Source organism: Ranitomeya variabilis, chromosome 2 (assembly GCF_051348905.1).
Source record: "Ranitomeya variabilis isolate aRanVar5 chromosome 2, aRanVar5.hap1, whole genome shotgun sequence".
In the NCBI taxonomy this organism is placed as follows: domain Eukaryota; kingdom Metazoa; phylum Chordata; class Amphibia; order Anura; family Dendrobatidae; genus Ranitomeya; species Ranitomeya variabilis.
The window spans coordinates 759,130,442-759,202,530 of NC_135233.1; the positions used below are offsets into that span (position 1 = coordinate 759,130,442).

Consider the following 72,089-nt stretch of genomic DNA (forward strand, 5'->3'; position numbering starts at 1 on the left):
TGAAGGGCTGTAAATAGTTCTTTCGAGATAACTTCTTTTTCAAGAGCATCCTTTAGGATTACCGAGAGTTCATTTCTAAATTTTCCCAGGGGATTGAATGTCATTTTCCTATAGTACGTATTATCCTTCAATTGGCGAAAAACCTCGGATTCGTACATCTGTCTTGGCCAAATGACTATATTTCCCCCCTTGTCGGCCGGTTTAATAACCACATCATTAAGTTGTCTCAAATTTTTTAGGGCTATCTTTTCTTGATTATTTAAATTTTCAATACTTGGAAAGCGGGGAATCTTCAAAAACTCCCGGCTAACTGTTTTCACAAAAGTATCAATGACGGGACAGGCCGACAAGGGGGGAAACTTACGTGACCTTGGTCTGATGGAGGGCTAAATGAGAACCTTAGTTTTGCACCTTTTCTATAACCATTTCTATCTTTTGTACCCTGTAACCTTTTAACATTTTAAAGAATATTTTATAGATTTTAACATTTTAAAGAGATTTTATTCTTTAATATGTGCTGATATTACGATCCCCTATTAATTATTTTTAATTTTAATCCTAGCAGTATATACTTACTTTCGGTGAATTAATTATCTCTAATTTAATCTCAGCAGTATATACTTACTCGCGGAGGATTTGGACCATATGCCGGGTTCCTTTGATAGGATCTTGAATGATGTTTGCCTTCATCTGTATGGAAATTGAAGATAAAGAGAGACTAACTCCATGTACTACTGTTATGTCATATATCTGCTAAGGAGCATTTATTGTTGCTACAGTAATGATTGTGTAGAAAACAACATATGTGTATGTAGGTATATATATTTATGTTTTTTCATTTACAGTACTCAATTATTTATACATATAGTTTTTGCAGGAGCTTAATTTGGTAACGGCCATGTAGATAAGAACATGGATATATTGCCTTATATATATTCTTTACATAATTTTCCTTATTTTGGCAATGCTTAATGAATTAGTTTTGAATATTTCGTTACTGTATTTATCCAGCCCTTTTTAGTAATTTTTCTTTATTTCAAAAGCTTGCCACACACCTAATTTGTAGTTGGGGATTTTTATCCCCTTAGTGTTTTTTTCAGGCCCCGGCACAATCTGCCTCTAATAGCCATTATCGGCGGTTATTGAATGTAGCTAATGCATGTTTCACCCACGCTGCGGCCCTGTTGTGCGCGTGCGCGGTCTGCGTCTGTGTGTTCCGGAGTTCTGCGTGCTTGGTTGCCTGGTCACGCCGGGTACTCCGTTCCCGTGGTGACGAATCATGTGACGCGGAAACCGGAAGGCATCGGCCTCCTGACTGCGCATGCGCCGGCATTAACCGGACGGCAGTGCTCGGTGAAGAGACCTATAAAAACCTCTGTGGGATCAATATCTATCACCCCCTGACGAAGGAATAGATATCCGAAACGCGCGTCGGGCGCACGCAGGTCCTGGACCCAACCCTCATTACAGGTAGTCTATAACTTTTTTCGGTAGTGCTGTGTTGCCTTAGTTCTAACTGGTTGGCTTATGGGTGTTCAATTGATGATAATAGTGTCACCCAGCCACCAGAATATATAAATAGGCACATAGAATTATTATAAACCGTTAGTCTCTATGGTTAAATAATCCACTACCACGGCCGTTTGGCAAATATAGATGCTATAGGTATAATCAACCTGATATAAAATCATCCTGCACACCAGGGCACTTTACATATATCAGACCTACCTCGCTGTGATAACGTCACCTTATGCACTTAAACACTTTATAGATATAAAAAAAAAAAACGTTGCTATCACTTTATATGATCAATTTTTATAATTTTATATATATTTCTTACATTGATTAATTTCCACACCATCACGGTTGTTGAGTGAAGATTTGATGTAATTTGTTTGTGATTTTTTTCCACGGTATTTTAAATATTGGACACATATTTATTATTTTATTATTTTTTATCTTTAATAAATATATATAATTTTTGGGTGTATTTCCCTCTTTTTCCTCTCTTTTATGTGCAACACAGGGAGCAAAGGCATTTTTATGTAACTCCAAGGGGTGCTACCTGTTTATCTGGGGGTCTTGGGTACCATATATTAAATTGTATTTTACCTGCGATTTTATGTTATTAATTGATAATCTCTTGTATGAAATATTTTAACAAAAAATTATTCTATATGTATTGCCAATACAATTAATAAAGGCATATTATTAATCCTAATGCTGTGGTAATCTCTGGTGATTTCCTATCCTATGGTGGTTTGGTGGTTCAGTCCTTTCTATCAGTGGTTCACACTGAAGTTCTCACAAGTGCACCTTGACTATATAGGACATATCACGTTATTTTTCCTATTTTAGGTTGATTTATGGTCTATATAGGTGCTTGTTGTGTGTCTCTTAATTGAATATTGCTGTGTTTTGCACAGGTTTTTTCTTACCATCAGGATATGGATTTCAAGGCCAGAGAGATGTCATGGCAAGGACAGATCAATGCCGTATTTTCAAATGGCAATACGAATACTATGGTTACAGATGGTTTGCAATATGATGATTTTTTTAAGAATATTAAAAATTTAACCTATAAAAGAACTAGGGCATGGTGGAGTAGGGCCTTTTTGGAAAATTATATACAACACAAATTAATCCCTAGGGGACTTAGGATACAGGTAACACCTGCCTTCCCTGTCAATGATGAGGACTTCATAAGAAGCTGGGAAGAAGTATGTAATACTGCTTCAAAACAGCTAATGGAACTACTGGTGAAATATAACTCTCAAAATATAATCAGCATTGACAAATTGTTGGATGAAACATATGTGAAAGCAAAGAATTGTTTTACAAATGAGCAATTGTCATCTATTGATGGCTTACTTGAAAAACAAATGGATCAATGGATTAAGGATATCCAGATCACACAAAAGAGTAAATTAACAAGAGACCAGAGAGACTTTTCCAGTGGCCAAATCTATAGGTGGCGTAAACAACATCATGAGGGCAATACTCATGACCGAACAGACTCTACAACATCAAATACGGTCCAGGTGGATGTCTCTGGTGCCTCCTCATCCGCCTCTGTATCTACCCTAGCTTCAATGGCTTCTACGCCTAAACGTAAGCGGGAACCTCGGTACATACCTGCGAAACGGAACTACCGTCCAAATCCTGATAACAATCTAAAGGTGATTAATTTGAGTAATTATGTTCTAACAGAATTTGAAATAGATGTTCTTAAAAAGGGTCTCACTTTTTGCCCTACGGCACAATTTGATAAGTTTGAGGCCATTAAAGACCTACATTTATTTGCTAGGAAATTAATTTTTAAAAAACACTTCCATAATGAAGAACTGCTTAAATTGTTCCCAACAGAGGCGGAGCAGGAGACACTAGAGATTTTGGACGAACTGGCCCGTGAACACAACGAACCATTGGGAGGTAAGATTCCATCCTCCATCAGACCAAGGTCACGTAAGTTTCCCCCCTTGTCGGCCTGTCCCGTCATTGATACTTTTGTGAAAACAGTTAGCCGGGAGTTTTTGAAGATTCCCCGCTTTCCAAGTATTGAAAATTTAAATAATCAAGAAAAGATAGCCCTAAAAAATTTGAGACAACTTAATGATGTGGTTATTAAACCGGCCGACAAGGGGGGAAATATAGTCATTTGGCCAAGACAGATGTACGAATCCGAGGTTTTTCACCAATTGAAGGATAATACGTACTATAGGAAAATGACATTCAATCCCCTGGGAAAATTTAGAAATGAACTCTCGGTAATCCTAAAGGATGCTCTTGAAAAAGAAGTTATCTCGAAAGAACTATTTACAGCCCTTCAGGTGTCAGAACCAACGGTACCAACCTTTTACATATTACCCAAGGTTCACAAAAATCAAAAAATACCACCCGGCAGACCAATCATATCGGGATGCGGTAATTACCTGGAGAAAATTAATAAATTCATTGACTCGAAACTACAACCCCTGGTGGAGGATCTACCCTCATTTATCAAAGACACTAATGAATTCTTAAAAAAGATTGATGGCCTATATATTGGTAAGGATACATTTCTAGTATCCTGTGATGTAGAAAGCTTGTATACTAATATCCGCCACAGTGACGGCATTTGCGCAGCCGAATACTTCTTGAAATCCTCACTTATACCTATACATATGAGACAATTCATAATACAGATGCTAGAATTCTCGCTTTCAAAGAATTTTTTCTATTTTAAGGGGTCCCTCTACCTACAACTCCAGGGAACAGCAATGGGTGCATCATTTGCGCCATCTTATGCTAATCTATTCCTGGGGTTGTGGGAGAGGGACCTTTTTCATGTCACTACTGAGTTGGCGATGGACCGCATCCCGATCTGGGTGCGGTTCATCGACGACATATTTTTTGTCTGGCAAGGCACTGTGGACTCACTCCATACTTTCATGGAACAACTAAATCATAACAAGCTCAACATCAAGCTTACATACAAATGCGATATGGAATTTATGGAATTTATGGATGTAGGAATACATAGGGACGAAAGTGGTTGTTTGTATACAAACATCTTTCGTAAGTCCACAGCAGTAAATGCATTGTTACATGCTTCCTCATCACACCCTCCTCCCATGATTAATTCCATCCCAATAGGCCAATTCCTTCGCCTACTGAGGATATGTTCAAATGAGGTAGACTTTGAAGAACAAGCTAATGACATGAAACAGAGATTTCTTGAAAGAGGATATAGTAAACGGTCAGTTAAAAAGGGATATAACCGTGCGAAACATGTAACTCGACATCAGGCCCTATATGGCACGAAACCTCACAAATCAAATAAGGTAGTGAGGTACATCACACAGTATCATGGCCAAACAGAACTAATGAGGTCATATATTAACAAATCCTGGGCCATATTGAGAGCTGACCCTATTTTGTCACAGTATATCGGTGAAAGTTGTAACATCACATACCGCAGATCGAGAAACCTCAAAGATCAATTAGTGAGAAGCCACTACCAGTACAGGGCAGAAATTCCATCTTTTCTCACCAATATAAAGGCCGTACCTGGATGTAAACCTTGTGGCCAATGCGTGGCATGTAGTAATATTAATAGATCGAATACCTTTTGCAACTACAATGGTACCACCTTATATAAAATCAAAAAAACGATTAATTGTAATTCAAAAGCGGTTATTTATCACGCCACATGTCCGTGTTCCCTGGTATATATAGGGATGACAACAAGACAGCTTAAAGTACGTACCAGGGAACATGTTTTGGGAATTTTAGCAGCCAAAGAAACGGAGAACATTCAATCCTTAAAAACGATCCCAAAACATTTTAAATTACATCACGGATGTGATGCCTCCCTACTAAAAGTAACTGGCATAGACATGATACAAAAAAATGAGAGAGGTGGTGAGATCAGTTTGGCCTTGGCAAGAAAAGAAACAAAATGGATATGGACCTTGGATACTGTAACACCAAAAGGGCTAAATGAGAACCTTAGTTTTGCACCTTTTCTATAACCATTTCTATCTTTTGTACCCTGTAACCTTTTAACATTTTAAAGAATATTTTATAGATTTTAACATTTTAAAGAGATTTTATTCTTTAATATGTGCTGATATTACGATCCCCTATTAATTATTTTTAATTTTAATCCTAGCAGTATATACTTACTTTCGGTGAATTAATTATCTCTAATTTAATCTCAGCAGTATATACTTACTCGCGGAGGATTTGGACCATATGCCGGGTTCCTTTGATAGGATCTTGAATGATGTTTGCCTTCATCTGTATGGAAATTGAAGATAAAGAGAGACTAACTCCATGTACTACTGTTATGCCATATATCTGCTAAGGAGCATTTATTGTTGCTACAGTAATGATTGTGTAGAAAACAACATATGTGTATGTAGGTATATATATTTATGTTTTTTCATTTACAGTACTCAATTATTTATACATATAGTTTTTGCAGGAGCTTAATTTGGTAACGGCCATGTAGATAAGAACATGGATATATTGCCTTATATATATTCTTTACATAATTTTCCTTATTTTGGCAATGCTTAATGAATTAGTTTTGAATATTTCGTTACTGTATTTATCCAGCCCTTTTTAGTAATTTTTCTTTATTTCAAAAGCTTGCCACACACCTAATTTGTAGTTGGGGATTTTTATCCCCTTAGTGTTTTTTTCAGGCCCCGGCACAATCTGCCTCTAATAGCCATTATCGGCGGTTATTGAATGTAGCTAATGCATGTTTCACCCACGCTGCGGCCCTGTTGTGCGCGTGCGCGGTCTGCGTCTGTGTGTTCCGGAGTTCTGCGTCCTTGGTTGCCTGGTCACGCCGGGTACTCCGTTCCCGTGGTGACGAATCATGTGACGCGGAAACCGGAAGGCATCGGCCTCCTGACTGCGCATGCGCCGGCATTAACCGGACGGCAGTGCTCGGTGAAGAGACCTATAAAAACCTCTGTGGGATCAATATCTATCACCCCCTGACGAAGGAATAGATATCCGAAACGCGCGTCGGGCGCACGCAGGTCCTGGACCCAACCCTCATTACAGGTAGTCTATAACTTTTTTCGGTAGTGCTGTGTTGCCTTAGTTCTAACTGGTTGGCTTATGGGTGTTCAATTGATGATAATAGTGTCACCCAGCCACCAGAATATATAAATAGGCACATAGAATTATTATAAACCGTTAGTCTCTATGGTTAAATGATCCACTACCACGGCCGTTTGGCAAATATAGATGCTATAGGTATAATCAACCTGATATAAAATCATCCTGCACACCAGGGCACTTTACATATATCAGACCTACCTCGCTGTGATACCGTCACCTTATGCACTTAAACACTTTATAGATATACAAAAAAAAAAACGTTGCTATCACTTTATATGATAAATTTTTATAATTTTATATATATTTCTTACATTGATTAATTTCCACACCATCACGGTTGTTGAGTGAAGATTTGATGTAATTTGTTTGTGATTTTTTTCCACGGTATTTTAAATATTGGACACATATTTATTATTTTATTATTTTTTATCTTTAATAAATATATATAATTTTTGGGTGTATTTCCCTCTTTTTCCTCTCTTTTATGTGCAACACAGGGAGCAAAGGCATTTTTATGTAACTCCAAGGGGTGCTACCTGTTTATCTGGGGGTCTTGGGTACCATATATTAAATTGTATTTTACCTGCGATTTTATGTTATTAATTGATAATCTCTTGTATGAAATATTTTAACAAAAAATTATTCTATATGTATTGCCAATACAATTAATAAAGGCATATTATTAATCCTAATGCTGTGGTAATCTCTGGTGATTTCCTATCCTATGGTGGTTTGGTGGTTCAGTCCTTTCTATCAGTGGTTCACACTGAAGTTCTCACAAGTGCACCTTGACTATATAGGACATATCACGTTATTTTTCCTATTTTAGGTTGATTTATGGTCTATATAGGTGCTTGTTGTGTGTCTCTTAATTGAATATTGCTGTGTTTTGCACAGGTTTTTTCTTACCATCAGGATATGGATTTCAAGGCCAGAGAGATGTCATGGCAAGGACAGATCAATGCCGTATTTTCAAATGGCAATACGAATACTATGGTTACAGATGGTTTGCAATATGATGATTTTTTTAAGAATATTAAAAATTTAACCTATAAAAGAACTAGGGCATGGTGGAGTAGGGCCTTTTTGGAAAATTATATACAACACAAATTAATCCCTAGGGGACTTAGGATACAGGTAACACCTGCCTTCCCTGTCAATGATGAGGACTTCATAAGAAGCTGGGAAGAAGTATGTAATACTGCTTCAAAACAGCTAATGGAACTACTGGTGAAATATAACTCTCAAAATATAATCAGCATTGACAAATTGTTGGATGAAACATATGTGAAAGCAAAGAATTGTTTTACAAATGAGCAATTGTCATCTATTGATGGCTTACTTGAAAAACAAATGGATCAATGGATTAAGGATATCCAGATCACACAAAAGAGTAAATTAACAAGAGACCAGAGAGACTTTTCCAGTGGCCAAATCTATAGGTGGCGTAAACAACATCATGAGGGCAATACTCATGACCGAACAGACTCTACAACATCAAATACGGTCCAGGTGGATGTCTCTGGTGCCTCCTCATCCGCCTCTGTATCTACCCTAGCTTCAATGGCTTCTACGCCTAAACGTAAGCGGGAACCTCGGTACATACCTGCGAAACGGAACTACCGTCCAAATCCTGATAACAATCTAAAGGTGATTAATTTGAGTAATTATGTTCTAACAGAATTTGAAATAGATGTTCTTAAAAAGGGTCTCACTTTTTGCCCTACGGCACAATTTGATAAGTTTGAGGCCATTAAAGACCTACATTTATTTGCTAGGAAATTAATTTTTAAAAAACACTTCCATAATGAAGAACTGCTTAAATTGTTCCCAACAGAGGCGGAGCAGGAGACACTAGAGATTTTGGACGAACTGGCCCGTGAACACAACGAACCATTGGGAGGTAAGATTCCATCCTCCATCAGACCAAGGTCACGTAAGTTTCCCCCCTTGTCGGCCTGTCCCGTCATTGATACTTTTGTGAAAACAGTTAGCCGGGAGTTTTTGAAGATTCCCCGCTTTCCAAGTATTGAAAATTTAAATAATCAAGAAAAGATAGCCCTAAAAAATTTGAGACAACTTAATGATGTGGTTATTAAACCGGCCGACAAGGGGGGAAATATAGTCATTTGGCCAAGACAGATGTACGAATCCGAGGTTTTTCACCAATTGAAGGATAATACGTACTATAGGAAAATGACATTCAATCCCCTGGGAAAATTTAGAAATGAACTCTCGGTAATCCTAAAGGATGCTCTTGAAAAAGAAGTTCTCGAAAGAACTATTTACAGCCCTTCAGGTGTCAGAACCAACGGTACCAACCTTTTACATATTACCCAAGGTTCACAAAAATCAAAAAATACCACCCGGCAGACCAATCATATCGGGATGCGGTAATTACCTGGAGAAAATTAATAAATTCATTGACTCGAAACTACAACCCCTGGTGGAGGATCTACCCTCATTTATCAAAGACACTAATGAATTCTTAAAAAAGATTGATGGCCTATATATTGGTAAGGATACATTTCTAGTATCCTGTGATGTAGAAAGCTTGTATACTAATATCCGCCACAGTGACGGCATTTGCGCAGCCGAATACTTCTTGAAATCCTCACTTATACCTATACATATGAGACAATTCATAATACAGATGCTAGAATTCTCGCTTTCAAAGAATTTTTTCTATTTTAAGGGGTCCCTCTACCTACAACTCCAGGGAACAGCAATGGGTGCATCATTTGCGCCATCTTATGCTAATCTATTCCTGGGGTTGTGGGAGAGGGACCTTTTTCATGTCACTACTGAGTTGGCGATGGACCGCATCCCGATCTGGGTGCGGTTCATCGACGACATATTTTTTGTCTGGCAAGGCACTGTGGACTCACTCCATACTTTCATGGAACAACTAAATCATAACAAGCTCAACATCAAGCTTACATACAAATGCGATATGGAATTTATGGAATTTATGGATGTAGGAATACATAGGGACGAAAGTGGTTGTTTGTATACAAACATCTTTCGTAAGTCCACAGCAGTAAATGCATTGTTACATGCTTCCTCATCACACCCTCCTCCCATGATTAATTCCATCCCAATAGGCCAATTCCTTCGCCTACTGAGGATATGTTCAAATGAGGTAGACTTTGAAGAACAAGCTAATGACATGAAACAGAGATTTCTTGAAAGAGGATATAGTAAACGGTCAGTTAAAAAGGGATATAACCGTGCGAAACATGTAACTCGACATCAGGCCCTATATGGCACGAAACCTCACAAATCAAATAAGGTAGTGAGGTACATCACACAGTATCATGGCCAAACAGAACTAATGAGGTCATATATTAACAAATCCTGGGCCATATTGAGAGCTGACCCTATTTTGTCACAGTATATCGGTGAAAGTTGTAACATCACATACCGCAGATCGAGAAACCTCAAAGATCAATTAGTGAGAAGCCACTACCAGTACAGGGCAGAAATTCCATCTTTTCTCACCAATATAAAGGCCGTACCTGGATGTAAACCTTGTGGCCAATGCGTGGCATGTAGTAATATTAATAGATCGAATACCTTTTGCAACTACAATGGTACCACCTTATATAAAATCAAAAAAACGATTAATTGTAATTCAAAAGCGGTTATTTATCACGCCACATGTCCGTGTTCCCTGGTATATATAGGGATGACAACAAGACAGCTTAAAGTACGTACCAGGGAACATGTTTTGGGAATTTTAGCAGCCAAAGAAACGGAGAACATTCAATCCTTAAAAACGATCCCAAAACATTTTAAATTACATCACGGATGTGATGCCTCCCTACTAAAAGTAACTGGCATAGACATGATACAAAAAAATGAGAGAGGTGGTGAGATCAGTTTGGCCTTGGCAAGAAAAGAAACAAAATGGATATGGACCTTGGATACTGTAACACCAAAAGGGCTAAATGAGAACCTTAGTTTTGCACCTTTTCTATAACCATTTCTATCTTTTGTACCCTGTAACCTTTTAACATTTTAAAGAATATTTTATAGATTTTAACATTTTAAAGAGATTTTATTCTTTAATATGTGCTGATATTACGATCCCCTATTAATTATTTTTAATTTTAATCCTAGCAGTATATACTTACTTTCGGTGAATTAATTATCTCTAATTTAATCTCAGCAGTATATACTTACTCGCGGAGGATTTGGACCATATGCCGGGTTCCTTTGATAGGATCTTGAATGATGTTTGCCTTCATCTGTATGGAAATTGAAGATAAAGAGAGACTAACTCCATGTACTACTGTTATGTCATATATCTGCTAAGGAGCATTTATTGTTGCTACAGTAATGATTGTGTAGAAAACAACATATGTGTATGTAGGTATATATATTTATGTTTTTTCATTTACAGTACTCAATTATTTATACATATAGTTTTTGCAGGAGCTTAATTTGGTAACGGCCATGTAGATAAGAACATGGATATATTGCCTTATATATATTCTTTACATAATTTTCCTTATTTTGGCAATGCTTAATGAATTAGTTTTGAATATTTCGTTACTGTATTTATCCAGCCCTTTTTAGTAATTTTTCTTTATTTCAAAAGCTTGCCACACACCTAATTTGTAGTTGGGGATTTTTATCCCCTTAGTGTTTTTTTCAGGCCCCGGCACAATCTGCCTCTAATAGCCATTATCGGCGGTTATTGAATGTAGCTAATGCATGTTTCACCCACGCTGCGGCCCTGTTGTGCGCGTGCGCGGTCTGCGTCTGTGTGTTCCGGAGTTCTGCGTCCTTGGTTGACTGGTCACGCCGGGTACTCCGTTCCCGTGGTGACGAATCATGTGACGCGGAAACCGGAAGGCATCGGCCTCCTGACTGCGCATGCGCCGGCATTAACCGGACGGCAGTGCTCGGTGAAGAGACCTATAAAAACCTCTGTGGGATCAATATCTATCACCCCCTGACGAAGGAATAGATATCCGAAACGCGCGTCGGGCGCACGCAGGTCCTGGACCCAACCCTCATTACAGGTAGTCTATAACTTTTTTCGGTAGTGCTGTGTTGCCTTAGTTCTAACTGGTTGGCTTATGGGTGTTCAATTGATGATAATAGTGTCACCCAGCCACCAGAATATATAAATAGGCACATAGAATTATTATAAACCGTTAGTCTCTATGGTTAAATAATCCACTACCACGGCCGTTTGGCAAATATAGATGCTATAGGTATAATCAACCTGATATAAAATCATCCTGCACACCAGGGCACTTTACATATATCAGACCTACCTCGCTGTGATACCGTCACCTTATGCACTTAAACACTTTATAGATATAAAAAGCGCCCCCCGAGGAAGCAATATATGCGAAACGCGCGTCGGGGCTCCTCTTTCCGCATACCCTCACTGGGTGGGACTCTACGTGTACCTACAACTCCTTTGCTTATTGTAAGTATATATGGCTGGACTCATATGTGTTTATAGGAATCCCCTTTCACTCTGGTATATTTGCACACTTGTGCTATAATAATACCGCAATATAGGATTCCTCTGCCACACCGTATTTTATATGCAGCACCTTAGTTTCCAGTCATGTGTATATACATACCTCTTTCTCCCCTGGTACCTGCCTTGTATATATGAGTTAGCATCATGTTGACTTATTTCGGATGTGTGCCATTATAAAATGTTTCTTTAGTATCTATACATATTCACTAGTTATCATATGGCACATCTCCTGTTTATCCCCTATCACTGTATTACTTGGCAGGTTGTAGGTTGTATGCGGCACTAGTGTTGCCTTTCTCATTTTATTTAATTGTTAATTATCTTTTGTTATTCAGTGTATTTGTGCAGTTTTCTGCTATTTTTACGGTTCTCAATAAATCGTTATTTTTAGCTTGGTGTCCATCTTTTTTTTGGTATATTATCTAATTTGATGGCGGAGCATTCAATTTGAAGTGTCCTTTATATAGGTTGACCTCATTACAGGTAGTCTATAACTTTTTTCGGTAGTGCTGTGTTGCCTTAGTTCTAACTGGTTGGCTTATGGGTGTTCAATTGATGATAATAGTGTCACCCAGCCACCAGAATATATAAATAGGCACATAGAATTATTATAAACCGTTAGTCTCTATGGTTAAATAATCCACTACCACGGCCGTTTGGCAAATATAGATGCTATAGGTATAATCAACCTGATATAAAATCATCCTGCACACCAGGGCACTTTACATATATCAGACCTACCTCGCTGTGATACCGTCACCTTATGCACTTAAACACTTTATAGATATAAAAAAAAAAAACGTTGCTATCACTTTATATGATCAATTTTTATAATTTTATATATATTTCTTACATTGATTAATTTCCACACCATCACGGTTGTTGAGTGAAGATTTGATGTAATTTGTTTGTGATTTTTTTCCACGGTATTTTAAATATTGGACACATATTTATTATTTTATTATTTTTTATCTTTAATAAATATATATAATTTTTGGGTGTATTTCCCTCTTTTTCCTCTCTTTTATGTGCAACACAGCGAGCAAAGGCATTTTTATGTAACTCCAAGGGGTGCTACCTGTTTATCTGGGGGTCTTGGGTACCATATATTAAATTGTATTTTACCTGCGATTTTATGTTATTAATTGATAATCTCTTGTATGAAATATTTTAACAAAAAATTATTCTATATGTATTGCCAATACAATTAATAAAGGCATATTATTAATCCTAATGCTGTGGTAATCTCTGGTGATTTCCTATCCTATGGTGGTTTGGTGGTTCAGTCCTTTCTATCAGTGGTTCACACTGAAGTTCTCACAAGTGCACCTTGACTATATAGGACATATCACGTTATTTTTCCTATTTTAGGTTGATTTATGGTCTATATAGGTGCTTGTTGTGTGTCTCTTAATTGAGTATTGAGCATCATGTGTGGCCATTATACAGTATGCAACACTGTGTGGCCATTATACAGTATTGAGCATCATGTGTGGCCATTATACAGTATGGAGCAATGTGTGGCCATTATACAGTATGGAGCACTGTGTGTGGCCATTATACAGTATGGAGCACTGTGTGTGGCTATTATACAGTATGGAGCATCATGTGGGGTCATTATACAGTATGGAGCACTGTGTGGCCATATTTTTTTTGTTTATAATTATTGTATATAAAACAGTGTGATCAGTAGTGCTAAATGGGTGTGGTTGGGACGTGGATATGGGTGTGACTAATTATGAATAGGTGTTGTCAGAGGCGTGGCCTAAAATTTATCCCTCTTTTCCATCTTCAAAAGTTGGGAGGTATGCATTCAGGCGCAAAATCATCTTCATGCTGACAATGCCCCATCTCATGCTGCAAAGAATCCCTCTGAGTCATCGGCTGCTATGGGCATAAAAGGAGATAAACTCATGGTGTGGCCACCATCTTCCCCTGACCTGAACCCTATAGAGAACCTTTGGAGTATCATAAAGCAAAAGATCTATGAGGGTGGGAGGCAGTTCACACCAAAACAGCAGCTCTGGGAGGCGATTCTGACTTCATGCAAAGAAATACAAGCAGAAACTCTCCAAAAACTCACAAGTTCAATGGATGCAAGAATTGTGAAGGTGATAGCAGAGAAGTGTCCTATGTTAACATGTAACTTGGCCTGTTAGGATGTTTTGGCGTTAAATAGCTTTTTTGTTCAGTGAATGTGACCTCCTAATGCTGCAAACTCCACAAATGAGCATTTTCAGTTCTTTAAAACATGTAAAATGTTTAGAAATTCTACTGTGCCTAATAATTTGGAACAGTGCATTTTGAGTTTTTATTCATTTTGCAGATTATACTGTTATCATTGGGAGGTTTCTTCAATAAAATTCGATGTATACTCTAACGGGTGATTACTTTTATTAGACTGACTGTCATTTGCACTGACCGTCTAGGAAAATCCTAGAAAAATATAATTTGCATAATAATTTGGAACGTGGTGTATTTACTGCTGATGTATCAGACACTCATTGGATTACAAGACTAGGCAAAGACAGGCTACGTTCACATTTGCGTTGTCGGGCGCAGCGTTTTGCGATGCATGCGTTGTCATAAGATCCTACAGATCGGGAATTTCGGCACAGGGAAAACGCTACAAGTAGCGTCCCCTGCGCCCTGTCTTGTGCGTCTATATGACGCATGTGTCGTAAAACGCAGTACAACGCATACCGGGCATGTCCATGCGCCCCCCATGTTAAAGATAGGGGCGCATGAAGCATGCGCCGACCACGCTGTGCCCAACAACGCAAATGTGAACGTAGCCTATGTAAGAAAATAGGTAAAAAGCCAAGAGGGGGTGAATACTTCTGCAACCCACTGTATATGTGCCAAGAGCTGGAAGATACGCTCCAGATTTCCATCTATACGTCTTGCTGTATTGCAGAACTATATAACACCATCCGCAGGTATCGTCTATGGCGTGTGTGTTGGCTGTAGTGATAATCCCCGTCAGCAGCGCTGGTGAATGTCTGCCCCATAGTGACCCGCCCCGGGTGAAGGAGATTCTTGGCCTCACTGTACTCCGCTGTGGACTTTCCATCCCCAACTCTAGGCGACATGTTGCACCGCTTTCCGCGCTGCTGAGGCGGATTGTCTCTGTACACCCGAGCTAGAAGCCACTGCCAATCCCTGCGGATGGTGCCACAGCCCAGCCTCACACACAGCGCCAGGGGCGACCTGAGCCCCCCAAACCGGTGCCATGCACGTGCAGCAGTGACGGGGAGGAGGAGGGGCAGGAAGCCGTCAGCACAGTGCAGCCAATCAGAGCCCGCCCGGCGCCAGTGTGCGCTGCTGTGTGTGTGCACGGTGTGTGGCATGCGGCGCTCGGGGCCTTGCAGAAACAGACATGGGAGGAAACCTCGTCCGCGCAGTCAAGAACTTCAATGTGGAAAGCCGGGCACACCGACTGCTCGCCAAGAACAAGCCCAGCGTGGCGCCCAAGCACCCGGGCACCGAGGAGGCCGCACACACTGCCATCTCTAGTAAGTGTACGGTGAGGTGACTCATGTGCATGACCTTCCTCGCCACTGACACCAGGGGGCGCTGCACGGGGCGCTGCACAGTCCGCTATGCTCGTCGCTGAGGACTGTGCGCTCTGTGTTCAGTGAGAGATGTGTTCACCACCCGGAAGTAGCGTAGTACTAGAAGCATGCTGGGAGATGAAGTCCTTCTGTGGAGGTCATGCTCTTTTTACACATAAAAATGGGAATTCTCTCCTGAATGTTAACTATTCCCAGAGGTCATGTGATCGGGGAGAATACTGACGTCACAGCTCTCTAGAATTAAGGGGTCTTGGGCCTTGTTATCAGTGGAGATAAGTGCAGTTAACCACGGTAAACGATACTGAAGTTGGTTTCTTATTCGGCAATTTTTCTTTTCTGTTTTTCTATAGTCTTAACAATAAATAAGCACCCCAATAATAACATACAATGCAGCGAGTGCCCTGATGTGAATACCCAAAAACAGCTACAAAAACGATAAAACTGGCACAAAAATGGGCATCCAAGGGCTTTAATGAAGGGGTTAAATGATTTCGGGCCACAGATCTCATACTAAGAATACATAGATAGTGATGCCTCACATCAAACCCAGGTCCCTCCAGCCTGGCCCAAATGGGTTCTGGGCACCAGAATTGGCATCAAAGTGGGCAGACAGTCCAGGTGGTCAGTATAAAGATTAGCATTCTGTGCTGCACCCTGGTATTAATGAGGGTTTGTCCACTATCAGACAACTCCTTTAAAGGGACTCGGTCACCTGAATTTGGAGGGAACAATTTTCAGCCATAGGGGCGGGGTTTTCGGGTGCAATCTTGCCTTACGCAGGCGTGTACTACGGAGGACAGAGAATGAACTTCAATCCCATATTGCAGCCAGCATGCAGCCAGCGGGTAAGGAAAGGGTGAATCAAACACACGAAAACCCCGCCCCTATGGCTGAAAATTGTTCCCTCCAAATTCAGGTGACCGAGTCCCTTTAAAGGAGTTGTCTGATAGTGGACAAACCCTCATTAATACCAGGGTGCAGCACAGAATGCTAATCTTTATACTGACCACCTGGACTGTTGCCATTCCTCCAATCTCAATTCTGTGCCCCCACTTTGGTCAGTTGACATTAACAAAGTCATGTGACTGCTGCGGCCTTCATGAGAGAACCACTGTTCTTCTGCTCGACAGAACTGTAAAGGCTGAGGCTGTCACATGACCGGGCAGCTTCTTGACCAGGCAGCCATGTCTCCGAGCTGGCGCCGTCTAGCCACTTGACCGGACAGTCATGTCTCCGAGCTGGCGTAGTCTAGCCTGTTAACCGAGGAGCCATGTCTCTGAGCTGGCACAGTCTAGCCTCTTGACCGGACAGCCATGTCACAGAGTGAGAAAAGTTTAGTTATGGAAGGAGATGTGGCACAGAGAGCTGTGTGGTCTTTGATTGGGCAGTGATGGCACATTTATTCATAGTTTACTCAGGACAATAATAAACAGTTTGGTCTTTGATTGGATAGTGATATCAGAATTGACTGCAGTGTAGATCGGGATTAACAAGAGGTCCTACAAGTGAGTCTAGTCTATTCTCCGGTCTGTGATGTATATTACAGTAGTCTTCTGTATGACTGGTCAGTGATGACACCCTTGACCGTCCAAGAAGAAAAAAGCAGTCTAATCTGTGATTATTGGATATTGTCTAGTCTGCAACTGGGAAGTAATTTCACAGAGTACAGCAGTGCTAGTTACTGTCGCAGAGTAAGAACTGTCTAGTCTGTGTTTGGAGGCTGGTATTTCTAACTGGGACAACCTCAGTTTGGGAGCTGATTAAAAAATAACTGTATGTTGTGATTGTTATTGCAGATTCCCAATATTCATAAAATATATATCTCACAATGTATGAAAGTAGATGCCCCCAATTTCACATGCTTACACACAGATTTCTGCATGCATTATTGTTGAGTAAACAGGCACTTATGGGTAGACCATGAAATGGCTCTTGGAAGAAAAAGAGGGATAGACTGAAGCGTGAAACTGAAAATGTACAGGGTCATGAAGCGTGTATGTTAGTAAATCAAATAAAAAGGGATGTTTGTAATATTCTATACTACAGCTCTGCCTGGTTTGGCTGTTGTCCAGGATCATCTTAAATTTTTTTTTTTAAAGTCATTGACTTGTTTTTGTTTCTTTTCCAGATCACCCTGACTTTCAGGATAAAATTTACAAAAAAGATGATCAGCTTTTATCACGGTTGAAAGATGTATATGTTGACTCCACTGATCCGTCTCCCCAGGTAAATGTCGGCAATTTGTCACTGGTGCGATTAAACGATGCCTTCCTGAATGCCAATAGTATCTCCTTATTTTTTTACAGTTCTCAAAATAGATTTTAAGGGTTGCTTGGTCTCTTTGTTGTGTGGATAGAGCTGAGCAGTGTTTTGGGAGTGTGCTGCTACACTATTGGCATTTGTCACCAGTCTACAATGCAATAATAGAAACAGCCACAGTATAGCTGAGCAAAACGATATGCAGGACCCTGGTTCAGTGGCCACACCGGTAGTCTGGGAACCTCCTCCTACCTCCAAGGATCCGTAGTGCTTCTTCCAATTAGTAGAAGGGCAGCATGATGGCTCAGTGGTTAGCACTGGAGTCCTGAGTTCAAATCCCACCAAGGACAACGTCTGCAAGGAGTTTGTATGTTCTCCCCATGTTTGCATGGGTTTCCTCCGGGTTCTCCGATTTCCTCCCACACTCCAGACATACTGATAGGGAAACTAGATTGTGAGCCCCATCGGGGACAGCGATAACAATGTCTGTAAGAGCACTGTGGAATTAATGGCACTATATAAGTGAGTAAAATAAAGAAAATATTAAATTTGGCTTCAATTTAGTGTCAGCATAAAGGTCCAGTATGTTTAATGGCCAGTTTTTTTGTCATCTGTTGACCCTGGTCACAACCTGTCAAGGAGTTTATCCTGCAGTCCTGACCATAAGAATTCAGCAAGGTCCATAGATGACCAAAATGTTGGCCATTATACACAGTGGACCTTTATGCTGACACTACAATATAATTTTATGATTGCATCTCCTGGAATGCCTTGGTTTTCTTCTTCTACATTTTCACTGCCACGTTGGCACCCTTACTGAACCAGTAGTGCCCAAGCTTCTACGAATCCTCTGATTAGTAGGCCTGGTGCGATTGTTATTGTTGCCACGTGATGCACACATGATGTTGCACCTGGGACCACTAATAAGAGGTACTGGAGCTAGTAGGAGGAGGTTCTTGTGGCTCTGCTACAGTGCCATCGGGCTACAGACATGGTTGCTGGACCAACCTCCTGCAAATCGTCTTGTCCAACACTCTGGTTTGATTGCACATTTAGTTTGCTGTACATCTGATCATTATGCAGTGCATGATGAGTACATCGTCCCATCCAAAATGTAGAAAGGCAGACTGAGTAAATTACAGGGTTTTCCTTGGATGATCATATTAATAGCCTATTCTTAGGCTAGGCCTATGTAGATGGCATATACAAGCAGTGTAAACATTGCAGAGACTTCAGCGTTTACATCAGACATGGCATCTCTGAATGGAAGATGGGTTGGTGTGTCAAGGGCTGAGCCCCACCAATATAATTTTGATGTATTGACTCAGAATACCCATTTAAGATCTTCTATAAAACAAGCAACAATGTGAAAGCAGGTCTTGATTGGAGAGGACTATATTGCAGGCATGGATCACTGCATGATATGTAAAGCAAAGGATTTGTGAACCTGCTGTTTAACCCCTTCAAGCTATCTGCCATACATGTATGGCACTGTGGGACCTGCAAACCGCAGTACATGTACAGCTAGCTCACTCCGAGCACTGACGCAATGAAATGTGGGTGTCAGAGCTGACACCCCACGGCAATGCCCACGTTTGGTGCTAGTGCCGATCATGGGCGTTTAACCCCTCTGATGCCACTGTTAATACAGGCAGCGACATCGATCAGGTTGCAGAGGGAGGAAGCGTTTTCCTTGTGCTGATGGTCTGCATGGTGACCCTGGACCAAAGATGGCCACAGGATTTTCCAGGTACGGTGGCCTGAATACTCCATCTCAGAGCAAGACTTGCCACACCTACTACCTGTATGCGATGCACTGATCTAATGCCCTTCAATGCAAAAGCATTTCAGGGTACTAGATCATTGATCAGAGCAATGAAGTGTGATGTCCCATCCTGGGACAAGGTTAAAAAGGAAAAAATAAGTTTAAAAATTAAAAAAAATATATCAATTCAATAAATACATATTTACGTAAAAACAAAAATAAACAAAGTGTACATGTTTGGTATCTCCTCGTCTGGAACGACATGACTTGTAAAACTTCCCCACTAGTCAACCCCTTTTGTGAACACTGTAAAAAAAAAAAAAAAAAAAGTGGCAAAAAAATTTATTCATCATACCATTGAAAAAAAAGTGGAATTAAACTTGATGAAAAAGTCAAATGGAAATAAAAAATCTCTGAAAATGTCATCTTGTCTCACAAAAAACAAGCCATCATACAGCTCCAATAGCTGAAAAAAAAAGCCATTGCTCTCAGAATAAAGTGATGCAAAATGTTTTTTTATAAAAATAGTTTTTGTGTAAAAGCTGCAAAATATATAAAAAATAAAAATATATAAATGTGGCATCACTGTAATCTTACTGACCCCAAGAATAAAGCGGTCTTATCACTTTTGCTACACAGTAAATGGCATAAACAAAAAAAAAATTCCTGGATTGCTGGTGTTTGTTCATTCCACCTCCCAAAAATCCCAAGAATAGAAAGCTATCAAAAAATGTCATGTGTCCGAAAATGGTACCAATAAAAACATCAACTCATCCCGCAAAAAGAAAAAGCCCTCACATGACTGTCGGCAGAAATATAGAAAAATTATAGCTCTCAAAATATGGCGATGCAAAAACTTTGTTTTGCAAAAGAAAGACTGTCACAGCAGCAGCCAAACATAAAAAAAAAAATCCAAATCTGTCATTACTGTAACTGAACCGACCTGAAGAATAAGTCATCACTTAGACTGCACCAGGAACGGTGTAATAAAAATAAATAAAACTAATTATTCACCTGCTGTTTTGTTGGTCATTAAATCTCACAAACATCGCAGTAAGGCTCTTCTCACATTTACACCGGTGAGATTTCTCTGAAATACGTGATTCAGACAGAACCCCCGGCGGGAAGACCCCTATGATGAGGCAGATGGAGGCACTGTGTTCAGTCTGACCTATGATCCAGCGTTGTCATTCTTTTTAGGTGTGAATAAAAGTGCAGTCGGACAGTTTTGTGTACCTCTGAAAAGGACACTGTTGTACAGAGGCTAGACGGAGTCTAGAATAACTGCTGCCTCATTATAGTGAATGGATCCCTCAGGGGGGGGGTTTCATCTGAATTGCGTCACTTGGAGATTTAGATGTAAACCCCGATGTAAGTGCTCAGCATAGAGTGCTGGATAAATGTGATCACAAATGTTACTTATGTTCCCAATAAAAGCTTTAACTCAATCCATAAAATAGCAAGTCCCCATTCAGGTCCGTTATCAGTCAGTGGAAATATAAGGGCTTCCACGTCACTGGTAACAAAAATGCCCACCCACCCTAAAGAAATTAAGCAAATTCTGCACCCACAACTATGATCGGAGGTATAAAGTTTACCTCCGGTCATTGGTGTCGGCTGATGGGACTACTGCACCCATCAGCTAACACCTGCTGCCACTAACAGCGAGAGCAGGCGGTGGCTGAGATATAAATAATAATAATAATTTTAAAAAAACGGTGTGCATCCCCTGTATTTTTGAAAACCAGCCAGGCAGAACCGTCAGCTTCAGCAAGGCTAGTTATCAAGAATAGAGGGGTCCCCATGCTGTATTATTTAATTATTTGAAAAAAAAAAAAAAAAGGCTTGGGGGTCCCCCCATTTTTGACAACCAGTCAAGCTAAAGCAGACAACTGTGGGCTGGTATTCTCAGGCTGGTAAGGGGCCATGGATATTGTCCCCCAGCCTAAAAATAGCCTGCAGCCACCCACAGAAGGCGCATATATTTGTGAGGTTGATGTCACCTTTGTATTGTCTGGTGACATAAAGCCCACAGCTTAGTAATCTGATATTTTAACAAATAAATGCAAAAAATTATGACCTAAATTTATCACCAACAAAGTACAACGTGTCACAAAATGATTAAAAAAAAAATAAAAAACACAAAAATTGAGTTTAACTTGAGTTGGTACACATGCAGAGGTTAAACGCATGTTCACATTGGCCACAAAACATTAAAACCTACAAGAGTAAAAAAGTAAGCAAAAACCCTGATATAACTAAGTAAAAAAAGTTTTTAACTTAGTTACATCAGGGTTTTTGCTTACTTTTTTCTCTTGTAGGTTTTAATGTTTTGTGGCCAATGTGAACATGCGTTTAACCTCTGCATGTGTACCAACTCAAGTTAAGCTCAATTCTTGTGTTTTTTTTCTCTGTATTGTTGCATTCTGTGCAAGCCAGGGTGTGGCCTCCCTGTTTCTGAGCTTGAGATTATATATAAGGCTTCCACAGTCTAGTGTTTCACTGGTTGGGCCCAGTCCTTTTGTCTGCCCTTATTCACACTGAGGTCATCATTGACACATGGTAAGGTTTTAATATTAGACAGTGTAGGACTGTCCCGATCAGAGTTACCTTGACGAGGTGGGATGGCTTTTGTGCTATTTTTTGATCAAAAAACAGTAATACTAAAAACTCTTGTTATTTAAATGCACTTTTGCTTTTTTACTTAGTTATAAGTAAAAAAGCAAAAGTGCATTTAAATAACAAGAGTTTTTAGTATTACTGTTTTTTGATCAAAAAATAGCACAAAAGCCATCCCACCTCGTCAAGGTAACTCTGATCGGGACAGTCCTACACTGTCTAATATTAAAACCTTACCATGTGTCAATGATGACCTCAGTGTGAATAAGGGCAGACAAAAGGACTGGGCCCAACCAGTGAAACACTAGACTGTGGAAGCCTTATATATAATCTCAAGCTCAGAAACAGGGAGGCCACACCCTGGCTTGCACAGAATGCAACAATACAGAGAAAAAAAACACAAGAATTGAGCTTAACTTGAGTTGGTACACATGCAGAGGTTAAACGCATGTTCACATTGGCCACAAAACATTAAAACCTACAAGAGAAAAAAAGTAAGCAAAAACCCTGATGTAACTAAGTTAAAAACTTTTTTTACTTAGTTATATCAGGGTTTTTGCTTACTTTTTTTCTCTTGTAGGTTTTAGTGTCACAAAATGATGCAGAGGCAAGCTCACAGGGAGAATTTCATTGTGGTGAATTCGCCTCTGCACCGTGCAACGTTCTTACGGTGCTAGCAGGGATCTCACTGAGGTCACAGCAGTTAGCCCGGCTGGGAACGGAGCCTCAGTGATGTCACCACTAGTCACTGAGGCTGCGCTCACAGCAGCTCATTCACCAGTTCTCAGCCTGGACGGTCGCATCTTGGCACCATCCAGGTTGAAAATCATTTATCCCCCACACATGGATTACGGCGTGGGACAGAACGACGGAGAGGTATGGTATATTGTTGTTTTATATTTTTGCTTTATTACAGCAGAACGAGGGCTTCGATGGAATAGGCGAGGTCGTAAGTTTGGTTTGAGATTATTATCAAACACTGTATCATTACTCCATTACTAAAGAAACCCGCCCTCAACCCATCCTGCACAAGCAACTACAGACCGGTCTCCAATCTCCCCTTCATTTCTAAACTCTTGGAGCGCCTGATCTACTCCCGCCTTACCTGTTACTTCTCCACTCACTCCCTCCAAGACCCTTCACAGTCCGGTTTCCGCCCCTACCATCGACAGAAACCGCACTCATCAAGGTGAACAACGACCTTCTGACAGCAAAATGTAACGGTGACCACTCTCTGCTCATTCTTCTCGACATTTCTGCAGCTTTCGACACTGTTGACCACCCTCTCCTACTCTCTAGGCTCCAGTCACTAGGCAATAAGGACGCTGCTCTCTCCTGGTTCTCTTCCTACCTTTCTGATCGCTCATTTAGTGTTCCGTTCGCTGGCTCCACTTCATCTCCTCTTCCTCTCACTGTTGGGGTCCCTCAGGGCTCAGTCCTTGGCCCCCTTCTCTTCTCCCTCTAGACGGCCCCAATTGGACAGACCATCAGCAGATCTGGCTTTCAGTACCATCTTTATGCTGATGACACACAACTATACATATCATCCCCTGACCTTACTCCCGCTGTACTACAGAATGCCAGTGACTGTCTGTCCACAGTCTCCAACATCATGTCTGCTCTCTATCTGAAACTCAACCTCTCCAAAACTGAACTTGTTCTGCTCCCGCCATTTACTAGCCTCCCTAAATCTGATATTTCCCTCTCCGTGGGTGGCACCATAATAATACCCGGCAGCAGACGCGCTGTCTGGGTGTTATGTTTGACTCTGATCTCTCCTTGACATCCCATATACAATCTCTTGCCCACTCGTGCCGCTTACACCTAAAAAACATCTCTAGAAACCCTCACTGTCGCCTTGGTCTACTCCCGCCTGTACTACTGCAATGCTCTATTAATTGGCCTCCCCCTTACTCGACTTTCCTCTCTCCAGTCTATCCTTAATGCAGCAGCCAGGGTTGTCCATCCTACTAATCCGTATTCAGACGTGTCCACATTTTGCACATAGACTTGTATTACCAACACATCGCGATGTATGGACACACTTTCCATACGTCGTGCACTGGATGCGTCGGTATTTGGCGGGCCATCGTATTGTATCGTTCAAGGGAACATTTTTCCTACGTTGTGTCCTGCATTTCTGGAACTCCGCCCCCTCCTCCTTGGGACTTTACAGTGGGCAGCGGACGCGTTGAAACACTGCGTCCGCTGCCCACGTTGTGCAGAATTTGCAACACGTCCGTCAGTACGTTGCACCGACGCTTAGCGACGGCCCCATACCGACAGAGGTGTGAAAGAAGCCTTATAGACGCCTCTCCATTGCTAACCTCGGACCCTGATGTCACCTGACAATACAAAGGTGACCTCAACCCCACAAATATAAACCCCATTTGCCACCGCTATAGGGCAAGTGGGAAGAGCTGGGCAAAGCTCCAGCATTGGCCCATCTAATAGATGTGCCTTTTCTGGGTGGCTGCGGGCTGCTATTTTTAGGCTGGGGGGGTCAGTATGCATGGCGCCTTACCAGCCTGAGAATATCATCTCCCAGTTGTCTGCTTTAGCAATGCTGGTTGTCAAAAATGGGGGGGACCCACTTTGTTTTTTTTAAATTATTTAAATAATTAAAAAATACAGCATGGAGACCCCTCTATTCTTGATGACCAGCCTTGCTGAAGATGACAGCTGAGGCTTGCAGCCCCCAGTTTTGCCTGGCTTATCAAAAATAAGGGGGAACCCACGCAGGTTTTTCTTTTTAATTATTTATTTTCAGCGCAGGAGGTGGCTAATGAATACCCCCATCATCCGCTCCTGCTCTCACTGTTATTAGCAGCAGCAGTTGTTGGATTATGGGAGCAGTAGTCCCATCCGCTGACACCAGTGACCGGAGGTAAACTTTATACCTCCGATTACAGCTGAGCGCTCACACGGTCTTTTGACAGAATGGGAACCACGTCTCTCTGACCGGGGGGGATGATTTCACCGCCGATCAGAAGCGGTGTTTGCCATGCTATCGTGCATATGACAGCGTGTCAAACACTGTATTGTCAATTCAATTCAAGTGAATAGGGTTCGGGTCCGCTCCGCTGGATGACAGGCTTTATGGACGCATCATGCAACCTGCCATCTAGAGGTAGCACATCCGGCTGTCCTTGACTTTTCTGAAGTAAATACGCTACAAAAAAGGTCAACCTGCATATTTGCAGTGTTTTTTTCACCATCCATTCAAGTCAATGGGTGAAAATTCTGCAAAAACGCTGAGAGTGATATGCTCTATGTTAAAAAAAACAAACAAAAAAACCCGCTGCAAAGCACAAAATCCTGATGACAAAAAAAAACAGTATGGGCACGAGTTTTCTGAAATCTCATAAGCTTTGCTGATATTGTAAAAAGCAGCTGAAAATTGGCATAAAAAGACCCAGTGTGAACATACCCTTTCAAGTACTCTTTAAAGCCTGCTTAAAGGGAACATGTCAGAACCACCAGCAAGGAGCCCTGGCTTCCCTTTCACCTTTTTGTTTTCTTAATCTGGACTCCTGGCCTTTGCTCATTATTAAAAGGGAAGCTGTCAGGTCCTCTGTACCACCACCAGCAGTTGTCTCTACATAGGTAACTACCCTGCCTAACAGTCTCTTTATTACATTACACACACAAGTAGATCTTTAGAAAAAAAAACAATTTTTAAAGTCTGTTTAGGATATGTAAATAAGGCCTTTGTCGAGGGGGCGTTAGTGCCCCCATACTACTCGTCCCACTTAGCATGTTGTTATCATGCCCCATGGGCGTGATACTATGACTTACATGTGTCAGCATCATCGCCCACTCCATACGTACCTCGAGCATGCGCTCTGCTTCTTCCCCTCACTACAGTGAGCCTCTGAAGCTGGGTCTACGCGTGCAGGCTTGAGAGGCGCACTATGAACGATGGGAAGTGAAGAAGACTTCTGATCATGCGCAAGGCGCCTCTCTGGAGCCGGCATGTTTCGCCCTCCTTCAGAGGCTCACTGTAGTGAGGGAAAGAACCAGACTGCATGCTCGAGGTACGTATGGAGCTGGTGATGATGCTGGCGCTTGTAAGCCACAATGTTACCATGTATCTGTGGGGTGTCATAGCCCTCATTTATACACCATAAACCACTTTAGAGATACTTTTTCTAAAGATATTTTTTGTGTGTAATGTAATACAGGGACTGTTAAGGCAGAGTATTTAGATAAGTAGATACAACTGCTGCTGGTTCTGGTGGCATTGAGGACCTTCCCTTTAAATATGAGCCAAGAACCAGGAGATCATATAAAGAAAACAAAGGTGAAAAGAAACTCAGGGCTTGATGCTTAGGGCCCAAAGCAGTGAAAATTAACAGATTTGACCATAATCCAGTTATGTTAGTAGATGTGGTTCTATAATGTCCATAAGCCGTAACATGATGTGCTAATTAAAAGGTCTTAAAAATATATATAATTTTTTTTTTTTTTTTTTAACATTGTTACTTCTTTACAATTATCTACTACCTGGAGCGTGTCACCTGTGTGGTCCAGGTTTGTGGCCTGCTTTCTCGTTCTGTGCGTTCTTAATGTGCTTTCTGTGAGGCCATTATGGATTGTTCTCGCGTTGGCTTCTTGAGTCACACCGCGTTCTTTATTGAATAGAGTTCTTGCTGTTCCAGGTTAAAAATAAGTAAATATGAAAGCTTGCGGCTCCATTTATCAATTAGCCTGCTGCTGTAGGACAAAGAAGCCACTCATTTTTCCCCTCTTGTTCTTTGTAATGTATAGTCAACATTTCTTTGAAATATATAAAGCATTAAAATATACAGTAATGTGTTTTTATGGATTCTGAAAGGCCTTTTACCTCATAATTATCCACTCATACCCTACGCAAGGTGTATTAAAAACATTCAGCATTTTAACCAGATACTATGTATGTCTAGTCATTGAGTTTTCAGGAATATCAGGCCCCATGAGGGCACGGAGGTTGTAGGCACAGTTTATCGGGACAGACTTTGGGATTTTGTTTGAAATAGGTAAAAGTGTGAAAGACACACTCTTGGTGCTCCTTGACATTATTTGAGTAATTTAAGGCACTGGAAACATTTTTCACAAGGCTTTGGGTATTTTGTGCTGTAATTGTTCATATCTGCTACTCATCCAATTTTATCTTTATCTGTACATTCTTTGGTTGATCCTTAAGGGAAACCTGCTTACAGCTGCCGCACACTACGTACTAAGCAGCAACTGAAGCCGTGCTTCTATGAGTAAAAGCCCAAGGCTGCCAGAAGGAATAAAATTCTTCTCCTCATGGCAGCCGGCCTTCGGCTTCAGAATGTTCTCAACGTGCATATTAACCCCATACCTGCAGGTTAATATATAATATATCAGGTTCCCTGTAACTGGAACCTGCCACTTCAATAAACGACATTGCCACCATACCTATATGTAAATCTGCAGGTAAATCCTGTGTAGTCGGCTTACTTGAGCAGCGGCTACAGAGAGAAAGTGAGGTTCTTTTTTCCATGCTGCTGCTCACTTCCAATCATTTGGGTGTTGCAGGAAGCAGTTAATTGTCAACCACTCCCCTTCACGCTCATTGACATGTGCTGCAGAGCAGGCTGTCAATCATTGTGCCAGGGAATGATTACAGAGCCCTCGCTGTAAAGTGAGCGGTGACTTACAGCTACCTGCACCACCCAGACTGGAAGCGAGCGGCTGCAGGGAGACTATAACATTGCTTCCCTGTAGCCACATATAATAAAGTATTTTCTCAGTTCACAAAGTATAAATTGGTGATTTTGTATAAATGACGCCCTTTCTTCTGGGTTGGGTATTTCATGTTGTGGGGTTTTTTATGTTTGTTACCGTACTTTTTTTTTTTTTTTTTTATAGGTAAAAGATGATGTTCCCTTACCTAAGCAAGAGGATTTGAGACTTCCAATGCATATGATGAGGAATGAGACTTTTGGAATCTCATTGGACAACATTCCCAAGGGAAAGATTTCTATTGTTGAGGCACTGACTATTTTGAGCAATCACAAAAATTCTCCCACTACATGGACTGCAGAGAAAATAGCTGGAGATTACAGTCTAGACATAAAGGACACTAAAGCCATGTTGGACTTTTTCGTACCTTTTGAAGTAAAGATCGCATCAAAGGATGAGGAGAAAATTGCTAAAGAGTAGGACTGCTAGACTCAATCTATTGAGCACTGGGGTTGAATTTATGATCTTTAATTTAAGTTCTGAAAATTTGTATTTTAAAGTAAATATATGTTGTAATCTGTCTGATCAGTACTGGCAAGTCAGTATGTCTTAAAAGAAAGTTGACATCCAATATACAATGCAATAGCAGAGTTATCAGCATTCTTCCATGTATATGACATAGTCAGGAAGTTCTTTGTACAGAGACTTATCGCCACATTTTAGATTTAATTTAACTTCATGTGAAATGTTTATGCAGTTTTGCTTTCATACAATGGAGACAAAATATAGTTGAAAATCATTATAAATAATTCTGAATTATAGTTAAAGGTAAATCTTCACGTTTCCATCAAGTAATAGTATGGCTGTATAACCATCTTTTGCCCAATAAAGAAAACACACTTTTTTTGTTCACATCCGATGTGCCAGTCATGAGAAATCGGCAGCGGAGGAATGGACTGGCCATATAAAGGTCTTGCTGGACTTGTCTGCAAGGCTGTAGCAAGCTCCAGAAAAGACAAGTGAGATAAAGCATTACCATCTTGAATTTACTTATACAGTATTGGCCACAAATGGAAATGGGTACAAAAGAACTATGAAGGAGATACTTCTAATTCTCTCTTGTATCTCTCACCATAATTCAGCCTTAGATTGAATGTAGATGTTCATGAAACTTGGTCCGTGTGCGGGCTGGCTGCAAGTCTCCTGACACAAACTCAACAGTCTCATCAGCGTATATGAAGCTGTTGAGCTTGGATAAATAGTCCAGTGGTAAATCTGTACATGACTCTTTATATAAAGATCATGTTTCATGGATATCAGAATTTGGCCATAGTGCTCATGCATTGATCCTCAGTGTGCCATCCAAAAGGTAAAGTTTGGTGACTTTCCTGTCTTCCAAAAGAATTCCCTAAGGGGGAATGTTATGGTATTTTTCTATGGAAAGACGCTTCTTTGAAGTGGCTCATGTCATGATTTTTTCCTATTACATCTATATTAAATCAGACCAAAAAAATAACCGGCCCAGTGCTCCTCCATTAAATCTTTATTACATACAGAACAGAGCCGTAATAGGGCTTCGCCTAAATCCTCAGGCTGTTTTTACACGTTGCATCTGTGATTTTCCAAAAACTCAACATCATCACCACCACATGTCAATGCAGTTTAAGGCCTCATTCAGATGCCCTTTTCTAGTTTCAATAAATTTTTATTTTCAATAACATAGCAATTGAACAACAGATTCCCTTACAAGGGAGTTCAGTAAGCTTAGATCTAAACAAAGAGGAAAAAACATACATATATTAACTCAAATTCAAAAATACAGATATGACGAGACAAGTACATGGGGAGACATAAAAGAGGGAAAATGGGGAGGGAAATGAGATTCTGCATTGCACTTTATGGTAAGCTGCAGTATATTTACAAGACGAGACTATACTTTGTTCCGTTTTATGAGTTCTGCCTCCCCCTCCTCGCACCCCACCCAGCGCAGGTTCAACCCCATTGCCATCAGAATCTCTCACAGGTTAATGAAGTCTCAAATAGATAAAGTCAAGGTTCAAGTTCGTGTTAAGGTCCATCCACGGTTTCCAAACTTGGTAGAAGGCCTCCCACAGATCGTCCCTAGTCGCATGTATACGTTCATATAAGAGGATTGTATTCATTTTATCTCTAACCGATTGCATAGAAAGAAAAGGCGACTTCCAGTTGGTAGCTATATGTAGCTTAGCGGCCATAAACAGCTGGCCTGTCAACCTGTGAAATCTGTTAGAAAAGCCTGGGTACTTGGCTCCCAAAAGGAATGTAGTCGGGTCAGGTTGTATTGCTTTGCCATACATTTTTTCAATTAATAACCCTACTTCCCACCACATAGAGCCGTGAAAATAAAAAATCGCATTTGTTTTCACAAAAATGATTTTTTCGCCCACAAATTCTTATTTTCACAAGGGTAACAGGAGAAATTAGACCACAAAAGTTGTTGTGCAATTTCTCCTGAGTACGTCGATACCCCATATGTGGAGGTAAACCACTGTTTGGGCGCACCGCAGAGCTTGGAAGTGAAGGAGCACCGTTTGACTTTTTCAATGCAGAATTGGCTGGAATTGAGATCGGATGCCATGTCGCGTTTGGAGAGTCCCTGATGTGCCTAAACAGTGGAAACCCCCCACAAGTGATACCATTTTGGAAACTAGACCCCCCAAGGAACTTATCTAGATGTGTGGTGAGCACTTTGAACCCCCAAGTGCTTCACAGAAGTTTATAACGTAGAGCCGTGAAAATAAAAAATCTCATTTTTTCTACAAAAATGATCTTTTTGCCCCCAAATTTTTATTTTCACAAGGGTAACAGGAGAAATTAGACCACAAAAGTTGTTGTGCAATTTCTCCTGAGTACGTCGATACCCCATATATGGGGGTAAACCACTGTTTGGGCGCACCGCAGAGCTTGGAAGAGAAGGAGTGTCGTTTTACTTTTTCAATGTAGAATTGGCTGGAATTGAGATCGGACGCCATGTCACGTTTGGAGAGCCGCTGATGTGCCTAAACAGTAGAGACCCCCCACATATGACACCATTTTGGAAACTAGACCCCTTAAGGAACTTATCTAGATGTGTGGTGAGCACTTTAAACCCCCAGGTGCTTCACAGAAGTTTATAACGTAGAGCCGTGAAAATAAAAAAATCGCATTTTTTCTACAAAAATGATCTTTTTGCCTCCAAATTTTTATTTTACCAAGGGTAACAGGAGAAAATGGACCCCAGAAGCTGTTGTACAATTTGTCTTGAGTACGCCGACACCCCATATGTGGGGGTAAACCACTGTTTGGGCGCATGGCTGAGCTCGGAAGCAAAGGAGCGCCATTTGACTTTTCAATGCAAAATTGACTGGAATTGAGATCGGACGCCATGTCGCGTTTGGAGAGCCCCTGATGTGCCTAAACAGCAGAAACCCCCCAAAAGTGACCCCATTTTGGAAACTAGACCCCCCCATGGAACTTATCTAGATGTGTAGTGAGAACTTTGAATGCCCAAGTGCATCACAGAAGTTTATAATGCAGAGTCGTGAAAATAAAAAATATATTTTTTTTAACAATAAAGATTTTTTAGCCCCCAAGTTTTTATTTTCACAAGGGTAACAAGAGAAATTGGACCCCAAAAGTTGTTGTCCAATTTGTCCTGAGTATGCTGGTACCCCATATGTGGGGCTAAACCACTGTTTGGGCGCACGGCAGAGCTCGGAAGGGAAGGAGCGCCATTTTGCAATGCAGACTTTGATAGAATTGTCTGCGGGCGTTATGTTGCGTTTGCAGACCCCTAATGTACCTAAACAGTAGAAACCCCCACAAGTGACCAAATTTTGGAAACTAGACCCCCTAAGGAACTTATCTAGATATGTGGTGAGAACTTTGAAAGCTCAAGTGCTTCACAGAAATTTATAATGCAGAGTAGTGAAAATAAAAAAATATATTTTTTTCCAACAAAAAAGATTTTTAGCCCCCAAGTTTTTATTTTCACAAGGGTAACAGGAGAAATTGGACCCCAAAAGTTGTTGTCCAATTTATCCCGAGTACGCTGATGCCCCATATGTGGGGGTAAACCACTGTTTGGGCGCACGGCAGAGCTCAGAAGGGAGGGAGTACCATTTGACTTTTTTAGCGCAAAATTGGCTGTCGTGTTTGGAGACCCCCTGATGTACCTAAACAGTGGAAACCCCCCAATTCTAACTCCAACCCTAACCCCAACACAGCCCTAACCCTAATCTCAACCCGATCCATAATCCTAATCACAACCCTAACGATAATCACAACCCTAACCCCAAAACAGCCCTAATCTCAACCCTAACCATAACCCTAATCAAAACCCTAAATCCAACACACCCCTAACCCTAATCCCAACCCTAACCCTAACCCTAATCCCAACCCTAATCCGAAACGTAACACTAATCCCAACCCTAATCCAAACCCTAACCCTAATCCCAACTCTAACCATAACTTTAGCCCCAACCCTAACTTTAGCCCCAACCCTAACCATAACTTTAGCCCCCGTCGTCACAAAAAAAGTTCAATGTAACCTTTTTTTTGTACGTCGCGTCCGCCATTTCCGCGGATGCGTGGCCGTAACTCTGCCCCCTCCTCCCCAGGACATAGACTGGGCAGCGGATGCGTTGAAAAACTGCATCCGCTGCCCACGTTGTGCACAATTTTCACAACGTGCGTCGGTACATCGGGCCGACGCATTGCGACCGCCCCGTACCGACGCAAGTGTGAAAGAAGCCTTAGGCTACTTTCAGACATAGCGCATTTTTGAGCGCTATTTTGCGGGCGCTTTTCAAAAATGCGCAATGTCATTTTCGTCTGCCGGCAAAGTGAATGAGAAATTCACTTTGCCGTTCAGACACACCGCAAAAAAACGCGGCGCTTTTGTCTGCAAACACGCCGGCGTAAAAAGAATTGACATGTCAATTCTTTACGCAGCGGCGTGTCTTCGTATCCCCCTAGGGCCCCATATTACCTTCCACACACAGCGCCTTTGTCCTGGGTGTCGGCGTCTTTGTACGGAGGGGTTGACACCCAGGACCGGACGTGACGTCGGACAGGAAGAGGGAAGCCCCTGCCCCCCAGTGAAGCAGCATGGAGTCCTTCTGTGTGTGTGCGTGTGTGTGCGTGTGTGTGTCCCCATGCGACGCTAGTGCCACCATTGTGCTAAGTCGCCGTATGGGACTACTACTCCCATCCGGTATTAGGATGGGAGAGTTGTCCCTGTGTCCGGCGACTTAGCACAATTGTAAAGTTACACAAAACACCTACACACAATACACATACATGACACACAGTACATACAACATATAACACAGAGTATATACTCACCAACAGCACACTTGTAGGCGAAGCCCTCGATCCTCCAGGAAAAAATCCAAAAATAATAAACCAAATTCATACTCCCTGTCCGCAGAATCCATAAAACGAGTGTCCCACGCCGATCGGCTGCTCTCCGGCGATACACTGCCAGGAGCGAAGCTCCTAGCAGTGTATCGCGTACTGTTCCGGAGTTCAATGACTCCGGCGTCTCGGTTAACAGCAGTACAGCTGCGTTGAACTTTCCCACGCAGCACTGCCGTTAAGCGAGAGTGCCGGGGTCAATGACCGCCGGTAAACTCGCTCGCGCATGCGCAGTGACACACCGACAGGAACTATGGCTCCTGTCAGTGTGTTGCTGCAGCCGTGGAGAGCAGACATATCTCTGGATGTGTCTGTTCTCCATGGAAAATCTTGATACGTGGCACTTAAATATGTGGCAATTAAATACGTGACACGTGGCACTTATACGTGATACGTGTCACTTAAATACGTGGCACTGAAATACGTGATACGTGGCACTTTGATACGTGGCACGTGTCACTTAAATACGTGGCACTGAAATATGTGGCACGTGGCACTTTGATACGTGGCACGTGTCTCTTAAATACGTGGCACGTGGCACTGAAAGATGTGGCACGTGGCACTTTGATACGTGGCACGTGGCACTTTGATACGTGGCACTGAAATATGTGGCACGTGGCACTTTGATACGTGGCACGTGGCACTTTGATACGTGGCACGTGGCACTTTGATACGTGGCACTGAAATATGTGGCACGTGGCACTTTGATACGTGGCACGTGTCTCTTAAATACGTGGCACGTGGCACTGAAAGATGTGGCACGTGGCACTTTGATACGTGGCACGTGGCACTTTGATACGTGGCACGTGGCACTTTGATACGTGGCACGTGGCACTTTGATACGTGGCACGTGGCACTTTGATACGTGGCACTGAAATATGTGGCACGTGGCACTTTGATACGTGGCACGTGTCACTTAAATACGTGGCACGTGGCACTGAAATATGTAGGACACGTCGCACAAAAAAGTTACATGTAGTTTTTTTTGTGTCGACGGTCCGCCGAAGCACGACGCATCCGTCGCACGACGGATGCGACATGTGGCAATCCGTCGCAATGCGTCGCTAATGCAAGCCAAAGGAGAAAAAACGCATCCTGCAAGCACTTTTGCAGGATGCGTTTTTTCTCCAACGACGCATTGCGACGGAAGCCAAAAAACGCTAGTGTGAAAGTAGCCTAACCCTAACCCTAGCCCTAACCCTAACCCTAAATTTAGCCCCAACCCTAACCCTAACTCTAACCCTAACCCTAACTCTAACCCTAACCCTAATTTTAGCCCCAACTTGTCTTCTCCTGCCGGCCGGCAGATGGCAGCAGATGGCGGGCGCACTGCGCATGCGCCCGCCATGATGAAAAAGCCGGCTGGCAGGAGAAGACAGAAGAGGACCCAGGGACCCCGGGTGAGTATGATAGGGTCCCCGAATCCCCCTATTTCTCTGTCCTCTGATGTGCGATCACATCAGAGGACAGAGAAATAACTGATCGCTTTTTTTTTTTTTTTTTTTGCGGTCGCCGGTAAACTGTTAATTACCGGCGATCGCAAAGCAGGGGTCGGTGCAAATCGACCCCGATCATGTTCTTTGGGGTCTCGGCTACCCCCGGCAGCAGAGACCCCAAAGAACATCCGGGTGCCGGGCGGCGGGCGTACTGCGCGTGCGCCCGCCATTTTTTCCCGGAAAAAAGATGGCGGCGCCCATGGGGAGACACGAGGAGCACCGGGGGAGGTAGGTAAGTATTGGGGGGCTATTGGGGGCCATCGGGGACCACATTTCTCTGTCCTCCGATGTGCGATCACATCGGAGGACAGAGAAATTAAAATCGCGTTTTTTTTTTTTTGTTGCGACCGCCGGTAAACGGTTAATTACCGGCGATCGCAACTCGGGGGTCGGTAAAAACCCCCCGAATCATGTTCTCTGGGGTCTCGGCTACCCTCGGCAACCGAGACCCCAGAGAAAATCCGACTCTGGGGGGCGCTATTCACTTTTTCCACAGCGCCGTTAATTAACGGCGCTGTGGTTTAAGTACCCTTAGCGGCCGCCGTTAAAAGGCGTATCGGCGGTCGTTAAGGGGTTATGGTAAGCTGCAGTATATTTACAAGACGAGACTATACTTTGTTCCGTTTTATGAGTTCTGCCTCCCCCTCCTCGCACCCCACCCAGCGCAGGTTCAACCCCATTGCCATCAGAATCTCTCACAGGTTAATGAAGTCTCAAATAGATAAAGTCAAGGTTCAAGTTCGTGTTAAGGTCCATCCACGGTTTCCAAACTTGGTAGAAGGCCTCCCACAGATCGTCCCTAGTCGCATGTATACGTTCATATAAGAGGATTGTATTCATTTTATCTCTAACCGATTGCATAGAAAGAAAAGGCGACTTCCAGTTGGTAGCTATATGTAGCTTAGCGGCCATAAACAGCTGGCCTGTCAACCTGTGAAATCTGTTAGAAAAGCCTGGGTACTTGGCTCCCAAAAGGAATGTAGTCGGGTCAGGTTGTATTGCTTTGCCATACATTTTTTCAATTAATAACCCTACTTCCCACCACATAGCCGAGGCTATCGGACACTCCCACCAAACATGCTTCATATCTCCCACTGCGCCACATCCTCTAAAGCATTTATCTGAAATGTTGGGGTATATAGTGTGGAGTTTACTTGGGACTTGGTATGTTCTGTGTAGGACTTTAATGGATGTCTCTGCCAGGGAGGCTTGATGACTACCCCTGGAAACTGTGTCACAGCATCGCCTCCAATTTTCCAAAGTTAATTGAATACCCAGGTCTTCCTCCCACTGTTTCATGTATTGTAATTTATCGACTCCATGTGCAGTATTGAGAGATTTGTATAGTAGAGAAATAGTTCCCCTTCCCAGTGGGTCGTCCATACACCTCTGTTCGAAGTTAGTCACGTGAAAAGGGGTTTTATGTTGTAGAAACTGTTCCGCAAAATGGAATACCTGATACAGAACAAATGATGATATACGGTCCGACAAAGTATAATGCAAAAATATCAACTTTATTAGGTGATAATAAAAACCAAGTGAAAGGAGGGACAATTAGTGACACTACAACGGTGATACTGTATAGATAACAGGGGGCGCGTGCCCAGGAAGAACCGTCCACTGAAGAGATAGTGATATATTGATATACTGGCTATAGAAAAAAAATCAGCAAAAGAGGAAACAAAAAATAAAAAACAAAATATACATAACAGAAATATGCCTCTAAGCAAAATAGCCATGTGGGAAACTGCACTGCGGACAGCCTTTAAGCAACACCTATGCGCTGATAGTGGAAGTATAAATACCATAACACGGCCACAAAAAAGGCACCCATCCACTATCACAAGCTAAAGACATGTGCAAGGAGTATAAACAATATAAGAATTATCGCTGCCGCAGAGTACCCACCGCACAGAGGACTGAGACTCCTGGGGGCGCGTCATGGTGACTAGCTGTATAAGTTGGTAAAATGGAATACCTGATAGATACGTAAGGTTTCGTTAATGGGTGGGTTGTATTTATGGAGGAATTCTTGTCTAGTTAAAATTATATTAAAGGGCGAGCAGAGGTGTTTTAGAGTGGTTATTCCATTATCTTTCCACCAAGCATATGAGCGTGGGTGGAGTCCTGGTGCGAACATGGGACTACAGAAGAGGGGGGTTAGTGGGGAGGATTTAGATTGGAGATCAAACTTAAACCTCTCCTTCCTCCAAAGGATCAGGGAATGTGCTGTGAATGGTGCTGTAATGTGCAAGCCTTTTGGGAGTTTTTGTGTGGACCACATAAGGCCGGGTAAGGAAAATGGATGTAAGAGGGACGATTCCAGGTTAACCCATCTCGGAGCATGGTTGGCAGCACAGGCATTAGTCAATTGGGCCAACTGAGCCGACTTGTAATACAGTGTAAAGTTGGGCATGGAGAGCCCCCATAACTTTCTGTGTATGAACATAGTTTTTTGTCGGATTCTGGGTTTTTTTCCTTGCCAAATAAATTTTGAAATCATAGAGTGAATCTCGTGTAAAGTCTTATGGGGCAACGGAATGGGGAGGGAGCGGAACGGGTACAGAAATCTGGGCAGGGAGACCATTTTAATTGCATGCAATCTGCCCAACCAAGTCAACTTCATGGCAGACCATCTGGTTAAGTCAGCTCGGAGGTTTTTTATTAACGGGAGATAGTTCCACTTAAATAAAGTCGATCTATGAGAGGTGAGATTGACCCCGAGGTAAGTTATATAATGTTCATTTTTTGCAAATTTGAACTGGGAAATTATATTTGCATGTCCTTAGAGGTGTTAAGAAATAAAGCTTCGGATTTGTCAACATTAATTTTGAGTCCCGAGATCGACTCAAATCTACGGAGGACTGAAAACAAATTTGGAAGAGTGGTGATTGGACTGGACAAAGTCAGCAATAAATCATCCGCAAATAAGCTTGCCTTATATTGCGTGCCAAGCCCCACAGATCCGAGTATGTTCGGGTTAAGCCTTATTGCCTCGGCCAGTGGTTCCATGGCCATGGCAAACAGGGCTGGTGAAAGTGGGCAGCCCTGCCTCGTCCCCCTTTGTATGTTGATAGGGGTAGGTCTGGTGGATGGGAGTTTCAAGTAAGCTGTAGGGCTGTCATATAGTAGTTGGAGGCACGAAATAAGGGTGTGAGGGGCACCAAATCTGGATAGGACTTCAAATAGGTAGGACCATGAGACCGAGTCGAAAGCTTTCTCCGTCTAAAGCTAATAGTAGCAGGGGCTGTTTGTGGTAGTTTGCTGAATGTATAATATTTAGATTTTTTCTAATATTGTCGGGACCTTGTCTATTAGGTATGAACCCCACTTGATCATGGTGAATAAGGGTGGGTAATAGTTTGTTGAGTCTAGTGGTAATGATGGATGTAAAGAGTTTGAGGTCAACATTTAACAACGATATAGGTCTATAATTCTTGGGAAGGAGATGGTCCTTCTTTGGTTTTGGGATTACCGTCACATGGGCAATATAGAATTCAGGGGGCATCTGGGTGCCATTTAGTAGAGCATTGCAGTAATTTTTAATGTGTGGTGTGAGGATGTTTGTAAATTTCTTGTAATAGAGTGCCGTGAGGCCGTCGGGTCCGGGGGCCTTGTTTTTCTTTAGGTTTTTAATTACTGCAGAAATTCCGTCTTCAGATATTGGCGTTTGGAGTTGATCTACAGTGGAGTTGGGGATTTTAGGCATTTTTAGTTCATCTAGGAAAGAGGATAAGAATTGTGGTGAGGATATCTGTGGGGAGGTATATAGTTTCTGATAGTAATCTCGGAATGTTTCGTATACTATATCTGGGTGTGCGGAAATTCTGACTTTGGAATCTTTGATGGAGGTGACATTATTTAAGAATTCTTTGCATCTGAGCTTACGTGCCAGCATGCCAGACGGTTTATTAGCGTATCTATAAAAAGTTGACTTAGTCCATGTTAACGCTCTCTCTGTTTTCTTTGTAAGAATAGTATCTAATTGTAGCTTAGTGTCTCTGATCTGCTTAATCAAAAAGAGGGAAGTGGTGGCTTGGTTAGCAAGTTCAAGTTTCATAAGTTTGGTCCCTAAGAGTGTTTGTAATTCAGATCTTTGTTTCTTTTTATTAGACGCAATTTTGATTAGTGAGCCGGTAATACATTTTTTGTGTGCCATCCACACTAGCCCAGGGGGAGTGTCATCAGTGGTGTTAGTCTGGAAGTACAGTCCCAACTCTTCTTTAATTTTAGAAAGAGTAGTGGGGTCAGTAAGTAAGGATTCGTTCAGTCTCCATTTGAATAATTTAGAGGTGGTGACGTTGAATTTAAATGGCGATAGGACAACATCGTGATCAGACCAAGGTGATGGAATATGACGAGAGAATAGGACCGATGGGATCGTTCTTGTTGTAAGGTGTAGGTCTATTCGTGAATAGGATTGGTGTGCAGGTGAGAAGTATGTGTAACCCTTTACAGGACCATTTAATTCTCTCCACACATCAACCAGGCAATTGTTTTTCATTAGCTGTAGGATTTTCTTTTTGTCAGCATTTGTTATGTCCGAGCGCTTCTGAGCGCTGCTATCTAATTTAGGATTAATGATAAAGTTAAAGTCGCCGCACCAGATAAGGTGGTCATACGTAAGAGTGACTAGTTTTGATGTAATTAGTTGAAAGACCGACTTCTGGGAAGCTGTGGGTAAATAGCTATTAACAATGCAAATTGTCTGGCTTCGCGATGTTCCAAGAGTAATGAGAAATCTGCCCTCAGGGTCCGAATGTGTGCTGATGAGTTGAAATGGGAAGTTATTTCTAATGAAAGTGGCAACACCCCTCGTTTTTTTATCCCAGCTTGACATATAGTATTGTGAATAATTGGCATCAAAATGTTTAGGGTGGGATGAGGTGGAAAAATGGGTCTCCTGGAGACAGATAATGTCCGGTGCGTGCTTTGAGTAGTCAAGGAAGGCTTTCTTTCATTTTATGGGCGAGTTGAATCCTCGGACATTATGTGAAATAACATTACACATTATTCAATAAGTATTTACCGCTGAAGAATGAGGAGGCCCGAGCAGGATCTCGATCTTGGTTGTTGGGCTGACTGATAAGTATAGTGGTAATCTCTGTGGGAGAACAATAGGAAGGAAACAAACTGGGGGGAGACAAAGACAGATACAACAATTAATATTAACAAATGGATATCAAATCCGGAAAATATGGTGATCTGGTTTACCATATTAGGTGGAGTACCAGGTGTCGCCAGGTTTGGGCAGCATGTGGAGGAGGGGGGGAGGGTTAGGGGGGAAGGGGGGGATACTGCGGAATGGGAATTGTTGGGGGGGATAAACGAGAGCAGGGGAAAATCGGCGATGGGGAAGAAGTAGGGTTGGTTAAAGGTACAGGGGTCTGGTGGACCCCTTGCAATAAAGCCAGAGTAGATTATCTATGTAAGCATTCAGTGTACAATTACTAGATCCGGAGAGCCGCAAGGAAAGACGGCAAGGGACCATCATCTCTCTCCTCCCAGCTCCAGGAGCAATCAGGACGATCAATAGCGACCCATATCACCCCCCAGGAAACAAGGCAGATGATCTTGTAAGTTAGTCACGTCAAACGATCCATGCGTTTGGACTCCTCGTTCTGGGGGTGTTCTGCCATTCTCTTGATGGTCTTGGTTTTCTCTGTGGCATGGCTGAGGTCTCTATGGAAACCGGGATCCCAGCTTTAATCATGGCTTGTTTCCCTTCTTCTAGTGTACGGCAGGTGTACAGTTGGGAGTTGTATGTGAAGATGAGGGCGAAGGGAAAGCTCCATCTGTATTTAATCTGTGCCATCTGCAGAGCTGTTGTTACTGGTTTGAGGGATCTCCTCCTGGCAAGTGTGGCTGACGCGATATCCGCATAGATAACAGATGCCCTTTTCATGTATAGATGAACCAAATTTAACTTTACAAAATATTGCATCATGTTAATAACTTTCTGACACAGGTTATGTTGCTTACATGGATTAACAATGCAAGAGCCATTGACTGAGTCAGCTTACAGTTTTCTAATCCGTGATGTCCAATTGCTGTGTTATCTGCGTTCTTTTAATGATGGCTATATCTGTACATGGTCTACCTGTGTCTTTCACGTAAAGAACACCTACCCATTGCAGTCTACGTGGATTTTCATATGTGTGTGGACCACGCGATCAGTAAAAAGAAAATCTACTTTTGCTCCAATAGTGCGGTATGGTTGGTACTCAACTGCTTTAAGAGTGGGTGCTCCTGGGTGACTTTCTCAACATAAAGCTAAGCCAGGCCCTCCAGTTCAAGATTAGAGGATTATTAACATCAGCAAAAAGGTCTGTGTGCAGTGGGCCAACGTTACTGTCACATGACATCGTTCACAGACAGAAATTGACGTGCCTGGTTTACCTTTCTGACTTTTGATCCAAGTCATGGATTAAACTTGCCAATGCAACTGAGAGCCCACATTGGCATCTGTGCACTGTCCTTCACCAGTTTTGAATTTCTCAACAAATCCACCACCTTGACCTGCTCATGTACTGCATTCCACAAACATGCATATTGTCTTTTGACTCCCCCTGTACACCCCCAAAAATACCCATGTAAATGAGGATGGTCCGATGTGATAGGCGTCATCGCTGTGTATTATGTGCCTCCTCTGTGCTCCTAATCACTGTCCTTCGGCTCTGAATGACGTGTCCTGAATCATCCCATGGTGTGACCAAATCTCGCGCCTGTACAGCAGCATCGCCGGCGCGAGCAGACACAATGCCCTGTCCTACTGTGGGCAGAGCAAAGAACATCATTGCGCATGAACTGATCGACACTCCAGCGAAATTGTGTCTGTCAAGCCTGCTATGCTACTAATGATGGCATGTGTAATAGAAACTTCGTAATGTTTCTTTTTTTATATATGAGAAAGTCACTAATGAAACACTGATGGTATAAATTGAAACACTGACTGATTTAAATCAGATTATCTTTTTGCGTTCCTGAAAACTCCCTGACATTTGGATGAGGCCTTAGGCAGAATTCCCTCATTAATTTGTCACGTACGCATGCTGTCAATGTTTTTCACTAACCGTACACAGATACATTATATTCTACTTACTATTCACATGTCATCTTTGAGTTTTTCTATTTTTTGTTCGAGCAAAAAAAATATAGACGGATGATACAGTGACCCATTTTGTGAGCCAAACTTGCATCGGTCTGGGAAAAATAAAAAAGGACAGCACAATGATGCCACCTGAGTTTTCATTGACTGGGCGTTGTTTTATTTATATATATATATATATATATATATATATATATATATATATATATATATATATATATATATTTTATTTTTTTACTTTTATTTTTAAACAAGAGAAAATCATATGACACACACAGTGGGTAAAAACGGACACACTGTCCGAATAGATGTGTACATCGGATCAAACACACGGATGGAAATAGTTGTTTTTTTGTTTTGTTTTTTAATGAGAATAAAAGCTAATGTGTTTATTTTGTCTTAGAGTTTCATGGATTTTTCTGCCAGTATTTAAATCATATCCAGCAGGAAAATGTGATATTTGCCCCAAGCACACCAGATCTGCTATGATTTATGCTTTGTGCACATTTGTATATTCCTGTTTCCATATGAAAGCAGAGGCAGCTTCTGCTACATGTCACACAAGTGAATTGAACCGTTCAGCACCAGATGCGGAAGTTGACATAAGCTAATTAAAGTTTATTATCTAAGACCAAATAAACAAAACAATCTCTGGCAGAAGCCACATCCTACACTGTTGGCCTGGTATATTAAGACATGTATGTGCAGCCATTTAGTATCATATTTAACCGGAATATTACTAAGGAAAAATGTTCTTAAATTGTACATGAGAAGAGATTACCTGCAATGTAATGGCAGGAATCCTTTTATAGTTTTATGATATTCTAATCAAAACATTTTACTAATTTCTTCATTCAAGTCATTAATGACATTGCCCACATGCTACCCAGCTTTTTACAGGCTGCGGATGTTGTATGTAGTTGATTACTCTCACCTACGGTACTTTCTATAAAAATAATAAATTATGAATGCAAGACATAATATATCTGCAATCCACACACTTATAACAGATTTTCTTTTTGTCACTGCCTAAAGTAAATGTAGCACATTCAAAATATAATTTTCTTAATTGTTAGCTTACGTTGCTTCTCTGGAATTTTAGCTAACGATAAGGAAACTCTTATATAAAATGTAACCTTTGCTAGGTATGTACTAAAAGGACCCTTTAATATTGGTGAAATAAAGTACAAAAACAGTGAGTATATGTAAGGCCCAACAAAGACTATGGTGTCAGAAAGGTGCTCTGCCCTATTGACTATACCTGATGAGCACCTTCGTGGCTGCGGAGGTTGGCACCCTAGGAAAATTATCGAGAATTAGCACCCCCGCTCATTCGTCGACTGTCTCTACGCTGACCTTGATGGCCCTAAATAGAGGACAGATAGAGCTGGACAATGCCTATCATGTTGTATATTTCAACTACAGGGTAAATATCTACTATATAATTGTCTAACAAAGGAGAAACATAGGAGTTTTATGGTTGAAAAACTTATGACAAATCTTTATTAATACAATCACACATATATTGACAAACAATTTAAAAAAATATATATATATGATGGTAAAGGACACCAATAAGCAACATACAGGACCATATAAAAATGAACGCCCAACGAAAAGGACCAAAAATATATGAGGTAAATAACCCTATCCAATAGTGTGTCCAAACATCCCCACAAGACCTCTAGGGGGAGGACAACACAAGTTCTGTCCCAATGGTTAATGCATGATAATGTCCACAGTTCATAATAGCTCCGTCTCACATGCCACCATGTAGGTACAAAGTTATAACATAGGTATTAGACAGAATAAGGGTTAACCTTACCGGTGCCGTAAGGCTACTTTCACACTAGCGTTAACTGCATTACGTCGCAAATGCGTCGTTTTGCCGAAAAAACGCATCCTGCAAAAGTGCTTGCAGGATGCGTTTTTTCTGCATTGACTAACATTATCGACGCATTTGCGACGCAATGACACACGTCGCAACCGTCCTGTGACGGTTGCGCCGTGCTGTGGCGGACCGTCGGGAGCAAAAAACGTTACATGTAACGTTTTTTGCTCCCGACGGTCCGCTTTTTCCGACCGCGCATACGCGGCCGGAACTCCGCCGGAACTCCGCCCCCACCTCCCCGCACTTCCCCACACCTCACAATGGGGCAGCGGATGCGCTGGAAAAATGCATCCGCTGCCCCCGTTGTGCGGCGGGGACAACGCTAGCGTCGGGGACCTCGGCCCGACGCACGACGACGGGCCGAGCCCGACGCTAGTGTGAAAGTAGCCTAATGCGCAACTGGACGCACCCCTGTTGGAAAGGGTTATTTACCTCATATATTTTTGGTCCTTTTCTTTGGACGTTCATTTTTATATGGTGCTGTATGTTGCTCATTGGTGTCCTTTACCATCATATATGTATATTTTAAAAAATTTTGTCAATATACATGTGATTGTATTAATAAAGATTTGTCATAAGTTTTTCTACCATAAAACTCCTATGTTTCTCCTTTGTTAGTATATTGTAATGGAGTGGTATACAGGTATCTAGGTGATGGCGCTTGGCTTACTGATTAATAGGAGTCTGGGCATTTTTGTATCTATAATATAACGCTGGGAGCGTCACTGTCCGAAGCCTTTATAGACTGCGCAAGCGCTGGCGCAGTCTGGACCCCACAGAGTGACGCTCCCAGGAGATCGCGGTATGCGTAAGCACTGAACGCACACCGCGATCTCCAACGGAGAAGCAGGGACGAGCCAGGAGGGTGAGTATGCAATATTCACCTGTTCCCCGTTCCACCAATGCGCGCTGCTCCGTCCTCCACATCCTCTGCCTGTGACGTTCAGTTCAGAGGGCGCGATGACGCGCTTGCGCGCCGCCCTCTGACTGAACAGTCACAGCCAGAGGACCTGGAAGACGGAGCGGCGCGCAGCACAGGATCAGTGCCAGGTGACTATAGCAAGTGTCGGGGGCCTGAGCTAGCGGTGACTCCGGCACCTGACCCCCACAGCGCGCCGGTGTCCACGCCTGCTCAGGCCCCCCAGCACTCGGCGCCCAGCGACGATAGGTGAGTATGTTTTTTTTTTTTTTTTTCATTGCATCAGCATACAGGGCATATAAGCCTATGGAGCATCTTATGGGGGCCATCAACCTTTATGGAGCAGCATACAGGGCATATACTATGGAGCATCTTATGGGGGCCATCAACCATAATGGAGCAGCATACAGGGCATATAATCCTATGGAGCATCTTATGGGGGCCATCAACCATAATGGAGCAGCATACAGGGCATATAATACTATGGAGCATCTTATGGGGGCCATCAACCATAATGGAGCAGCATACAGGGCATATAATACTATGGAGCATCTTATGGGGGCCATGAACCATAATGGAGCAGCATACAGGGCATATAATCCTATGGAGCATCTTATGGGGGCCATCAACCATAATGGAGTAGCATACAGGGCATATAATCCTATGGAGCATCTTATGGGGGCCATCAACCATAATGGAGCAGCATACAGGGCATATAATAGTATGGAGCATCTTATGGGGGCCATCAACCATAATGGAGCAGCATACAGGGCATATAATACTATGGAGCATCTTATGGGGGCCATCAACCATAATGGAGCAGCATATGAGGCATATACTATGGAGCATCTTATGGGGACCATCAACCATAATGGAGCAGCATACAATACTATGGAACATCTTATGGGGGCCATCAACCATAATGGAGCAGCATACAGGGCATATAATACTACTGAACATCTTATGGGGGCCATCAACCATAATGGAGCAGCATACAAGGCATATAATCCTATGGAGCATCTTATGGGGGCTATCAACCATAATGGAGCAGCATACAGGGCATATAATCCTATGGAGCATCTTATGGGGGCCATCAACCATAATGGAGCAGCATACAAGGCATATAATACTATGGAGCATCTTATGGGGGCCATCAACCATAATGGAGCAGCATATGAGGCATATACTATGGAGCATCTTATGGGGGCCATCAACCATAATGGAGCAGCATACAATACTATGGAACATCTTATGGGGGCCATCAACCATAATGGAGCAGCATACAAGGCATATAATCCTATGGAGCATCTTATGGGGGCTATCAACCATAATGGAGCAGCATACAGGGCATATAATCCTATGGAGCATCTTATGGGGGCCATCAACCATAATGGAGCAGCATACAGGGCATATAATACTATGGAGCATCTTATGGGGGGCCATCAACCATAATGGAGCAGCATATGAGGCATATACTATGGAGCATCTTATGGGGACCATCAACCATAATGGAGCAGCATACAATACTATGGAACATCTTATGGGGGCCATCAACCATAATGGAGCAGCATACAAGGCATATAATCCTATGGAGCATCTTATGGGGGCCATCAACCATAATGGAGCAGCATACAGGGCATATAATCCTATGGAGCATCTTATGGGGGCCATCAACCATAATGGAGCAGCATACAAGGCATATAATACTATGGAGCATCTTATGGGGGCCATCAATCATAATGGAGCAGCATACAGGGCATATGATACTATGGAGCATCTTATGGGGGCCATCAACCATAATGGAGCAGCATACAAGGCATATAATCCTATGGAGCATCTTATGGGGGCCATCAACCATAATGGAGCAGCATATGAGGCATATACTATGGAGCATCTTATAGGGGCCAACAACCTTTATGGAGCAGCGTATGGGGCATATGGATGGGAGCAGCAAATTACAGAACGGTGGCGCAGGATGGGAGCAGCACATTATAGAACTGTGGCGCAGGATGGGAGCAGCACATGACAGAATAGAGCAGCACATGACAGAATAGGGCAGCACATGACAGAACGGGGGTGCAGGATGGCAGCAGCACATGACAGAACGGGGGTGCAGGATGGAAGCAACACATGACAGAACAGGGGCGCAGGATGGGAGCAGCACATGACAGGATGGGGGCGCAGGATGGGAGCAGCAAATGACAGAATGGGGCCTCAGGATGGTAGCAGCACATGACAACTGGGGCGTAGGATGGGAGCAGTACATGACAGAATGGGGGCTCAAGATGGGAGCAGCGCATGACAGCATGGGGGCACAGGATGGGAGCAGCACATGACAGAACGGGGGGTTAGGATGGGAGCAGCACATGACAGAATGGGGGCGCAGGATGGCAGCAGCACATGACAGAATCGGGGCTCAAGATGGGAGCAGCACATGACAGAACGGGGGCGCAGGATGGGAGCAGCACATGACAGAACAGGGGAGCAGGATGGCAGCAGCACATGACAGGATGGGAACAGCACATGACAGGATGGGGGCACAAGATAGGAGCAGCACATGGGAGGATAAGGGCGCAGGATGGGAGCAGCATGTGACAGGATGGGGGCGCAGGATGAGAGCAGCACTTGAAAGGATGGGGCGCAGGATGGGAGCAGCACATAACCAAAATGGAGGCGCAGGATGGGAGCAGCACATGACAGCATGTGGGTGCAGGATGCAAGCACTACATGACAGGATGAGGGTGCAGGATGGGAGCAGCACATGACAGCATGGGGGTGCAGGATGGGAGCACCATATGACAGCATGGGGGCGGAGGATGGGAGCACATGACAGGATGAGGGCTCAGGAAGAGAGTAGCACATAACAGGATGGGGCGCATGATGGTAGCAGCACATGACAGGATTGGGGTGGAGTATGGGAGCACCACATGACAGGATTGGGGTACAGGATGGGACCACCACATGACAGGATTGGGGTACAGGATGGGAGCATGTGACAGGATGAGTGCTCAGGAAGACAGTAGCACATCACAAGATGGCACACAAAACAGGATGTGGGCTGCACATGACAGGATGGGGGCGCAAGATGGTAGCAGCACATGACAAGATTAGGGCGCAGGATGGAAGCAACACATACCAGGATGGAGACCATATACCAATATAAATGCTCTCCACCCGGGCATAGAACGGGTTCAATAGCTAGTTGATATATAATTGTCCAAGGGTCACTTCTGTCTGTCTGTCCCAGAAATCCCACGTCGCTGATTGGTCGCGGCCGCCAGGTCACTAAAAAACATCAGCTCGGCACGCAAAAAATAAGCCCTCACGTGACCCCAGATCACGAAAAATGGAGACGCCACGGGTATTGGAAAATGGCGCATTTTTTTTTTCAAAATACCAATCTTGATGAATGACTGAAACACGTAGGTGCTTCTTGCAAAGTTAGAATATCATCAAAAAGTGAATTTATTTCAGTTTTTCTATACAAAAAGTGAAACTCATATATTATATAGAGTCATTGCAAACAGAATGATCTATTTCAAGTGTTTATTACTGTTAACGATGATTATGGCTGACAGCTAGTGATGAGCGAGTATGCTCTTTACTCGAGTTTCTCCGAGCATGCTCTGGTGGTCTCTGAGTGTTTCTCTGTACTCGGAGATTTAGTTTATGTAGACATTGCTGCATGATTTGCGGCTGCTAGACAGCTTGAATACATGTGGGGATTCCCTAACAAACAGGCAATCCCCACTCATCACTACTTATAGCCACTGAAAACCCAGAAGTCATTATCTCAGTAAATTAGAATACTTTATAATACCAGCTTGAAAAATTATTTTAAAATCCGAAATGTTGGCCTACTGAAATGTATGTTCAATAAATGCACTCAAATGTACTTGGTCAGGGTTCCTATTGGATCAATTACTGCATCAATGTGGCATGGCACGGATGCGATCAGCCTGTGGCACTGCTGAGGTGTTATGGAAGCCCAGGTTGCTTTGATAGCCTTCAGCTCATCTGCATTGTTGGGTCTGCTGTCTCTCATCTTCAGCTTGACAATGCCCCATAGATTCTCTATGGGGTTAAGGTCAGGCGAGTTTGCTGGCCAATCAAGCACAGTGATACTTTTGTTTTTAAACCAGGTATTGGTACTTTTGGTAGTGTGGACAAGTGCCAAGTCCTGCTGGAGAATTAAATTTCCATCTCCAAAAAGATGAGACACCAGACCCAACAAAGCAGATAAGCAGAAGGCTGCTATCAAAGTAACCTGGGCTTCCTTAACACCTCAGCAGTGCCACAGACTGATCGCCTCCATGCCACGCCACATTGATGCAGTAATTGTGTCATGTCGGCCGCTGTTCAGACCAGGTCGTTCGACAGACAGCGGTAATTCCGCTTTTGACCACTATTTGCTCATTGGCGTCGGCTAGATTTTAGCTAGCTGTTTCGGGGTTAATTTACCTGATCCTCGGATTGGAAGCTGGGCCATGCCCATTGCCTTTAAATAGTTCTCCTGATCATTGGGCGTCGCCGATTATAGCTTCTGTCTTGTGCGTTGTTATCTCGGTCTGGAGTGGAGAGCTGGTTGTTGGAGATTCGTTGCTGGTGGTGTATTTTCCTTAGTCTTATTTACTCCTTCCTATATTTGTATTTATTTTGCCCTGCACATTTATTGTGTATTCCTGAGTGACTGCGGCGTGGTGTATATTTTCCTTTATCCTTGTCTGTGCTAACTGTGGGTATTGGTATATTACCTCTTCACTGGGTGGTGGGCGGAGGTTTCAGCCTAGGGTTGAAACAGGAGACAGGGTGAGGTTCGAGGCCTGGACATGCACACCATCAGTGTAAACTCCAGGTAGAGGGTCAGTCAGGATTTCCCTAGTCTGAGGGAAATTGCAGAGGCCCGGGTTATTAGCTCTCGCTCATCTAGTCTCCCCGTGACAAATTGATGCAAAAGGAGCACCGACCAAGTATTGAGTGCATATACTGAACATACATTTCAGTAGGCCAACATTTTGGATTTTAAAATAATTTTTCAAGCTGGTGTTATAAAGTAATCTAACTTACTGAGATAATGACTTTTGGGTTTTCATTGACTGTAAGCCATAATCATCAACATTAACAGAAATAAACACTTGAAATAGATCACTACTTGAAATGACTTTATATAATATACGTGTTTCACTTTTTGTATTGAAGAACTGAAATAAATTAACTTTTTTATGATATTCTAATTTAGTGAGAAGCACCTGTATATAAAATGATGTACCTTGGCTTAGCCCATCTTTATATGCAGAATGTATAATGCCCCACACCCCGATAATATGAAAAACAATAAATATTATACTCATTCCTGATTGCCCCCATTGCAGCCTTCATGTCCTCTTCTATAGCGGGCCTACAGAATGGCACGATGCAATGTCATCATCGCTCTGCCTTCATGGGTACGTTGATGTGCCGCGGTCTGTGGCTTACAAGATGAACAGTGGTGAAGCATGGAGCTGCTTGTACGCTGCTCTATAATGCAATTGAACTGTGTCGGTATCATTTGAATGCTGACACAGTTCAATGTGACGGTCTCATGAGATCCAGTGCTCCGGGCAAGATGCCTGGTGTTGGAACCCAGGATCTTTGATGCCAGCAGTGCCCCTCTCATCGAGATATGATGGAGATGGAAAGAAAGAAAAGACTTGTATGAGAAGATGTCACCTATAAGGTACCTTGATCTAAATGTTTATTTGTGATAATTACTACGTCTTATCAGTACTGTGGTTCATGTATGGTCCACAGTCTGATAACAGCAACTCAAAGCATCTCCTTAAAGGGAATCTGTCACTCCCATTTTAGGCCTATAAGCTAAGGTCACCGCCACCAAGGGCTTATCCACAACATTCTATAATTATCCAGAATTATCATTGTAACGGGCTGGGTGGTGGAAGCACTGTGATGTGGACTGAGGAGTACATGGAGTGGCGTGACTAAGCAAACACCCCATTCTTCACTAGAGCCCTTGATGGTGTGTGACTTGACTCCGGATGGATGCCAGGTGCTACTCCAAGACGGACCTTGGATGCAGGTTAGCTGACTCCCAAAGAGGCTGGAAGCTGTAACAGCAGGTACAGGCAGATACGGCAGATGCTGGCAGGCATGGCTGATGTACAGATAGGCAGGTGTTGGCAGACACAGCTGATATGCAGGCAGGTTCTTACAGGCACGGCTGATATGCAAGCAGGCAGGTGTTGGTAGGCACAGCTGATATGCAAGCAAGCAGGTGCTGGCTGGCATGGCTGATATGCTAGCAGGCAGGTGCTGATAGGCACGGCTGGAATACAGGAAAACAGCAAGTAGAAGGCAGACAGGTACAGGAATTGCAAACTGGCAGGTACTTGGGACCTGAGAACCAGCAAGCCTGCAGAATAATGACATCAGGCACCTCCCAACAGGTGGAGCTGCCACAAATAATAAATGTATCCCAGCCATTGGTGCGCACGCTGTCCTATTAAGAGATCAGGACCACATGTGCACATGCCCTAAGCACAGTGCCCAAAATTCTGCAAGCATTTGGCAGACCCAGGGCAGCAAAGAAAGGAGGAGGTGCGGGACTGACGTCGAGGCAATGAGTTGACATCCCTACTGGGTGTGGGAGGAGCATGCAGGGACACTGACGCTACAATCACTACAGGAATACATCACAAGAGCCATGAGAAGTACATGAATACAGCACCAAAACATTACATAAATGTCACCAGAAGTGGAATACATCACCACATCTACAATCAGTACATGAATACATCACCAGAACCACTTTTGTGCATATCCCTATGATGGGGATAAATTTACTTTCCATTAGCGTGTCTGCCAAATCCTTAATTAAAACCAAATTGCCACCGTTATAGTTCAGCTATATTAGTTTCCATGTCTATCCTTTGGTCTAATTTAAAAAATAGGGATAATATAAGATTAATATCACTATTCATCCTATATTATCGCTATTTACCTTGGTATTGTGAAAATAGTCTGCAATGAATGATTCTATAACTTTGAAATTGCACTCCCTGTTGAGTCTCGCCCATTAAGTACATCACTTTGCTTTCACTTTTGCTGGTATTTTTTGGTAAAAATTGTAACAATTCTAGTGGAAGTGACCGCTTGTTACCTGACCCATTGGGGTGGAAATGCGTAAGGGTCCTGTTACCTTAGTCTCTGTCCTATTCCTTTTCTTGGGGTGCACCATTGGCTTCATCTGCCTAGAGCACTAACATACCTTGTCCCGACCCTGGAAGAGAGGGATAAGTTCTCACTAATGGGTGCAGTTGCAGCCCACCTTTGCAGCAGTCATAATGCTACATAGCATTACTACTAGTGTTGAGCATTCCGATACCGCAAGTATCGGGTATCGGCCAATATTTGCTGTATCGGAATTCTGATACCGAGATCCGATATTTTTGTGGTATCGGGTATCGGTATCGAAACAACATTAATGTGTAAAATAAAGAATTAAAATAAAAAATATTGCTATACTCACCTCTCCGACGCAGCCTGCACCTTACCGAGGGAACCGGCAGCGTTGTTTGCTTAAAATTCGCGCGTTTCCTTCCTTACGTGAAGTCCCGGCTTGTGATTGGTCGCGTGCCGCCCATGTGGCCGCGACGCGACCAATCACAGCAAGCCGTGACGTAATTTCAGGTCCTTCAGGATTTTAAAATTACGCTCCGGCGTTGTGATTGGTCTCGTCGCGGTCACATGGGCGACGCGACCAATCACAAGCCGTGACGTCGCGCGTGTCCAGCCTCCCGTGACGTCACGGCTTGTGATTGGTCGCGTCGCCCATGTGACCGCGACGCGACCAATCACAACGCCGGAACGTAATTTTAAAATCCTGAAGGACCTAAAATTACGTCACGGCTTGCTGTGATTGGTCGCGTCGCGGCCACATGGGCGGCACGCGACCAATCACAAGCCGGGACTTCACGTAAGGAAGTAAACGCGCAAATTTTAAGCAAACAACGCTGCCGGTTCCCTCGGAGAGGTGAGTATAGCAATATTTTTTATTTTAATTCTTTCTTTTACACATTAATATGGATCCCAGGGCCTGAAGGAGAGTTTCCTCTCCTTCAGACCCTGGGAACCATCAGGAATACCGTCCGATACATGAGTCCCATTGACTTGTATTGGTATCGGGTATCGGTATCGGATTAGATCCGATACTTTGCCGGTATCGGCCGATACTTTCCGATACCGATACTTTCAAGTATCGGACGGTATCGCTCAACACTAATTACTACTACTTTTCTTGGAAAAGATGAGTAGCTACTCCCTCTAGTGTTCAACAGTAGAAAATGTGAAAGATTACAAATTTTAGTAAATAATAAATAAAATAAAATGCAAATAAAATAAACTTGGAGATAATCAGGTGCATCCCTGATGGTATTGAATCATGGATAAATATCGGCTTCTCCTGCTTTTCATTGAGGCCACCACTAATTGATTAGTTGATTTTAATTTATATCCATCTCCATGTGAAAATGAATCTGCATTGGCGGCAGTGCTATTTTGTATGTCTATATGGTGTCCATTGAACACCATTTGTATTATCGATGTTGGAAATGTAGCACTTCTATTGTTTTTATTGCTTTTCTCTTGTGGTAGTGAAGAAAGCATAAAAGTATAACTGAAAACTAAAGTGAAAAATCCAGCCGCCGCATAGGTTTACATTAATGAAGAATCAGCTGGATACTAACACGGCACCAGTGATGAAGGGGTTCAACAAATTTAGAGTTAAGATGCATAAATCTTTTATTTTGTTTTTTAGTTTGGCAAAAATACAAAATTTGTTAACTTTATATTTTTTCCACTGTGGTAGTAGCTTAGTTGTCTGTATGCACCTGATAATGTAATGGACAGAAAAAGGTTTACACGCCCCTGTTAAAATGAAAACTTTGTCACATAAACTCATGCTACGAAGAAATAATTCAGAAATTTTTCCACCTTTAATATCACCCATCATCTGTACAAATCCATTGAGAAACCAACTGAAATAATTTTGAGGAGGAAAATAAAAATAACAAAACTAAAATAATGTGTTTGCATTAGTGTGAACGCCCTCTTGTAACTGGGGATATGACTGTTTTCAGAATTAGCCAATCATATTTAAACTCAGTAAATAGTAGTCAGTACACTGCCGCCATCATTGAAGGCGATTTGGACTAAACCCATATAAAGTTAAGGAGTTTTAGTGGGATTTTACTGACAACACAGCAAAGGCATCTCATTGTAGAAAGTGATCAGTCAGGAGACAAATAATTTCTAAGACATTAGATATATCATGTAACACTATGAAGACATTCATGAAGAAGTGGCTTAAAGGGAATCTGTCACTCTCTGGGACACTTTAAACCCCTTAGTGACCAGCAATACGTCTTTTTACTGACCTGATATATAAGAGACTGGCATCCCCAATGGGTGACAATCCAGTAGCTGTCGGCTGTACACTATAGCTGACAACTTGCTGCATCAGCCACAATCAGTGTTGGCACCGACTATGGTCCTTTAACCCTGACTATGGTCCTTTAACCCCTTAAATGCTGCTGTCAATAGTGACTAAAGCATCTAGATGGTTAACAGAGTGTGGTTTCTCCCTCTTTATCCCCACTGGCACCATGAGATCTTGATCGTGTGGGCCTGATGTTTGCCATGGCAGTTCACTGCCAACTAATGGCTTTAAAGCCCGCCGGCTATAACGGCCTGTTCAAAAGTTATCAACATTTAGGTGGTAAAAATACACTTCTTCATTCCTGTCATGTCACTTTGCATTCATTCCCGAAATCAATTTTGAACACGATGAGGGGTACTGCTTTTAAAATGGTGTCACTTTTGGGGGTTTCCAATATATAGGACCCCAAAGTCACTTCAAAACGGAACAGGTCCCTAAAAAAATAAGTTATGTAAAATTTCTTGAAAAAAATGAAAAATTACTACTACGTTTTTAAAATGGTAACAAAACATTTTACAAATAGTGCTGATGTAAAGCAGACATGAGGGAAATGTTATGTATTAATATTTTTTGTGGTATGACTAGCTGGATTTAAAGTTTGAAAATTACAATTTTTTGAAAGTCTCAAATTTCATATATTTTTATAAATAAATGCAAAACATATGATCCTAAATGTATCATTAACACAAATTATAACGTGTCACAAAAAATAAGCTCAAAATCAATGGGATATGATGTATACCTCATAGCTGTCATGTAGTTGTTCAGAAATTGAGTTTTAATTTTTTACGTTAATGATTAGAAGTGCCGGGGCCTCCACAGAAGGATAAAGGCACTTTCCACAGAAGGGCGGATAAGGCTCAGATAATACCACGAGCATGTCACAGGGCAGTGTGATGTGCATGGGAAGGGGGTAGTATAATAATGAAGACAGGAAGCAAAGATTTCTTCCAGGCGCCACACTCCCCCAAGCCTGGAAGAAATCCATAACATAAAAGATTCAAACTCAATTTCTCAACAACTACACTGCAAATATGAAGCATACAGGTAAGACTATTTTAACCATTCTACTGTCTGTATGCCCATAGTAATATCTTAAAAGCGCTTCACATGGTGACAGATACCCGTTAAAGGGGTATTCCCATCTCCACAATCCTATCCCAATATGTAGTGGGTGCAATAATGATAATATTAGCAATACCTCCAATAAAAAAGGAGTATAGTTTTTCTGATTCACCATGTCCCTTTCTTTATGTGCAGGCACTGCAGAACCGTAGGTATCCATGGTTACAACCACTAGCAACTAGCTAACTGTCACTATATCAGTGGTCGTAACTATGGATACCTAAGGTCCTACAATGCCTGCACATGAGGAAAGAGACATAGTGAATCAGAAAGCTGTACTACATTTCAAATTGAAGTTATTAGTTAATATAATCATTCTTGCACCTACTACATATTGGAATACAGAATATCCCTTTTAAATTTGGAACAATGGGGATATCACACAGAACTGGACATCCTTCAAAAATTCATGAAAGAAAAGGAAGAAAATTGATATTGGAGACTGACAAAAAGCTTACAGCAACATTAAAGGAGCTGCAGGAATTTCTGTCATGTACTGTATGTGACAACAGTTTACATCAAGTCTGTTAAAAGCATGTGGGAACATGTGTCATGGAATTGCAGCATTAGGAAAGGTGGCTGGAATTATGAACGGTTTCAATTTTGCATCAAAACGTTCAGGCCTCTGCTAAAAAGCTAAAGATGAATTTCACCTTTCAGCATGACAACGGCACTAAGTATACCTCCATATTAACAAAAGAATGGCTTTGCCAAAAAATGATCAAAGTTTTGAAATGGCCCAACCAGAGTCCAGACATGAATCCAATTTAAAATTTATGGGTTGAACTTATGAAGGCTGTACAAGGGAGATGCCCTCACAATCTGACAGATTTCTACTGCAAGGAAGGGTGTGAAAAGATTGTCAATTCTCTATGTGCTATGCTGATAGATGCCTACCCAAAGACTGAATGCTGCCAGAAGTTCTAAGGAAACTTCGACAAAGTATTTATTTAACCCCTAAACGACCAGAGGTATTTTTGGTTTTGCATTTTCATTTTTTGTTTCCCCCTTCTTCCCACAGCTATAACATGTGAGGGCTTGTTTTTTGCTGGATGAGTTCTACTTTTGAATGACAGACACCATTGGTTTTAACATATCGTCTTTTGGAAAACAGGAAAAAAATTTCCAGAGTGATGAAATTGCAAAAAAAGTGCAATCCCACAGTTGATTTTATTTTTTTATCACGTTCACTAAATGCTAAAACTGACCTGCCATTATGATTCTCCAGGTCATTCCGAGTTCATAGACACTAAACGTGTATAGGTTCTTTTTTATTTAATGCCTGGGTATGACATGGTGAAACGCGCGTAGAGGCGGCAGGCTGGGATTTATTCCTCCATTATCATGTGAGTCATAGCCGGGGACAGGCACTTTATTAGCTTCTTTGTGTACACAGCTTATCTTTCCGCACTATGAAAACACACAGTTCAGTGCCGACAGCAGTCACTGACAGCTGAGTGGCACAGGAAGAGGTTGCGGGGACCCATGCCATTGGTCACCGCACTCAGAGCACTATGATTGATCAGACAATCTGACTGACCGATAGTGCAGGAGGTGCTGACATATCAGCACCTCCCACCTGATCAAAGCAGGAGCTCAGCACTGCTAGTGGCCAAGCACCTGTACTAACAGCTAGGGACAATGCCAGCACACCCATGGCTGTTTAACCCCTTATATGATGTGATCAAGACTGATCCGAACATTTAGGTGGCAGAGCGAGGGAGGGGGCTCCCTCTGCCATCAGATCGGGCCCTGAGACATCACGGGGGCCCGATAGTTGCCATGGTGACCCAGGGATCTCATGACGACCCCTGAGTCACCAAGCAATGGAAAGTTTTTTGGACTATGCTCAGAGCATGGTCTAAAAAGCTTCTGTACAGGTATAACACATTGCAATTCTGGTGCATTGCAAGGCATTCTACCTGCGATTAAAGCGGAAAAAAACGTGAAAAAAAGTGAAAGTATCATAGACTGTGTGCAGAATTATTAGGCAAGTTGTATTTTGATCACATGATACTTTTTATACATGCTGTCCTACTCCAAGCTATTCAGGCTTGAGAACCAACTACCAATTAAGTAAATCAGGTGATGTGCATCTCTGTAATGAGGAGGGGTGTTGTCTAATGACATCAAACCCTATATAAGGTGTGCTTAATTATTAGGCAACTTATTTTCCTTTGGCAAAATGGGTCAGAAGAGAGATTTGACGGCCTCTGAAAAGTCCAAAATTGTGAGATGTCTTGCAGAGGGATGCAGAAGTCTTGAAATTGCCAAACTTTTGAAGTGTGATCACCGAACAATCAAGCATTTCATGGCAAATTGCCAACAGGGTCGCAAGAAGCGTGTTGGCCAAAAAAGGCGCAAAATAACTGCCCATGAATTGGGGAAAATCAAGCGTGAAGCTGCCAAGATGCCATTTGCCACCAGTTTTGCCATATTTCAGAGATGCAACGTTATTGGAGTAACAAAAAGCACAAGGTGTGCAATACTCAGGGACATGGTCAAGGTAAGTAAGGCTGAAAAACGACCAACTTTGAACAAGAAACATAAGATAAAACGTCAAGAGTGGGCCAAGAAATATCTTAAGACTGACTTTTCAAAGGTTTTATGGACTGATGAAATGAGAGTGACTCTTGATGGGCCAGAGGCTGGATTAGTTAAGGGCAGAGAGCTCCACTCCGACTCAGACGCCAGCAAGGTAGGATGCTGGTATGGGCTGGTATCATCAAAGATGAACTTGTGGGACCTTTTCCGGTTGAGGATGGAGTGAAGCTCAACTCCCAGACCTACTGCCAGTTTCTGGAAGATAACTTCTTCAAGCAGTGGTACAGGAAGAAGTCGGTATCGTTCAAGAAAAACATGATTTTCATGCAGGACAATGCTCCATCACATGCCTCCCACTACTCCACAGCTTGGCTGGCCAGTAAAGGTCTCAAAGAAGAAAAATTAATGACATCGCACCCTTGTTCACCTGATCTGAACCCCATAGAGAACCTGTGGTCCCTCATAAAATGTGAGATCTACAGGGAGGGAAAACAGTACACCTCTCGGAACAGTGTCTGGGAGGCTGTGGTGGCTGCTGCATGCAATGTTGATCGTAAACAGATCAAGAAACTGACTGAATCTATGGATGGAAGGCTGTTGAGTGTCATCATAAAGACAGGTGCCTATATTGGTCACTAATTTTTTGGGGTTTTGTTTTTGCATGTCAGAAATGTTTATTTCTAAATTTTGTGCAGTTATATTGGTTTATCTGGTGAAAATAAACAAGTGAGATGGGAATATATTTGGTTTTTATTAAGTTGCCTAATAATTCTGCACAGTAATAGTTACCTGCACAAACAGATATCCTCCTAAGATAGCCAAATCTAGAAAAAACCCACTCCAACTTCCAAAAATATCAATAATAAAATAATAAATCTAATATATAAAGCTGAATGTGTGTGTGTGTGTATGTATGTATGTATGTATGTATGTCCGGGATTGGCATCTGAACCGTAGCAGCTACAGCCACAAAATTTTGCACAGTCACACGTCTGGACCCCGAGAGCGTCATAGGCTATGTTGTGAGGTGAAATTTTAACCCCGCGCTTTCCAATTCACCAAACAATTTTGCCCCTATCTACATAATGGGGAAAAAGTGAAAGGAAAAGTGTTGGAGGCGTCGCAGCTACAGGCACAAAATTTTGCACAGTCACACGTCTGGACCCTGAGAGCGTCAAAGCTATATTGTGAGGTGAAATTTTAACCCCGCGCTTTCCAAGTCACCAAACAATTTTGCCCCTATCTACATAATGGGGAAAAAATGAAAGGAAAAGTGTTGGAGGCAAATTAACAGCTGCCAGATGTGAACAAGGGGGACTTAAAGAATGACAGCGATGGCACCAAAGAGTATATACTGTACAGTTGCTAAGGTGGGGCCCCAACATGGGATAATCACACCACCACGGGGATATGAACACACACACAAAATGCGCCACACACTACCACGTGCTCGAACACATATACCACCCTCAGTGCACATTTCACCACACATACACCAACCTCGCCACATAAAAGTAGAAACACAAAAGTCGCCGCTCAAAACTCGCCACGCGCAAAACTCTCCACATGCAAAACTCGCCACACGTGCAAAACTCGCCACACGCAAAACTTGCACACGCAGAAAAATTGCCACACGCAGAAAAATTGCCACATGCACAAAAGTTGCAACACATGCAAAAGTTGCCTCACACAAAACTTGCACATACTCAAAAGGCACCACACATAAAACTCGCCACGCGCAAAACTCGCCATGCGCAAAACTTGCTGCACACAACTTGCTACACTAACCTGTCACATGCAACTCGACACACAAAAAGTTGCTACACGCATGTCGCCACACAAAACTCATCTCACAAAAGTCCCTACATGCATGTCGCCACACGCAACTCAACACACACAACTTGACACACGAAACTCGCCCTAAAACACACACAAGTCTGGTATCCTTCAAAAATAAAAATCTGATTAATAAGCAGACAAACTACAAGAGCAACAAATGTACCATATAGGAATCCGGCAGCTGTCAGTCACATGACCAGTCTATTATGTGTATGTGTGAGCTAATATATACTGCCAGGGGGTGGGCTTACTGTTGGCTGGGGATTTATCAGGCTGCCATTTTAGCTTACAAATACTGAGGTAAAAATACTGACCAAATAACGTGTGAACGAGGGCTAATACAGGAGGAGATGGCATACAGCTATATACTATATACAGGAGATGACACACAGGTATATACTATTTACAGGGGAGATGACACACAGGTATATACTATATACAGGAGGAGATGACACACAGATATATACTATATACAGGAGAGATGACACACAGGTATATACTATATAGAGGAGGAGATGACATACAGGTACATACTACATACAGGAGGAGATGACATACAGGTATATACTATATACAGGAGGAGATGACACACAGGTATATACTATATACAGGAGCAGATTACCTACAGGTATATAGTATATACAGGAGGAGATGACACAGGTATATGCTATGTATAGGAGGAGATGACATACAGGTATATACTATATACAGGAGATGACACACAGATATATACTATATATAGGTGAGATGACACACAGGTATATACTATATACAGGAGATTACATACAGGTATATCTAATATATAAAGCTGAATGTGTGTATGTATGTATGTGTGTATGTCCGGGATTGGCATCTGTACCGTCGCAGCTACAGCCACAAAATTTTGCACAGTCACACGTCTGGACCCCGAGAGCGTCATAGGCTATGTTGTGAGGTGAAATTTTAACCCCGCGCGTTCCAATTCACCAAACAATTTTGCTCCTATCTACATAATGGGGAAAAAGTGAAGGGAAAAGTGTTGGAGGAAAATTGACAGCTGCCAGATGTGAACAATGAGGACTTAAAGAATGAGAGCGATGGCGACAAAGAGTATATACCGTACAGTTGCTAAGGTGGGGCCCCGACATGGGATACTCACCACACACGGGGATATGAACACAAACACAAAATGCGCCACACACTACCACGTGCTTGAACACATATACCACCCTCAGCACACATTTCACCACACACACACACCAACCTCGCCACATAAAAGTCGAAACACAAAAGTCACCACTCAAAACTCGCTACATGCAAAACTCGCCATATGCAAAACTAGGCTCACGCAAAACTCGCCACACGTGCAAAACTCACCTCATGGAAAACTCACCTCATGCAAAACTTGCACACACAGAAAAATTGCCACATGTACAAAAGTTGCACCACATGCAAAAGTTGCCTCACACAAAACTTGCACATACTCAAAATGCACCACACATAAAACTCGCCACGCGCAAAACTCGCCATGCACAAATCTTGCTGCACACAACTTGCTACACTAACCTGTCACATGCAACTCAACACACAAAATGTTGCTACACGCATGTCGCCACACAAAACTCATCTCACAAAAGTCGCTACATGCATGTCGCCACACGCAACTCAACACACACAACTTGACACATAAAACTCGCCCTAAAACACACACAAGTCTGGTATTGTCCTTCAAAAATAAAAATCTGATTAATAAGCAAACTACAAGAGCAACAAATGTACCATATAGGAAATACGGCAGCTGTCAGTCACATGACCTGTCTATTATGTGTATGTGTGAGCTAATATATACTGCCAGGGGGGAGGGCTTCCTGTTGGCTGGGGATTTATCAGGCTGCCAATAGCAACCAATCACAGCTCAGCTTCTATTTTGCTACAGTTAATTAACCTGAGCTCTGATTGGTTAATATAGGCAACAAAGACATTCTCAGTATAACAAAGCTAATATATGTTGTGAAATGCTTCTATTTGCTTAGTTTTTGCCTTTTAATAATTACATTTCTATCTATTTGTTTTGTGGTTTTTGTGTGCAGAATAAATTTTTGTTAACACATTCTATTTTGCTAACAGCAGTCATTAACCCGGGCGAAGCCGGGTAGTACAGCTAGTAAATAATAAAAATAATCCTCTAAAATACAACTTGCCTAATAATTCTGCACACAGTGTAAAGGGACTAAGTAAAAAAAAAAGTAGATTTTTTTTAAGAAAAACAGTAAAGAAAAAGGAAAATATTACACCAATAAATACACATTTTTATGAAAAAAAAAGAAGTATACATATTTGGTATCCAAAAAAGAAAAAAGATGAAGCGCACTCACCGGTAGTAAATCCAAGTCTTTATTCCAAGTCTTTATTCGGACATAACTTAATGTGCTGCAGGGAGGGTGGTGAACACTCGGACGACAGCTGTTTCGTGCTTAATGCACTTCAACAGGTCCTATATATGATAGGACCTGTTGAAGTGCATTAAGCACGAAACAGCTGTCATCCGAGTGTTCACCACCCTCCCTGCAGCACATTAAGTTATGTCCGAATAAAGACTTGGAATAAAGACTTGGATTTACTACCGGTGAGTGCGCTTCATCTTTTTTCTTTTTTGGATATCATTTATGGACTATTATACAGCAGCACCCCGGTAAATTTGTTCCATATTTCAGGCTAAAGCGGCAATTTGCAATAACATAGGGAGACTCAAGGGTCTAACTTATAACAGCAGTGCGGAAGTGGTTTTTTTTCCTTTTTCATTTTTGGTGCGTATACATATTTGGAATTGCAGAGTCTGGAGCAACCTGATCTATAAAAACTCACACTATTTAGCCCATTCAGTGTGGCAAAAAAATTGTGGCAAACTATGATTTTTCATCATACTGCTGGAAAAAAAAGTGGAATAGAACATGATCAAAAAGACTAATGCAAATAAAAATGGTATACCTGAAAATATCATCTTAACGTGAAAAAAACAAGCAGCTTTACAGCATTTTTTTCTATAAAAGTTTGTGTAAAACTTTTGTGACAAACTATAAAAAAATTACATAAATGAGGTATCGCTGTAATAGTACTGACCCAAAAAATAAGCTGCTGTATCAATTTTACCACATGTGAAACAGCATAAGAAAAACCCTCAAAAAACAATTCCTGAATTGATGGTCTTTGTTCATTCTGCCGCCCAAAAATCGGAATAGTACCAATATGACAACTCGTCCAGCAAAAAACAAACCCTAACATGACAGTCAGCAGAAATATGGAATAATTATAGCTCTCAAAATATGGCAATGCAGTTTTTGCAAAAAAAAAGGTGTCTTTTAGTGTATGACAGCAGCCAAACATAAGCTATATAAATCTGTATCGCTGTAATCGCACTAGCCCAAAGAATAAACTCGGATAATCACTTATACTGAACGAAGAATGGCGTAAAAAATAAATAAAAGCAATTCTTGACCTGCTGTTCATTTGTTCATTCTGCCTTTCAAAGATCACAGTAAGGTTCAGCTCACATTTATCCTGTGCTGTGCTGAGCACTTACACCAAGGTTTCTGTGTGACTCTCTCAAATATGTGATTCAGATGGAACCCCTGATGGAAGCTTCCCTATTATGAGGCAGATGGTGGTACTGTGGATGCTGTCTGGCCTATGATCTGGCGGTGTCTTTTTAGGCATGAATAAAAGCTCGATCCGCCACAGCTTTGTGCACTTCTGAAAAAGGACACCGTTAAACAGAGGATGGAGTCCAGAGTAACTCTGCTGCCTCATTATAGTGAATGGATCTTTTGGGGTTCCATCTGAATCACATCATTTGGAGATTTAGATGGAAATCCCTATGCAAGTGCTCAGTGTAGAGCACAGGGTAAATGTGATTCAATCCACAAAAAAAGCAAGTCCCCACTCAGGTCCGTCATCTGTTAAAGGAAATATCTTCCACATTACTGGTAAGGCTGTAAAAAAGCAAGATGGCTCTTCGACCCCCCAACAAAAAAAAAAGAAATTCAGAGAATTCTGTGCTTCCAAATCCAAATACCCCTCTCCCTTCTTGGCCCTACAGTGTGCCTAAACCACATTTAGCATCCACGTATTTGCAGGGGTATAATTTCCAAAATGGGGTCACTTGATGGGGATATTCTGCTCTTCTAGAACTTAGGGGATCTGTATACAGAGTCCATAAACTACTCTAAGAAAATCAGCGCTCCAGGAGGCAAATAGCACTCCATCCCTCCCGAGTCTAGCCGTGTGGCTAACCAGTACTGTACAGCCACATATGGGGTAGTGCCACATTAAGCAGAAATTGTGTGACAAATGTTAGTGTCATTTTTACCCATTTTCCTCTGTGAAAATGTACAATCTGGGGCTAAAACAACATTTTTGTGGTAAAAATGTAATTATTTTTTCTTCACTGCCCAATGGTAAAAAACAATGACACACCTGTGGTATCAATATGATCACTGCACCCCTAGATGACTTCACTCAGAGGTGTAATTTGTAAAATGGGGTCATTTATGGGGGGTTCTGCTGTTCTGGCACCTAATGATCTTCCAGTGGGTCATGGCACCAGGAAACCATAATAGTAAAATCTGTACTATAATATGGTGCTCTTTCTCTTCTGAGCTTTGTACTGTGCCTGAAAAGTAGTTTCCGATTATGTGTAGGGTATTGGCACAATCAGGATAAATTGCACCACAAACTGTGACGTCCATTTTTCCTATTAACCACTGTCAGGGATAGAGTACCATGCCCAACAGGGGCCATAGGGATCAATCATATAGTTTTTACCTTATGATAATCACCGGAGATATGGGGACTTAAACCAGGGTCAGGCAAGCGTGTCTGCCCCGACGTGCGTTTCGGACCTCTCCTTTTTCAAGGGGCCCCTTGGTACTCTATCCCTGACAGTGGTTACTATGATGTAGCCGGGGGTATTTATTTATTGATATAGGGGAATGTGACACCTATCTATGCATGAGCTGTGCTTTGTTGAGATAGCATACTATGTGGCAATGAATTGTGGCTATACATCTGTGACATTATAGTGACAGGTTACACTTTGATTTGAGTTATTACTAATTGTGGCTAAAGAGCACATATATGTAAACCGTGGTTTCAGACATGAGCGTCGCTTACTATGTATTACACAATGTGCGCATGTCGCTCTATTATCACCTTCTTTTCCTAATATGGCGATATGTGTTTCAAATTTTGTAGTTTTTGTTTAATAAAACTTATATAGACTTTTTGATGAAATCTGACCTTCTGATCATCATTCTTTTTGTTGTGGTCTTATAGTCATAAAACTAGGAGTAAGGTGATGGAACAACATACAGTAAATTCATTAGTAATAGGGTAGAAGTCTAGGTGTGAGCACTGTAGGGAACACATAACATGGTGTTAAGTGGGTGGCTATTTTTATTAATAGAAGAAGTAAACTGAGAAATTCACAGGTTTACAGTTACAAGTTGCACAGATTATGTAACACTAAATGGTTAACTGTACAAGAAAGATGAAATAAGTGCAAATCAGCCATCATAACTTCTCTATTTACTTCTAGATGTCCTGGTCATGTGGACACAGTGCAGGGCCACAGACACACTATGCACAGCTCAGATATTTACATTTTTAAATTATGATGAAAGATTATTATAGTATACATATTTTTAATACACAGAGACGCTTATTTGAAAGTCACGATTTAAAGAGGGTCAGCAGCTCTCATCACGTCTTTTGTTTTCCCCATAGAACAACTTCTGTTCTTAAAACTTTGAATTCTGACATGCTTTTCATTACTTCTCTTGGAAATTTATGTATAATGGGGCTAAAGAGCCATCATACTATATATAACGCTATATACAATGAGCTGTGGGGCCATCATACTATATAAAACGGGGCTAAGGAGCTATCAAACTACAGTGTGTTCGTAAAGTCATGGTGCACTTTTGACCAGTCACAGGATCTATTTATATTTTACATTTTGGCGCCCTTTTTCCTCCCCAATCATATCAGACCTCTTCATGAGGAGAGATAACAAGAACCAATCAAACAACACAAACTCATTTAAGCTGTTGCTGAGCTCCCAGTCAGATTAAACCCTGATGAACTGAACACTGATTAATACACTGCCAAGTCTGTGACATCATGCAACCACAAGCTTAAGCCAGCTGTGTGGTTTTCCATGCCAGTCGAGATGTGGACGGTACAGAGGAAAGTTCAGTGTGTTTTGTGGCTCGCTAAATTCGAATCCGTGAACAAAGTGCTACATGAATATCGGCGCATTTATAACGAAGTGTTACCACATAGGAATAACATTACTCGGTGGAATAAGCAGTTGAAGGAGACCGCAGTTTGGTGGAGAAACACCGTTCTGGTAGACCATCAGTCAGTGAAGAGTCTGTAGAGGCTATACGGGATAGCTACCTAAGGAGCCCTAAAAAATCTATGCGTGCATGTGCTCGACAAATACGCCTAAGCAAGACTACAGTTCAGAAGGTGTTAAAGAAACGTCTCTGTTTTACAGACTACAAATTGCGTCTGTTGCACGCTATCAAACCGGCGGATAGACCAAAACGATGCGCGTTTGCTACAGATATCCTTCATGAGATCGACTATGATGCAAGATTTTTGCAGAAGATTGTGTTTAGCGATGAGGTGACCTTCCATATTTGTGGACATATTCATCGCTATAACGTCCGAATATGGGCTGCTGAACATCCTCATGCCTATGCTGAGTATGAACGTAACACCCCTAAAGTGAACATGTGGTGTGGCCTGATGCATGATAAGGTGATAGGCCCATTTTTTTCGCGGTGCGCTCTGTGATGGCAAACACGTATCTTGACATGTTGGAATTGTAAGCAGTGCCACAATTTCCAGAAGGTGTCATCTTTTAACAGGACAGCGCTCCTCAACACTATGCCACCATTGTTCATGAAGTTCTGGATAGAACATTCCCCCAGTGGTGGATAGGCAGGGGTTCTATCAAGCCATGGCCACCACAATCCCCGGATCTGATGCCCTTAGACTTTTACTTTAGAGGCTATGTGAAGCAACATGTGTATATTGAACGTATCAATGACATTAATCACTTAAAACAGAGAATCACAGACGTTATTCACTCTGTTACACCAGACGTCCTTACCCATGTGTGGCAAGAACTTCACTATCGTTTGGATGTGTGTAGGGCAACAAATGGAGCCCACATCGAACTGCACTGAATAGGTATGAAACTGGGAGAGTTTTTCTTTTATTTGGCGCAGATTTCACATTTCTATTGTTTTTTGTTGCTTTCCAGTGACTGGTCAATAGTGCACCATGACTTTACGAACACACTGTATATATAATGTGGCTAAGGAGCCATCATACTATATATAATGGGCTGTAGGGCCATCATACTATACATAACTGGCTATGGCGCCATCATGGTATACCTATTGGGCTGTGGAACCATCATACTATACATAATGGGTTGTGGGGCCATCATACTATAGATAATGGGCTGTGGGGCCATCATACTATACATAATGGGCTGTGGGGCCATCATACTACACACAACTGGCTCTGGGGCCATCATACTATATATTAGGATTCGGAAGAGAGAAACCCAAGAAGTGGACCCCCTGGGTCACGGCTACAGAGCCTCCAAGGATGAGCGGACCAGATAGAGCCACCCCCTATACAGGGAGTGTTTGGAACAGGCCCAAGGAGGATAAAGCCGCAACTCCCAGAGCCAAAGGGGTGACTAAAGACTAGACCTAGGAAGAGGTGAAGCCGGGAAGAAGTCAGGGCCTCAACGGGGACAAAAACAGAAGAGGCACAGGACCGACAGGGACGGCAGAGAACACAGAGTTGGCAGGAGCGACCGAGACACAGGACTGGCTGGGACAGCAGAGACACAGGACTGGCTGGGATGGCAGAAACACGGGGACTGGCAGGGATGGTCAGAAACATAGGACTGGCAGGGGCAGCTGAGACACTGGACTGGCAGGAATGACAGGAACACGGACTGGCAGGGACAACAGAGACACAGGGACTGCCAGGAACAGCTGAGACACCGGACTGGTAGAGACGGCAGGGACACAGGGTCGGCAGAGACACAGGAACTGGCAGGAACGACTGAGACACTGGACTGGTAGGGTCGGCAGGGACACAGGACTGGCAGGGACGGTAGAGACACAGGAACTGGCAGGAACAGCAGAGACACAGGACTGGCAAGGACGGTAGTGACACAGGGCTGGCAGGGATGGTAGAGACACGGGCTGAAAAGAAAGTCAGAGACAATGAGCCGGCCGGAAAGGTAAGTATTAGGTGGTGTAACAGTATCCCCTTTCTTACTCCCCCTCCCTCTAGAACTGGAAAGGAACCTCCTCAAAATAAGAGGAGCATTGATATTTTCTACGGGTTCCCAAGATCTCTCCTCAGGATCGAAACCCTTCCAATCGATCAAATAAAAAGTTTTACCGCTAACAGATTTCCTGGCGAGAATATCCTTAACTTCAAAAGAATCATCAGAAGTACTGGGTAGAGGAGAGTGAGACGAAGTAGAATGAAAATGATTAAAAATTGCGGGTTTGAGGAGAGACACGTGAAAAGCATTGGGAATGCGCAACGAAGTAGGCAACTTTAGCTTGTAGTCTACGTCATTAATACGGCTGGAAACCTCAAAGGGACCGATGTAACGTGACCCTAACTTTTGAGAGGTAATCTTGAGTCTGATGTAGCGTGAGGATAGCCAAACTTTGTAGCCAGGATGATATGGAGGGACATCTAAACGCCTTTTATCAGCATATTTTTTCATTCTGTTACTAGCCTTTTCAAGCGCCTCTTTAGTCTTTTGCCAAATTTGGAAAATTCCAAGGACAAGAAATCCGCCGCCGGTACACCTGAGGTGGGGAGAACAGGGAGAGGAATGCCGGGATGTTGCCCAAAAACTACAAAAAAATGGAGATTTAGATGAGGATTCACTAGTGTGATTATTATAGGCGAATTCTGCCCAGGGAAGAAGAGACACCCAGTCATTTTGATGAGCATTGGTGAAATGCCGAAGATAAGATGTCAGAATTTGATTTACACGCTCCACTTGACTGTTGGACTGGGGATGGTATGCAGAGGAGAAATCCAGCGATACTTTCATAAGTCCACAAAGGGCTCTCCAAAAACGGGAGGTAAACTGAACTCCTCGGTCGGACACAATATGCTGAGGGAATCCATGAAGTCGAAAGACTTGATGTAAAAAGATCTTCCCTAAGTCAGGAGCGGAAGGTTAACCAGGCAAGGAGATATAGTAAGCCATCTTGGAAAATCTATCCACAACCACCAAAATAACGGTGCAATTTGAGGACTGTGGTAAATTGGTGACAAAGTCCATCGCTATATGACTCCAAGGAACAGAAGGCACAGGAAGTGGATTCAGAGATCCCGATGGTAGCTGATGAGGAACTTTGTTCCTGGCACACGAGGAACAGGAAGCAACAAAATCCAGGACATCTTGATGAAGTGAAGGCCACCAATAATGGTGAGAAATTAAGGAAAGAGTCTTCTTGACCCCAACGTGTCCGGCAACCCGGGAAGAATGGCGCCAACGTAAGACTTTTATCTTGTCATGATTTGACATGAAGGTCTTTCCCGGAGGAGGGGTGATCACGGTCAGGAGTGCTATGGAGACAATCTTAGCAGGATCGACAATATGCTCAGGTCTCTCCTCTTCATCCAGTGGGTGAAAAGACCTTGATAGAACGTCAACTCTGATGTTTTTATTACCAGGTCGAAAATGCAACTCAAAATCAAAATGTCCGAAGAACAAGGACCATCTGGCTTGCCGAGGATTCAGCCTTTCGGCGGACTGAATGTAGGTCAGATTCTTGTGATTCATAAAAATTATGATAGGGTGAACGGCCCCCTCAAGAAGGTACCGCAACTCCTCTAAAGTCAATTTAATGGCCAATAGTTCCTTGTCCCCAATGGAATAATTATGCTCAGAAGAAGAAAATGCTTTAGAGAAAAAAACAAAAGAGACTAAATGACACGAGTTAGACCTCTGTAAAAGTACTGCTCCAGCTCCAATAGAAGACGCATCCACTTCAAGAATAAATGGTCTATTAGTATCCGGTCGATGAAGTGCTGGTGCAGAAGCAAATTCTTGTTTCAAAGTTTGGAAGGCGACCTCGGCCTCCGGAGGCCAGTGATTAGGATCTACCCCCTTGCGGGCAAGAGCTGAAATAGGTTTAGTTAAGGAGGAAAAATTAGGGACAAATTGCCTATAATAATTGGCGAAGCCAAGAAATAGCTGAATAGCCTTCACACCGAGAGGACGTGGCCAATTTAGAACGGCAGACACCTTCTCAGGATCCATCTTCAGACCATCCTTAGAGACGACATAACCGAGGAAGGGCACGGAGGACTATTCAAAGACACATTTCTCAATCTTTGCGAAGAGATGGTTCTCCCTTAAACGAAGTAAGACTTGGCGCACGTCTCGTCGATAAGTCGACAAATCTGGAGAGAAGACGAGGATGCCGTCTAGGTAGACTACGACACTAGTATAAAGGCAATCTCGTAAAATATAATTAACGAATTCTTGGAAAACAGCAGGAGCATTGCACAGACCAAATGGCATAACCAAATACTCGTAGTGACCGTCCCGGGTGTTAAATGCGGTCTTCCACTCATCTCCTGCGCGGATTCGGACCAAGTTATAGGCTCCTCGGTAAAAATTTGCACTCCTCTCAGGCGGGCAAAAAGTTCTGGAATGAGAGGCAATGGGTATTTATTCTTTACAGTAATATTGTTTAACCCTCTGTAGTCAATACATGGACGAAGAGTACTATCCTTCTTCTTAACGAAAAAGAAACCCGCCCCAGCAGGAGATGAAGATGTACGAATGAAACCTCTGGCGAGGTTCTCCTGAACATACTCCGACATGGCTTGAGTCTCTGCAGGAGAGAGGGGATAGATTCTTCCTCTAGGAGGAGTGGTACCAGGAATGAGGTCTATAGGACAGTCGTAGGGACAATGTGGTGGAAGACCCTCCTTCTGTTCAAAAACATCTGCGTAGCAGCAGAGACACAGGACTGGCTGGGACGGCAGAAACATGGGGACTGGCAGGGATGGTCAGAAACACAGGACTGGCAGGGGCAGCTGAGACACTGGACTGGCAGGAATGACAGGGACACAGGGTCTGGCAGGGACGGCAGAGACACAGGAACTGGCAGGAAAGGCGGAGACACTGGACTGGTAGGGACGGCAGGGACACAGGACTGGCAGGGACTGTAGAGACACAGGAACTGGCAGGAAAGGCAGAGACAGGACTGGCAGGGACGGTAGTGACACAGGACTGGCAGGGACGGTAGAGACACGGGCTGAAAAGAAAGTCAGAGACAATGAGTAAAGAACCAAAGCAGAGACACAGCGGAGAAAACAGACAGAGTGTTGTGAATTCCGCTCTTGGGCTCCCTCCGGTGGTTTTAAGTGGTACTGCTGCTCCTTGGATTTAGTAGTCAGCAGCTACTTCCACTGATTGTTTTTCTGGCTCGACTATTTAGCCTGGTTCTATCCTTCAGCCTGGCTCTATCCTTCAGCCTGTGCCAGTTGTCAATGGTTCCTGGTTGGATTCACATCTCTGCTTGGATTTCCCTGATATTCTGACCAGTTCAGCAAAGATAAGTTCTTGCTTTGTTCTTTTGCAGTCCACTTGTTGTGGACTTAATCTTTCTGCACTTTCTATGTTTTTTCTAGTCCAGCTTGTCAGTATGGATTTATTCAGTTTAGCTGGAAGCAGATTTACCCTCCACACCTTTAGTCAGGTGTGGAGATTTTTGTAAACTCTGTGGTGGATTTTTCTAGTTTTTAATACTGACCGCACAGTATTCTTTCCTGTTCTATTTATCTAGTTAGACTGGCCTCCTTTGCTACATCCTGGTTTCTTTCTGCGTATGTCATTTCCCTCTCCACTCACAGTCAATATTTGTGGGGGGCTGTCCTATCCTTTGGGGATTTTCTCTGAGGCAAGATAGCTTTCCTGTTTCTATCTTTAGGGGTAGTTAGTCCTCCGGCTGTGACGAGGTGTCTAGGGAGTGACAGGAACATCCCACGGCTACTTCTAGTGTTGTGTTAAGCTCAGGAACTGCGGTCAGTACTGGTACCACCTCCTCCAGAGCACGTCCCATGTCGCTCCCAAACCACCAGCTCA

General features: G+C 42.5%; 1 protein-coding gene across 1 annotated transcript; it reads left to right on the top strand.

The window, feature by feature from the left end:
- Positions 1-15,057: 15,057 nt before the first annotated feature.
- Positions 15,058-36,814, top strand: NDUFAF4 (NADH:ubiquinone oxidoreductase complex assembly factor 4). Its single transcript, XM_077289696.1, has 4 exons — positions 15,058-15,642; positions 17,831-17,928; positions 28,223-29,947; positions 35,559-36,814. Exons 1-3 carry the CDS (start codon positions 15,507-15,509, stop codon positions 28,514-28,516), a joined length of 528 nt encoding a protein of 175 aa, XP_077145811.1. The 5' UTR covers positions 15,058-15,506; the 3' UTR covers positions 28,517-29,947; positions 35,559-36,814.
- Positions 36,815-72,089: the final 35,275 nt, after the last annotated feature.

What these genes read in the sequence shown, in the direction of transcription:
- NDUFAF4 (XM_077289696.1), top strand. Translation starts at nt 15,507, where the DNA reads ATGGGAGGAAACCTCGTCCGCGCAGTCAAGAACTTCAATGTGGAAAGC. An exon ending in CGCACACACTGCCATCTCTA is followed by an intron (nt 15,643 to 17,830) that starts GTAAGTGTACGG and finishes TTTCTTTTCCAG; the next exon opens with ATCACCCTGACTTTCAGGAT. An exon ending in CCACTGATCCGTCTCCCCAG is followed by an intron (nt 17,929 to 28,222) that starts GTAAATGTCGGC and finishes TTTTTTTTATAG; the next exon opens with GTAAAAGATGATGTTCCCTT.